This window comes from Dermacentor albipictus, unplaced genomic scaffold, assembly GCF_038994185.2.
Source record: "Dermacentor albipictus isolate Rhodes 1998 colony unplaced genomic scaffold, USDA_Dalb.pri_finalv2 scaffold_119, whole genome shotgun sequence".
NCBI lineage: Eukaryota > Metazoa > Arthropoda > Arachnida > Ixodida > Ixodidae > Dermacentor > Dermacentor albipictus.
The window spans coordinates 3,762-75,850 of NW_027225673.1; the positions used below are offsets into that span (position 1 = coordinate 3,762).

At 45.9% G+C, this 72,089-nt stretch overlaps 2 long non-coding RNA genes across 2 annotated transcripts in view; one reads left to right on the forward strand and one right to left on the reverse strand.

The window, feature by feature from the left end:
* Positions 1-18,421: 18,421 nt before the first annotated feature.
* LOC139053416 (uncharacterized) lies at positions 18,422-25,824 on the forward strand. Its single transcript, XR_011510465.1, has 4 exons — positions 18,422-18,859; positions 19,853-19,957; positions 22,658-22,802; positions 25,720-25,824. It is a non-coding gene; the product is annotated as an uncharacterized lncRNA (long non-coding RNA).
* A 36,912-nt stretch (positions 25,825-62,736) lies between these two features.
* LOC139053417 (uncharacterized) overlaps positions 62,737-72,089 on the reverse strand; it is a 16,272-nt gene continuing 6,919 nt past the window's right edge. Inside the window, exons 2-3 of the long non-coding RNA XR_011510466.1 lie at positions 66,656-66,734; positions 62,737-64,382 (exon numbers count right to left, since the gene is read on the reverse strand). This is a non-coding gene — a long non-coding RNA (uncharacterized lncRNA). The remainder of the gene's footprint in view (positions 64,383-66,655; positions 66,735-72,089) is intronic.

The window sequence follows — 72,089 nt, forward strand, 5'->3', positions numbered from 1 at the left end:
AGCTTATCCAAAAACACAATCCACTAGTGCTGTGTCTACAGGAAACACACCTAAAACCACAACATACAAACTTTCTCCGACCGTACATTAAGTTTCGCAAAGATCGCGATGATGCTGTCGTATCTTCAGGCGGCGTTGCCATTTTGATTCATAAAAGTGTTTCCTGTCAGCGTTTACAGCTACAAACGCCCCTCGAAGCAGTGGCGGTTCGAGCTGTTCTTCTGGATAAACTCGTCACCATTTGCTCGATCTACGTACCCCCACACTACAAATTAAACAAACATAAATTTCAGTCATTTATAGACGAGTTGCCAGAACCCTATGTTCTTCTTGGGGATTTCAATGCGCACAGCTCCCTGTGGGGCGACACTCGTACAGACGCGCGAGGTCGTCTTGTTGAACAGTTCCTTTTTTCTTCAGGTGCGTGCTTGCTCAATAAGAAGGAACCCACGTATTACTCCCTAGCAAACAGAACCTTTTCTTCAATAGATCTTACCATAGTTTCCCCGTCCATACTGCCCGAACTCGTATGGGAAGTCACGAACAATCCTTACGGGAGCGACCACTTCCCTATACTGATAAGAACATCTAAAGAAAACGAATATCCTCCGCAAGCTCCTAGGTGGAAGATAGACACAGCTGACTGGGAGAAATTTCGAACACTTACTAACATCTCGCTGGCTGATATGTCTTCTTTAGAAATCGATGCAGCTGTGGAGTACTTTACAGCCTTCATCATAGATGCCGCAACTAAATGTATATCACAAGTAAATGGATTGGCAGGAAAACGGCGTGTCCCGTGGTGGAACGATGATTGTAGGATCGCTCGTAAGAAACAAAATAAAGCGTGGGGGTTGCTACGCGCCTCCCCCACTGCGGAGAATCTTATCAATTTTAAAAAAGTTAAATCCCAAGGCAGGCGAACCCGCCGACAGGCCAGAAGAGAGAGCTGGCAGAACTTTTTAACAGGTATCAACTCGTATACAGATGAGGCCAAAGTCTGGAACAGGGTTAGTAGAATAAGAGGGCGACAAACATACTCCCTCCCTTTAGTAAACACACAAGGCGAAACCCTGCAAGACCAGGCAGATTCACTTGGGGAGCACTTTGAGCGTGTGTCAAGCTCAATCAATTATTCCCAGTCCTTTCTTAAACATAAAGAAATAATAGAACGTCAGCCAATCATACGGAAATCCAGGCAGAATGAACAGTATAACCGGCCTTTCGGTATTGCCGAGTTGAGAGCTGCCTTGAACACATGTAAAAGCACTGCACTGGGACCAGACAGAGTCATGTATGACATGATCAGGCACCTACATACTGACGCACAAGTTACACTTCTTACAATACTATTTGGGCTTCGGGGTACCTCCCATCCACATGGAAAGAAGCGATTGTGGTTCCTGTCCTAAAGCAGGGAAAAGACACTTCCTTGGCGGCTAGTTACCGTCCGATAGCTCTAACTAATTGTCTGTGTAAGCTTTTTGAAAAAATGATAAATCGCAGACTTATACATTTCCTTGAGCTCAACAATATACTCGATCCTTATCAGTGTGGATTCCGAGAAGGGCGGACCACAACCGATCATGTGCGCATGGAAGGAAATATCCGCGATGCCTTTATACATAAACAGTTTTTTCTATCGATATTCCTCGATATGGAGAAGGCATATGACACGGCATGGCGTTACGGGATCTTACGAGACCTGTCGGCAATTGGCATCCGTGGAAATATGCTGAACACAATTGACAGCTATTTGTCAAATCGTACCTTCCGAGTAAGAGTCGGCAATGAACTCTCACGTCCCTTTACGCAAGAAACTGGTGTACCCCAGGGAGGCGTGCTCAGCTGCACTCTCTTTATCGTAAAGATGAACACGCTACGTGCTTCACTACCACCTGCCATTTTTTATTCCGTATACGTAGATGATATACAAATAGGCTTTAAATCCTGCAACCTTACAGTATGCGAAAGACAGGTACAGCAGGGCTTGAACAAGGTTTCCAAGTGGGCAGACGAAAACGGATTTAAGGTCAACCCCCACAAAAGTGCTTGTGTTCTCTTCACAAGAAAGAGAGGCCTGGTCCTAGATCCTTGTGTAGAACTGGGCGGACACCAAATTCCTGTCAGCAAAGAACACAAATTCCTTGGTGTTATTCTTGACTCTAGGCTCACTTTCATTCCTCACATAAAACATGTTAAAGAAAAATGTCTAAAAACAATGAACCTACTTAAAATCCTATCATACACAACATGGGGTAGTGACAGGAAGTGCCTGTTGAATCTTTACAGGAGCCTAGTTCGGTCGCGAATAGACTATGGAGCCGCAGTGTATCACTCTGCCGCCCCGAGCGCGCTAAAGATGTTAGACCCCGTACACCATCTGGGAATTCGTCTGGCCACTGGGGCATTTAGAACAAGCCCTGTTGAAAGTTTGTATGTTGAGTCCGATGAGTGGTCACTCCATTTTCGGAGAACTTACATCAGCTTCAACTATTTTCTGAAAGTGCGCTCTAATAAGGAACATCCGTGTTTCACAACCGTTAACGACTTGACATGTGAAACACTTTTTCATAACAGACCCTCTGTGAGACGTCCTTTCTCACTGCGTGCAAGAGAACTTAGCACGGAAATGGATGTCCTAGTTCTCGACCACCGCCTAATGCCTCCAGCTAAGCTAGTACCACCCTGGGAGTGGCAGCTGATAGAATGTGACACATCCTTTGTACAGGTCACTAAACATGCGTCAGAGACACATATCAAAATGCACTTCTTGGAGCTCCAGTACAAGTACTCGTGCACAGAGTTTTATACGGACGCTTCTAAGTCGCATGCCGGGGTGTCCTACGCAGCCATTGGCCCATCCTTCTCGGAATCCGGTGTACTGCACCCTGAAACAAGCATATTTACGGCTGAGGCCTATGCACTACTGTCGGCTATGAAAGATATCAGAAAATCAAATATTCAAAAAACTATTTTATTTACAGACTCCCTAAGCGTGGTAAAAGCCTTGAAGTCACACTGTAAACACAGAAACCCCGTAATTATAGAGCTCTATTCTGTCCTCTGTAGAGCGTACATGTCTAACCAGCATGTCATTATATGCTGGGTGCCTGGACATAGGGGCATCGAGGGTAACGTTCTAGCAGACCAGATGGCCACATCAATTTCATTGCATACAGTCAGTCCTACTGCTTCGGTCCCTGTCACGGACCTGAAGCCTTTCTTAAGAAGGAAACTGCGAAACCACTGGCAACGTAAGTGCGACGCAGAAGTAAATAACAAACTGCACGTGATAAAGCCACAGTTAGGCTCTTGGCCCTCCGTAACAGAATCACGGCGAACAGATGTCCTATTCTGTCGCCTCAGAATAGGACACACATTTGGTACACACAACTTCTTACTCACTGAAAATGATCCTCCAACTTGCGGTAGATGCGGGGAGAGGCTGACCGTCCTCCATGTCCTCCTGGAGTGTCGGAAAGCCGAATCTGACAGAAAGAAACATTTTCCGTTAGCATACCGGCAGCATATTCCCCTTCATCCTGTAATGTTACTCGGCCCAGAACCGCTCTTCGACACTAACGCAGTCCTAAGTTATCTGAAAGATGTGTTGCATGTTGTTAGCCCAACATGTTCGTAACGTCTCCTCTCTTCAGAGGATGGCGCTGCGATAGTTCTTTCGTGTAGCACGTGCCTCTAGGCCCTTGTGTTTGAAGGGCTCTGGCGAGGCAACAGTGCTCCAGGCATTTTTACCATCTCATATATTTTCTATTCTGCATCATTCTTTCACGATTGATTTTAGTGTTCATAGTATTCGTCATCTGTCATCGCCATAATTTTATAACAAGTTAATTTTACGCACTTTACAGCGAATATTTTTAGGCCACTTTACAGCCAAGTCACATCTTCCATAATACATCGTCAACATTACAACTTGTCATGGCGCTCTTTGGCCAAACCTGGCCCTTGCGCCACAAAAAACCACACATCATCATCATACTCCATCCAACCAGCAAACCGGCCAGGCTACCCTTGGGTTGCCGGCCCCACAAGAGTTATCGGCGGCAACCTGCGCTACACGCAGCGATGCCGCAGTACCGATAGTGGCCCTGAAGGTAGGCGCAGCCGAGGCTGCCTCGACCTCCTCGGCTCCTCCCAGCGCTGGCAACAGCCGGCGCAGCCAAATTCCACAGGGAGCCCCATCGACTCCGGGCAGGTGGGCGCAGGGGTTTTGCCTTCCGAGGTGAGACTCTCCCGAAAAACTTCTCGCTCGCAAGAGCGCGTGTCCGGCGCCTCACAAGAGGCAATGGACACAACACCTACCCCCACGGCGCGCCAAGCGCCTAAGGAGCGGCGAGGTTCCCTCGAACGCTTCAAAAAAGGCAAAACCCCAGTTACAGGGCCTCGAAAGAGCTCTGTAATCTAATGCATCACTTCCGTTTCCGTACACACAGCACTAATTTACACTAAATATGGATACGCAAATCATACAATGGAACGTCAGAGGTCTCCTTAGAAACCTTGACGATGTACAAGAACTCATCCACAAACACAATCCAAAAGTGCTGTGTTTACAGGAAACACACTTAAAACCAAAACACACAAATTTTCTTCGACAGCACGTCACTTATCGCAAAGATCGCGATGATGCTGTCGCATCATCGGGCGGTGTCGCCATTGTAATTCAAAAAAGCATAGCCTGTCAACGTTTGCAGCTACGAACGGCCCTTGAGGCAGTGGCGGTTCGAGTTATTCTGCTAAACAAGCTTATCACTATTTGCTCACTTTATATACCCCCACATTATAAACTAAGCAAACATGAATTTCAGTTCCTTATTGATGAATTGCCAGAACCCTATGCTGTTCTTGGCGATTTCAATGCACATAACTACCTGTGGGGCGACTCTCGTATAGATGCACGAGGACGTCTTGTCGAACAGTTCCTTTTTTCTTCTGGTGCTTGTCTGTTGAATAAAAAAGAACACACATATTACTCTCTTACAAACAGAACCTATTCTTCCATAGATCTTAGCATAGTCTCGCCGTCTCTACTGCCTGAGCTCGAATGGGAAGTTAACGACAACCCTTACGGAAGCGACCACTTCCCTATACTGCTAAGATCTCCAAAAGAAAATGAATATCCACCGCACGCTCCTAGGTGGAAGATTGAGACAGCTGATTGGGAGAAATTTCAATCTCTTACTAGTATATCATGGGCTGAGCTGTCTTCGTTAGGAATTGATGCTGCAGTCGAGTTCTTTACAGCCTTCATAATAGATGCCGCATCAAAATGCATATCCGAAGCGAGTGGTCTGGCATGCAAACGACGTGTACCGTGGTGGAACAGCGAATGTAGGATCGCCCGTAAGAATCAGAACAAGGCGTGGGGGTTGCTACGCGCTTCTCCCACTGCAGAGAATCTTATGAACTTTAGGAAAACAAAATCCCAAGGCAGGCGAACCCGCCGACAGGCCAGAAGAGAAAGCTGGCACAAGTTCTTATCGAGTATCAACTCGTTTAGGGATGAGGCCAAAGCCTGGAACAGAGTTAATAGGATTAGAGGGCGGGAAACACATTCACTCCCCCTGGTAAACACACAGGGCGATACACTGCAAGACCAGGCAGACTCACTTGGGGAATATTTTGAGAGCGTTTCAAGTCAAACAAATTATACACAATCCTTCCTCAAATACAAACTAACAGAAGAACGTAAGCCATTAACAAGAAAAGGTCGAGAAAATGAGCCTTACAACCGTCCTTTTTGTATTGCCGAATTGAGAGCTGCCTTGAGCGCATGCAACAGCTCCGCACCAGGATCTGATAGAATCATGTATGAAATGCTCAAACACTTACACAATGACACGCAGGTTACACTACTCACACTTTTCAACACCATTTGGGATGCAGGGTACCTTCCAGCTGCATGGAAGAAAGCCATTGTGATCCCTATTTTGAAACAAGGCAAGGACCCTTCCTCAGTGGCAAGTTACCGCCCGATAGCCCTCACAAGTTGCATTTGTAAGGTGTTCGAAAAAATGATAAATCGGCGACTCATCTTTTTCCTTGAACAGAGCAAAATTCTTGATCCTTATCAGTGCGGCTTCCGAGAAGGACGCTCCACAACTGACCATCTTATACGTGTAGAAGCAAATATCCGGGACGCATTTGTACACAAACAATTCTTCTTATCCATATTCCTCGATATGGAGAAGGCGTACGATACGACGTGGCGTTACGGAATCCTAAGAGTTGTTAGAAATGGGTATCCATGGAAATATGCCTAACCTAATAGAAAGCTATCTGTCCAGTCGTACCTTCCGGGTAAAAGTCGGCAATGTACTATCACGACCTTTTATACAAGAAACGGGTGTACCCCAAGGAGGCGTGCTCAGCTGCACACTTTTTATCGTGAAGATGAACACGCTTCGCGCTTCATTACCACCGGCAATCTTTTATTCTGTCTACGTGGACGATATACAAGTAGCTTTCAAATCTTGTAACCTCGCAGTCTGCGAGAGGCAGGTACAGCATGGCCTGAACAAAGTCTCAATGTGGGCAGACAATAATGGATTTAAGATCAATCCTAACAAAAGCTCTTGCGTTCTTTTTACAAGAAAGAGAGGAATGATCCCAGATCCTTGCTTAGAACTTTGTGGACAACAAATACCCGTAAACAAAGAGCACAAGTTTCTAGGTGGTATACTAGACTACAGACTCACTTTCGTCCCCCACATTAAACATATTAAAGAAAAATGTCTGAAAACAATGAACCTAATGAAACATCTATCCCATACATCGTGGGGTAGTGACAGGAAGTGCTTAATTAATCTCTATAAGGGCCTGATCCGTTCACGATTAGATTATGGTGCCGTGATCTACCATTCTGCAGCCCCGAGCGCGCTAAAGATGCTAGATCCGGTCCACCATCTAGGTATCCGTTTAGCCACAGGAGCTTTCAGAACGAGTCCCGTACAAAGTTTATATGCAGAATCGAATGAGTGGTCGCTTCATATGCAGAGAACGTACATCAGCCAAACATATTTACTCAAAGTACACTCAAACCCTGAACATCCCTGTTTTAATACCGTTAATGACGTGACATATGCTACACTCTTTCGCAATCGTCCCTCCGTAAGACAGCCTTTCTCGCTGCATGTGAGGGAGCTTAGTGAAGAAATGCACGTTCCACTCCTCGAGCTTCCCCTAATGCATCCAACCAAGCTGCTACCTCCTTGGGAGTGGCAGCTCATACAATGTGATATATCTTTCGTGGAAGTCACCAAGCATGCTCCAGAGATTGAAATCAAGATGCATTTCCGGGAACTCCAGCACAAATACTCCTGCACGGAGTTCTACACCGACGCATCGAAGTCACGCGACGGGGTGTCCTATGCAGCCGTCGGTCCATCCTTCTCGGAATGCGACGTACTGCACCCGGAAACTAGTATCTTTACGGCTGAGGCCTACGCACTGCTCTTGGCCGTAAAGCATATAAACAAATCACAACTCCCGAAATCAGTTATATATACGGACTCCCTCAGTGTTGTGAAGGCCTTGATATCTTTCTGTAATCACAAAAATCCAGTATTTGTTGAACTCTACTCCGCACTGTGCAAAGCATATATATCTAACCAACATGTGATCATATGCTGGGTGCCTGGACATAGGGCCATCGAGGGAAACGTTCTAGCAGACCAGATGGCCACATCAATCTCATGGCATGCATCTAACTCTACTGCTTCGGTCCCTGTCACAGACCTGAAGCCTTTCTTAAGAAGGAAACTACGAAACCACTGGCAACGCATGTGGGACGAAGAAATAAATAATAAACTGCATGTAATAAAGCCACAATTAGGTTTCTGGCCTCCTGTAACAAAATCCCGCAGGACAGATGTCCTATTCTGCCGTCTAAGAATAGGACACACTTTTGGCACACACAACTTCTTACTCACGGGAAACGAGCCACCAACCTGTGGTAGATGCGGGGAGAGGCTGACCGTCCTCCACGTCCTACTGGAGTGTCGGGAAGCCGAACCCGAAAGAAAAAAACACTTTCTCTTAGCATACAGGCACCACATCCCCCTTCATCCTGTTATGTTACTTGGTCCAGAACCACTCTTTGACACCAACGCCGTCTTAGGTTTTTTGGAAGATGTTGTGTTTCATGTTATTAGCCCCACACGTTCTTAGCACTTCCTCTCTTCAGAGGATGCTGCTGCGATAATTATTTTGAATAAGCACATGCCTCTAAGCCCTTGTGGTTCAAGGGCTCTGGCGAGGCTGTAGTGCTGTAAGAAATTCAACATCTCGCATATTTTAAACAATGCATCATTCTTTTACGATGGATTTTAACCTTCACAGTCTTAGCCATTATTCATCGCCATAATTTTATAGTACATAGATTTTACGCATTTACAGCGACCATTTTTAGGCCACTTTACAGCCAAGTCACATCTTCCATAATACATCATTAACACTACCACCAGTCATGGCGCTCTTTGGCCAAACCTGGCCCTTGCGCCACAAAACAACACACATCATCATTTTGGCAGAACGCGCGTGTGGATTTCTACCAAACGACATGAAAAGCATGCCAATGCTGCTCTTTTTAGAAGCCGCACATGGATTTGTGCCAAAACGCGTTTTAAGCATGCATATGCAACTTTTGGTAGACGCGGACGCAGTTTTCTGCAAAACCACACGATATGCATGCAAATGGGGCTTTTGGCAGAACGCGCGTGTGGATGTCTACCAAACGACGTGAAAAGCATGCCAATGCTGCTCTTTTTAGAACCCGCTCATGGATTTGTGCCAAAACGCGTTTTAAGCTTTTGGTAGACGCGGATGCAGTTTTCTGCAAAACCACACGATATGCATGCAAATGGTGCTTTTGGCAGAACGCGCGTGTGGATTTCTACCAAACGACGTGAAAGGCACGCCAATGCTGCTCTTTTTAGAACCAGCACATGGATATGTGCCAAAACGCGTTTTAAGCAGGCATATGCAACTTTTGGTAGACGCGGATGCAGTTTTCTGCAAAAGCACACGATATGCATGCAAATGGTGCTTTTGGCAGAACACACGTGTGGATTTCTACCAAACGACGTGAAAAGCATGCCAATGCTGCTCTTTTTAGAACCCGCACATGGATTTGAGCCAAAACGCGTTTTAAGCATGCATATGCATCTTTTGGTAGATGCGGATGCAGTTTTCTGCAAAACCACACGATATGCATGCAAATGGTGCTTTTGGCAGAACGCGCGTGTGGATTTTTACCAAACGACATGAAAAGCATGCCAATGCTGCTCTTTTTAGAACCCGCTCATGGATTTGTGCCAAAACGCGTTTTAAGCTTTTGGTAGACGCGGATGCAGTTTTCTGCAAAACCACACGATATGCATGCAAATGGTGCTTTTGGCAGAACGCGCGTGTGGATTTCTACCAAACGACGTGAAAAGCATGCCAATGCTGCTCTTTTTAGAACCAGCACATGGATATGTGCCAAAACGCGTTTTAAGCAGGCACATGCAACTTTTGGTAGACGCGGATGCAGTTTTCTGCAAAAGCACACGATATGCATGCAAATGGTGCTTTTGGCAGAACACACGTGTGGATTTCTACCAAACGACGTGAAAAGCATGCCAATGCTGCTCTTTTTAGCACCCGCACATGGATTTGTGCCAAAACGCGTTTTAAGCATGCATATACATCTTTTGTTAGACACGGATGCAGTTTTCTGCAAAACCACACGATATGCACGCAAATGGTGCTTTTGGCAGAACGCGCGTGTGGATTTCTACCAAACGACGTGAAAAGCATGCCAATGCTGCTCTTTTTAGCACCCGCACATGGATTTGTGCCAAAACGCGTTTTAAGCAAGCACATGCACCTTTTGGTAGACGCGGACGCAGTTTTCTGCAAAACCACACGATATGCATCCAAATGGTGCTTTTGGCAGAACGCGCGTGTGGATTTCTACCAAACGACGTGAAAAGCATGCCAATGCTGCTCTTTTTAGAACCCGCACATGGATTTGTGCCAAAACGCGTTTTAACCACGCTTATGCATCTTTTGGTAGACGCGGATGCAGTTTTCTGCAAAACCACACGATATGCATGCAAATGGTGCTTTTGGCAGAACGCGCGTGTGGATTTCTACCAAACGACGTGAAAAGCATGTCAATGCTGCTCCTTATAGAAGCCGCACATGGATTTGTGCCAAAACGCGTTTTAAGCATGCATATGCAACTTTTGGTAGACGCGGACGCAGTTTTCTGCAAAACCACACGATATGCATGCAAATGGTGCTTTTGGCAGAACGCGCGTGTGGATTTCTACCAAACGACGTGAAAAGCATGCCAATGCTGCTCTTTTTAGAACCAGCACATGGATATGTGCCAAAACGCGTTTTAAGCAGGCATATGCAACTTTTGGTAGACGCGGATGCAGTTTTCTGCAAAAGCACACGATATGCATGCAAATGGTGCTTTTGGCAGAACACACGTGTGGATTTCTACCAAACGACGTGAAAAGCATGCCAATGCTGCTCTTTTTAGCACCCGCACATGGATTTGTGCCAAAACGCGTTTTAAGCATGCATATGCATCTTTTGTTAGACACGGATGCAGTTTTCTGCAAAACCACACGATATGCACGCAAATGGTGCTTTTGGCAGAACGCGCGTGTGGATTTCTACCAAACGACGTGAAAAGCATGCCAATGCTGCTCTTTTTAGCACCCGCACATGGATTTGTGCCAAAACGCGTTTTAAGCAGGCACATGCAACTTTTGGTAGACGCGGATGCAGTTTTCTGCAAAAGCACACGATATGCATGCAAATGGTGCTTTTGGCAGAACACACGTGTGGATTTCTACCAAACGACGTGAAAAGCATGCCAATGCTGCTCTTTTTAGCACCCGCACATAGATTTGTGCCAAAACGCGTTTTAAGCATGCATATGCATCTTTTGTTAGACACGGATGCAGTTTTCTGCAAAACCACACGATATGCCCGCAAATGGTGCTTTTGGCAGAACGCTCGTGTGGATTTCTACCAAACGACGTGAAAAGCATGCCAATGCTGCTCTTTTTAGCACCCGCACACGGATTTGTGCCAAAACGCGTTTTAAGCAAGCACATGCACCTTTTGGTAGACGCGGACGCAGTTTTCTGCAAAACCACACGATATGCATCCAAATGGTGCTTTTGGCAGAATGCGCGTGTGGATTTCTACCAAACGACGTGAAAAGCATGCCAATGCTGCTCTTTTTAGAACCCGCACATGGATTTGTGCCAAAACGCGTTTTAACCACGCTTATGCATCTTTTGGTAGACGCGGATGCAGTTTTCTGCAAATCCACACGATATGCATGCAAATGGTGCTTTTGGCAGAACGCGCGTGTGGATTTCTACCAAACGACGTGAAAAGCATGCCAATGCTGCTCTTTATAGAAGCCGCACATGGATTTGTGCCAAAACGCGTTTAAGCATGCATATGCAACTTTTGGTAGACGCGGACGCAGTTTTCTGCAAAACCACACGATATGCATGCAAATGGGGCTTTTGGCAGAACGCGCGTGTGGATGTCTACCAAACGACGTGAAAAGCATGCCAATGCTGCTCTTTTTACAACCCGCTCATGGATTTGTGCCAAAACGCGTTTTAAGCTTTTGGTAGACGCGGATGCAGTTTTCTGCAAAACCACACGATATGCATGCAAATGGTGCTTTTGGCAGAACGCGCGTGTGGATTTCTACCAAACGACGTGAAAAGCACGCCAATGCTGCTCTTTTTAGAACCAGCACATGGATATGTGCCAAAACGCGTTTTAAGCAGGCATATGCAACTTTTGGTAGACGCGGATGCAGTTTTCTGCAAAAGCACACGATATGCATGCAAATGGTGCTTTTGGCAGAACACACGTGTGGATTTCTACCAAACGACGTGAAAAGCATGCCAATGCTGCTCTTTTTAGAACCCGCACATGGATTTGAGCCAAAACGCGTTTTAAGCATGCATATGCATCTTTTGGTAGATGCGGATGCAGTTTTCTGCAAAACCACACGATATGCATGCAAATGGTGCTTTTGGCAGAACGCGCGTGTGGATTTCTACCAAACGACATGAAAAGCATGCCAATGCTGCTCTTTTTAGAACCCGCTCATGGATTTGTGCCAAAACGCGTTTTAACCACGCTTATGCATCTTTTGGTAGACGCGGATGCAGTTTTCTGCAAAACCACACGATATGCATGCAAATGGTGCTTTTGGCAGAACGCGCGTGTGGATTTCTACCAAACGACGTGAAAAGCATGCCAATGCTGCTCTCTATAGAAGCCGCACATGGATTTGTGCCAAAACGCGTTTTAAGCATGCATATGCAAGTTTTGGTAGACGCGGATGCAGTTTTCTGCAAAACCACACGATATGCATGCAAATGGTGCTTTTGGCAGAACGCGCGTGTGGATTTCTACCAAACGACGTGAAAAGCATGCCAATGCTGCTCTTTTTAGAACCCGCGCATGGATTTGAGCCAAAACGCGTTTTAAGCATGCATATGCATCTTTTGGTAGATGCGGATGCAGTTTTTTGCAAAACCACACGATATGCATGCAAATGGTGCTTTTGGCAGAACGCGCGTGTGGATTTCTACCAAACGACATGAAAAGCATGCCAATGCTGCTCTTTTTAGAAGCCGCACATGGATTTGTGCCAAAACGCGTTTTAAGCATGCATATGCAAGTTTTGGTAGACGCGGATGCAGTTTTCTGCAAAACCACGCGATATGCATGCAAATGGTGCTTTTGGCAGAACGGGCGTGTGGATTTCTACCAAACGACGTGAAAAGCATGCCAATGCTGCTCTGTTTAGAACCCGCACGTGGATTTGTGCCAAAACGCGTTTTAACCATGCATATGCATCTTTTGGTAGACGCGGATGCAGTTGTCTGCAAAACCACACGATATGCATGCAAATAGTGCTTTTGGCAGAACGCTGTGTGGATTTCTACCAAACGACGTGAAAAGCATGCCAATGCTGCTCTTTTTAGAACCCGCACATGGATTTGTGCCAAAACGCGTGTTAAGCATGCATATGCAACTTTTGGTTGACGCGGATGCAGTTTTCTGCAAAACCACACGATATGCATGCAAATGGTGCTTTTGGCAGTACGCGCGTGTGGATTTCTACCAAACGACGTGAAAAGCATGCCAATGCTGCTGTTTTTAGCACCCGCACATGGATTTGTGCCAAAACGCGTTTTAAGCATGCATATGCATCTTTAGGTACACACGGATGCAGTTTTCTGCAAAACCACACGATATGCATGCAAATGGTGCTTTTGGCAGAACGCGCGTGTGGATTTCTACCAAACGACGTGAAAAGCATGCCAATGCTGCTTTTTTTAGCACCCGCACATGGATTTGTGCCAAAACGCGTTTTAAGCAAGCACATGCACTTTTTGGTAGATGCGGATGCAGTTTTCTGCAAAACCCCACGATATGCATGCAAATGGTGCTTTTGGCAGAACGCTCGTGTGGATTTCTACCAAACGACGTGAAAAGCATGCCAATGCTGGTCTTTTTAGAACCAGCACATGGATTTGTGCCAAAACGCGTTTTAAGCAGGCATATGCAACTTTTGGTAGACGCGGATGCAGTTTTCTGCAAAAGCACACGATATGCATGCAAATGGTGCTTTTGGCAGAACGCACGTGTGAATTTCTACCAAACGACGTGAAAAGCATGCCAATGCTGCTCTTTTTAGCACCCGCACATGGATTTGTGCCAAAACGCGTTTTAAGCATGCTTATGCATCTTTTGGTAGACGCGGATGCAGTTTTCTGCAAAACCACACGATATGCACGCAAATGGTGCTTTTGGCAGAACGCGCGTGTGGATTTCTACCAAACGACGTGAAAAGCATGCCAATGCTGCTCTTTTTAGAACCCGCACATGGATTTGAGCCAAAACGCGTTTTAAGCAAGCATATGCATCTTTTGGTAGATGCGGATGCAGTTTTCTGCAAAACCACACGATATGCATGCAAATGGGGCTTTTGGCAGAACGCGCGTGTGGATGTCTACCAAACGACGTGAAAAGCATGCCAATGCTGCTCTTTTTAGAACCCGCTCATGGATTTGTGCCAAAACGCGTTTTAAGCTTTTGGTAGACGCGGATGCAGTTTTCTGCAAAACCACACGATATGCATGCAAATGGTGCTTTTGGCAGAACGCGCGTGTGGATTTCTACCAAACCACGTGAAAAGCACGCCAATGCTGCTCTTTTTAGAACGAGCACATGGATATGTGCCAAAACGCGTTTTAAGCAGGCATATGCAACGTTTGGTAGATGCGGATGCAGTTTTCTGCAAAACCACACGATATGCATGCAAATGGTGCTTTTGGCAGAACGCGCGTGTGGATTTCTACCAAACAACGTGAAAAGCATGCCAATGCTGCTCTTTTTAGAACCAGCACATGGATCTGTGCCAAAACGCATTTTAAGCAGGCATATGCAACTTTTGGTAGACGCGGATGCAGTTTTCTGCAAAAGCACACGATATGCATGCAAATGGTGCTTTTGGCAGAACACACGTGTGGATTTCTACCAAACGACGTGAAAAGCATGCCAATACTGCTCTTTTTAGCACCCGCACATGGATTTGTGCCAAAACGCGTTTTAAGCATGCATATGCATCTTTTGTTAGACACGGATGCAGTTTTCTGCAAAACCACACGATATGCCCGCAAATGGTGCTTTTGGCAGAACGCGCGTGTGGATTTCTACCAAACGACGTGAAAAGCATGCCAATGCTGCTCTTTTTAGCACCCGCACACGGATTTGTGCCAAAACGCGTTTTAAGCTTTTGGTAGACGCGGATGCAGTTTTCTGCAAAAGCACACGATATGCATGCAAATGGTGCTTTTGGCAGAACACACGTGTGGATTTCTACCAAACGACGTGAAAAGCATGCCAATGCTGCTCTTTTTAGAACCCGCACATGGATTTGAGCCAAAACGCGTTTTAAGCATGCATATGCATCTTTTGGTAGATGCGGATGCAGTTTTCTGCAAAACCACACGATATGCATGCAAATGGTGCTTTTGGCAGAACGCGCGTGTGGATTTCTACCAAACAACGTGAAAAGCATGCCAATGCTGCTCTTTTTAGAACCAGCACATGGATCTGTGCCAAAACGCGTTTTAAGCAGGCATATGCAACTTTTGGTAGACGCGGATGCAGTTTTCTGCAAAAGCACACGATATGCATGCAAATGGTGCTTTTGGCAGAACACACGTGTGGATTTCTACCAAACGACGTGAAAAGCATGCCAATGCTGCTCTTTTTAGCACCCGCACATGGATTTGTGCCAAAACGCGTTTTAAGCATGCATATGCATCTCTTGTTAGACACGGATGCAGTTTTCTGCAAAACCACACGATATGCCCGCAAATGGTGCTTTTGGCAGAACGCGCGTGTGGATTTCTACCAAACGACGTGAAAAGCATGCCAATGCTGCTCTTTTTAGCACCCGCACACGGATTTGTGCCAAAACGCGTTTTAAGCAAGCACATGCACCTTTTGGTAGACGCGGACGCAGTTTTCTGCAAAACCACACGATATGCATCCAAATGGTGCTTTTGGCAGAATGCGCGTGTGGATTTCTACCAAACGACGTGAAAAGCATGCCAATGCTGCTCTTTTTAGAACCCGCACATGGATTTGTGCCAAAACGCGTTTTAACCACGCTTATGCATCTTTTGGTAGACGCGGATGCAGTTTTCTGCAAATCCACACGATATGCATGCAAATGGTGCTTTTGGCAGAACGCGCGTGTGGATTTCTACCAAACGACGTGAAAAGCATGCCAATGCTGCTCTTTATAGAAGCCGCACATGGATTTGTGCCAAAACGCGTTTAAGCATGCATATGCAACTTTTGGTAGACGCGGACGCAGTTTTCTGCAAAACCACACGATATGCATGCAAATGGGGCTTTTGGCAGAACGCGCGTGTGGATGTCTACCAAACGACGTGAAAAGCATGCCAATGCTGCTCTTTTTAGAACCCGCTCATGGATTTGTGCCAAAACGCGTTTTAAGCTTTTGGTAGACGCGGATGCAGTTTTCTGCAAAACCACACGATATGCATGCAAATGGTGCTTTTGGCAGAACGCGCGTGTGGATTTCTACCAAACGACGTGAAAAGCACGCCAATGCTGCTCTTTTTAGAACCAGCACATGGATATGTGCCAAAACGCGTTTTAAGCAGGCATATCCCTATTGGAAAATCCTATTTAAATTCAAACTGGGTTATACAGGTTTAAACTGGTTCTAACAGGGACCTGTTTAGCAACAAACAGGTATAAACAGGACCAGTTTACACATGAACAGGTTTGAACGGGGTCCCGTTTGGCATGCAAACAGGTATAAACTGGACCAGTTTACACACGAACAGGTCTGAACGGGGTCCCGTTTGGCATTCAAACAGGTATAAACTGGACCAGTTTACACACGAACAGGTCTGAACGGGGTCCCGTTTGGCATTCAAAGAGGTATAAACAGGACCAGTTCACACACGAACAGGTCTGAACGGGGTCCCGTTTGGCATGCAAGCAGGTATAGGCATGACCAGTTCACGCAGAAATGGGTCTTAACAGGAGCCCTGTTTGCAACTAAACTGGCTTATACTGGACGCAGTGGCACCATATAGGGTCGCCTGTTTGTCACAAAAGCTGGTTTAATCTGGAGCTTTGTGGCAACTATAGTGGATGGCATCATGCATACCAGTTTAATGCTTGAATATAACTGGGGAGGAGCTTTTTTATTGTTCGACATCCTGACAATTTAACCCCTAGTGCTAAATTGGGCCATTATCAAGCTCTACAGAAATTGCGTGAACACCTCGGAACATTCACAGACCGAACTGCGATATGCTAGCTGCGAATTTCAAACCGATTCCCGGTCCTGCCCAGTTGAAAAAGACAACAGGAATTCCTGCTGCAAATACAGAAATTTCTGTTGTACGACAGAAGTTCCTAACGTTTCTGTAGCTGCGACAGACATTTCTGACGTTACGACAGCAATTCTGACGTCGCAACAGAAACATTCGGTCGCGACGGCCAAGAGTTCTGAAGTCGCAACAGAAGCACTTTCCGTCGCGGCCCTTTAAAATGTCAGCTTCGCATCGGTGGTGTACACTGCACTTTTCTCTTGCGCGGTATTCAATCGTGCTTCTCTGAAGCCGGCAATACTGATAGCACCGACACCGATATTAAAGTCGACGTGGCCAATTGTTATAATTGTGCCGTGACGACGCGGCACCAGCAACGCGCTACCGGCCTCCTCAAAATCGGCCGCTGATCAAAATCATACCATCTGGGGGAATGGCTGCGTATCCGCTTTCTTTTATTTGGTAAGATGGGGCACACAGTCCTGTGGACTTACATGTGCGGTTACACTGACACATTAGTTAATTTCCCAGAAATATTGCACAAGCTTATGCGAAGCGGAAAAGAAGTTTTGGATTGTTCCACAAAGTTGCGTGAAAAGCTTTCTCGCTCGGGTCTCATTAATCTGGTACAGCGCTGCCGTGAGAAGCCAGTATACTGTCCGGATCAAGACTCACCCACGAGTGTTTATGTAGCTATTTTGCATTGAACGCACGAATTATATGCGAGCTCAAAAGTGTAAAGACCAAGAGACAACTGTCGAAATTAGCAGTAAAAACCTTCAGTGTCCCCGGTCACCGTTGTCTATTTCTGAATTTCTTATTAAATATGGATATCGTTACAGCAAAATTGATGTTCTAGCATTCCACGATGTACCTGTCGATGGTAACAACACTTTTGCGCATATAGAGATACGGCAGTTGACGCGACCGGTGAAGTGAAAGCGCATCTTGGCTTTTAAAATGTAAACAGCAACCCAGAGAGAGATTTATATAGCTGGCCTAGTCGACGTGCGGGCATGTTTGGCGTGGTGCGGTGGTAAGATGCTTGCCTCGTAATCGTGAGGTCCGCAGTTCAAATCCTGTGCGAAAGCTTTTTTTTTTCTACTTTCTTTTTTTTGTATTAATAATTTTTCTTATCCTTAAAGAGGTCTCTGTCAATTTTTAATCAAATATATTGATCAGAAGCTACACAATTTTCGACTACAAGACGTCCCACTACAGAGAACAGAACGACAGTCACAACGTCCCAAAATACGACAGACTGAAAATTTCCTGTTGTGTTATTCAAGTGGGTGGGACGTCTATACGGCGTATACGCACATTGCCGTCCTCTCTATTAAAAGCAGCGTTGCTGAAACACGTCGTACAAGACGCTGTACGACTCGCATAACATCGAAATACAACGCCGTCATCACCGAAAGCACGGTCGCTTTCGGTGGCGGCCTACAGATGGCAGCACAGGTAGCGCCGGTAAAGTTACAGGTGATATTATTTTGCCGTCTTCAGCCTTAGCTACATGTGAGTGCGCGCTGCATTGACGCCGTCCGATGCAGTTGTTTAATCGTGTGTACGCTGTGCCGAGAGTAATTGTGGTGCATTTTGTATTCATTGAGAATCACAAAACCCCTGGGACCGCGTAATGTAGCCCGCAGTATCCTTCGTGTGGTGCGCCGATGTCGAAGGTATGAGCCTTCGCCACTTTCTTTGTTCCGGGCTCACGAAAAGGATCTCCTCCTCTGGCACTCTCGCATCGTATCACACTGTACGGAAGAATTTGGTGAAAATTGTGCTCTTACGTCCTGTAGTTGATCCGCAATTCAACAGTGTGTGCGCCGGAAGGACCGTTTCAGTCGATGCCGCGGCACCTGTGACGCTAAAAGGAGCGTTTTCCGAATACGCCTAGAATGGTAAGTCCGGCGCTTGCGCGCATTCTTCCTGTCTATGGTTCGTGAAGTGTGCGTTCTTGTACGTATCGCAAGATCCGTACAACAACCGAATCCGAATGAGTAAAGCAGCAAGAATTATAAATGTGCTTTTCAAATGGTTGTTCTTCATGTCGCAGTGCACATTTAGCAAAAAGTTCCATTGAAATTGCCCTAAAACGTATTCATGTTACCAACAGCTCTATCTGTGGTTTATTTACTTTCACCTATGAAGCACGCTAGCGCGGGTGGTTCTTTGATCTAAATGGGCACAAAAATTCAAGCAAAGAAAGTTACTGTTTGTGTACATAATTTTTCATTGAGAAATTGGTATAGGCATTTCCAGAAGTAGTACGTCGATGTGTCGTCTTCACAGCTAACAGCTGCGCGAGATAGCACCCGATTTCTTCGTCGATGCATGGCCAGATTTTCAGCTTGTATGGAAATTCGTCTGTTTATAGAGTGTCGTCAGATGACGTGTATTAGTGTCCTGTGTGTTTTCGTGTACTTGTAAAGGGTTCCGATCTTGCAGAGAAGCCGAAATTACAAAAGCAATGTTTCTTTTTAATCGAAAAATCTTTCTCTTTTCTGTATTGTCTCTCCAGAAAAAGAGGTGGTCTGTTGAAATTTTGAGCGCATCGTCCTTTGGGAGCAGTGCTTTGTTGCGCCGCATAAACAAATTAGGTTTTGGAACGCTTTTCATGTCCTAAGGAATTTTTTGATAGTACAACTCACATTTCACGTTATACAGCTGTACGTTTGTGTGAACCTTTTCATAGTAGATTCATGTTTGCTACAGTTCGATTTACGTGTTATTTAACCGCCTGTGATGTTACGGTCAGATATTTGCACAACCAGTTGCAGCTTCATGTAACTGGTTGTATGAGACTTTTTTCAAAATATGACGTGATCTTTTTATATCACAAGTTTGCAGTTTCAGCAGAGATTACAATAAATTAAGCATTTATTATTGTTTAGGGATGGCAAGATTTTGTGAACCAGAGGCACCTCCAGATATGCACCTGCGGCACTTCTGCAGCCTCAACAGCACAGCAAAGTACCTGATGTGCATGCTGTGACAAGGTGTGTGCAAAGCAGTTGCTGCCACTTACACAAGCTGCAGATTTTGTTGGTATCATCCATGTTTGGAAACTCTCCTGAATTTTCCGTGGGTTTACAAATGTGGGCTCATTTTACAATTTTATGGATGTCACTTTAGAAAGACAATGAAGTTGTGTTGGTTAAGATATTTTAAAGCTGTTGAGAGATTAAAGGCATGACATTGTTAAAATGCACGTAAAAATTAATTGTAATGGTACTTGTAATGGTTTATTATTAGCGATGCAATATCTCTAACGAGAACATCAGAGGGGCACTTGCTTTAGGGAAGTTTGGTCAGATAAATTCATGAAGCAGCGTAAAGCGGCAGCAGCAAACACGCTGTAAAAGCTCTGTAATCTAAAGAAAAAACAAAGCTGTCAGTTACTGGTTTCAAGTTCGCTGCTGCTTTTTGTGCTGCACGACAAGTTAAATAATGGTTGATAATGTGTGTGTGACGTAATAGTTATGCGCAAACACACGAGGTGGAGAGAAGTAATTATTAAAGGGAAAATCAGACATCGTAGCATTTGCTACAAAGGAAACCCGTATGTGTTCCTCAAAAGGAAAGCCGCACAGTTGAAGAAAAATTCATCCTGGTCCGGGACTCGAACCCGGGACTGCCACCTTTCCGAGGCAGCCACTGTACCATCTGAGATAACCAGGTGGCTAGCACATGGCAGGGCGAAGTCAAATTAGTTGACAACACGAAGCAAAGGCAAGGGTTTGACATAATATTTTTTTCCCCTTTATTAATTACCTCTCTACACCTTGCGCGTTTCCACAGAACTATTACTTCACACCCTTGCCTTTGCTTCATGTTGTCGACAAATTCGAATTCGCCCGGCCATCTGCTAGCCGCCTGGTTATCTTAGATTGTAAAGCGGCTGTCCCGGAAAGACGGTGGTCCCGGGTTTGAGTCCCGGACCTGGACGGTTTCTTTTTTTCAACCATGAGGCTTTCCTTTCGAGGAATCCGTATGGGTTTCTTTTGTAGCAATTGCTACGAGTGGGTGGATGTGCGATTTTCCCTTTATTAATAATGTGTGTGTGTATGCAACAATGGGGGTGCTGAGAGCAAGCTTTAAAATAATGTGTGTTATGTCCCCAACAAAGAATTTAGTGTCTGCAGCATTTTTACAAAATATTATGTTCACAGGTTGGCAGGTATGACATAATGTACAACAATAATGTACAACACTTTTGCTGTAGATGCCATATTCATAACGTCCCTTTTCTGTCTACTTGAATCGTATATTTAGAATTTGGCCCACCTTCAGTTTGATCAAGGTTCATAGGTAGCCCCCTCTGAAATAAATATAATTAGGAGCTATTGTAGATAAGCATGATATACCTACTCACTGTATTGTGACATATATTTTTAGGGACTGTGTTGTGAGGCATGCATATCCTTTTACCTGTATGTCTTGCAGCAGGTTGCCCGACAATAGCATAAATGCTCTGCCCACCTTTATTATTATGCTTTCATGTAGACATCTAACATCTGTGCCCACATAGACTCCATGTTCTTAATTACATTTTTCTAAGTATTCACTGTTGTGCATTACATTATTGTGTTACATTACTGTGCATTACATGTTTTCTTTGTTTTATTTTGGAGGGGGCTATTCATTTCTATAATAGTACAGAGAATAGGACTTCAAAACAAAAAACCACGAAAGGTGTCTATGATGCTTGGAATTCTACATTCCATTCCCTAAAGCGCTACCAGTAGTAAAACATTCCTAATTGTCTTTTTTATAAGCTAGCTGCCAGATACATAGTCCCATTATGAGAGTATGTTATTTTTTTTCTTTGGTCTGACTTGTTTTGTTGAATGTTCTCCTTGTTAGTTCAGAATTTGTTTTCTTGCCACCTCATGCAATACTCCAACTGGAGACTATGAGCTATGTGTACAATAAATAAGTAAATTCCTAAAGCATGCAACAAACCATGCAGCATAGCATTTAAATGTTGCCAGTTTATAATGCTTCTCGAGTGCAGTGCAGCATGGAGCTTGAGGCTGATCTCTTCAGATGTAAAAAAAAATGCAGGTTATGAAAATGTGGTCCTACAAACTGCTGGTTACGCATGTCAGTCAGCCTGTTGCAGTGGTCACAAGTGAGAATGTAACCAAAAGCTGGGCGTGCTCGGCCATTTTGCATATGGCACAGGATAAAGCTTCACCTCTGCTATTGCTTCTCTTATAATAATGGCCTCCGAGTATACATGCCGAGTTATGCTTCTGGGGACACTTATTAGTTAACCTTATCAGGTAATACCATTAGCCTTATGGGTGCTATAATGTTGCACTGCCTGCAGGATGGCCAGCATTACAATACACATTAAAATTATTGTACAAGTCATGCAATGGTATCGAGATTGGCTCACCAAGTGACACCCTTTACTTACACTATACCTGGGATCAGCCCAGCTCACTCAGTCAGGGAGACATCCATGCATAAGGGGAGGGGTGTAGCAAATAGAGGGCGTTCGATTAATCTTTCTCACATAGATAGCTCATACATATAATGTTTCTTAAATTGGATGCTTTTTTGCTCAAAATGAAGTTACTTATGTGCATAATGTCAGCATGCGATCCTATTTATGCCTAACGAAAGTTGCTTTGTTCACTGCCACTTTTTATATTGTTTCGCTTGTTATTCTAAGCTCACTTGTTTTATAGCTGCTATAGGTATGGCTGGACCTGGAGAAGAAGTGTAAGCAGACCATGCTATGTTGCTGATCTGCGCTGATCTCCACATCCAAGTTGGTCCCGCGACAGTTGGGCGCCATTGTGCCTTGCTTCATTGACAAGGTGATATAATATGGTGAGCTTGTACTTCAATATCGGTATTGAAAATTAGGTTAAGGAAAAAAGACAAGGATTGGTCTTTATGATAGATACACTCATGTTCTTTCTTTAAGGTGTTCTTTTGACACTGTTCTGCATGGACATATTTTTAGAGAATTATAACAGTCCTTTATTGCAAAGTGCCACGGCGCTAGTTTATGCGTTAAACTAGCACTCTTTCACCAAAAAAAGTCGTATTTAGCACATAATTCACAAGGAAAGAAAGGAGGCAACAGGACAGAGTGCTACTAACAGTTCAGTATTATAGCTCGCACAGTAATATTGTGCAAAAGGTGAAAGGGGGAGAATAGAACTGAATACATATTGTTCGCACAGAAACGAAAAGGATGCATCACATGGTGAGTGTGACATTTGTTTTACAATGATAAGAAGCAGTCTCACTGTCTAGTAATTCTCTGCATGGGGAGCTAGTGCTAGGTTCCTCATCATACATATAAGAAAAGTTTCAGATATCTCTCCAGCGCTTTTGTCTTTTTATTTTGTCACGATCAAGCAGCTTTTAAACATAGGTGCATGTGCACCGAGAGTAGTGCACTACCACTGCTGACTGACCCACACATCAAGTTTGCGTGGTCACGCTGCCAGTCATTTATACATTTGCCGGTTTATCCGATGTAGCCTCTACTGCACGAAATGGCATGTGATAGACACTGCACCTGTGTACTGTACGTGCTTTCTTACATTATTTTTTTCAGAGATAGTGATGCAGGCCTTTTCATTATTTACATGCCTACACAACAAACGAAGCATTATCTGTGCTTAGAAAGAATTGTAGGAAAATCCAGCATGAGGCAACTGTTCTCAGCACGAAACAAACTTGATTCGTTGGTTTTCGTTCATTATTGCGATCACACTAAGGCAGACAAGCTTGTAGGCTGTGCTTCTGCAATTTGTACAGCACACTGACAGCACTGGTGTGGGCCTCATCTGTGGGCTGACTGATGGCACCTTCTACGGCGCAGACCACTTGTGTTGGGCGAGGCACCAATGTTGACGTTTGTTCCCTTGTGCAAAACAGCAGTCCTAGGTTTAGAGTAGTTGTAAGAAGACAAGGTAAACATAACTTCCATGGCTTGAGTGGGCTCATTTCTCTTGGGGCATCTAGCTTTTTTTCTTGCAACTGTGCAGAGGTGCTTCCCTAGAGTCAGCGGGAAAATGGCAGAGTTGTGCATTCGGGAACTCCTTAACAATGATCTGCCGTAGTTAGGGCCTTGCGAAAATGCACTGTCTGCAAAGTGGTAGAAGGTGCATTATTCAGCCACAGATTTCTGTTGTCCTTCCTTTCCTTATCTCTACTTTGTTTCCACTTTACCTCCCCCTCCCCTCTCTCCCCAGCGTAAGGTAGCCAACCGGATTTTTTTTTTCTCTGGTTAACCTCCCTGCCTTTCCCCTTTCCTCTCTCTCTCTCCTGTTGGCATGATTGCACTCGTGCTGTCAGTAATTTCTTGGCTTGCCGAATTATCTTGAGGCCCCACGCTGATGATGCTACCGATGTCTTCGTGTGCAGATTTTCAGGATGAGGTTTTTTGCTTTGCAAATGTTGTTGAAAGGTAGGTGGTGCTTACAGGTAGCTATTCTAAATATTAGTGAAATGAATTGGCCCATCTTGCTTCGTCAAATATCGTCACGCCGACATCAGTTGCACAAACAAAAAACCTGGCCTACTTGCAGCATCGTGCATGAAGAAACAAACAAATCAGCTGCTGGATTGTCTTGGCATCGCATACTAAGCTGACACCAGAACTGCTGTAGCTACAAACCAGGCAGAAACGATGATGATGAGCAGGGATTTGTAGTAGCGCCACTTCGTGGGGCACCAAGGAGGCTTCGTTCAAAACAAAAATGGCGTTCAGCAAGTAGAACCATGCAACGGTGAGAGTCGGTGCATGGTGCTCTCGATCAAGTTGGCTCAAGGAGTGTCCGAAAAATCAGACGAGAGGTTGCAAGGCGTCCGAATTTTCGGAAGTTGTTATATATTATGGTCCATGGGGAGAATGGCGGTGCCGTGAAGCAGACCGAGTAATCATGTCCGGAAAATCAGTCGGCGACTGTACCTATACCTATTTGTCTATGTATACCTAGGTGCAACAGTGTTTGCTATGATCTGTGCCAGAATTGCTGTTGCCCGTAGATGCCCAACATGTCGGGTGTCAAATTGTAAAATACCTTGCAAAAGTGATCTACGGAAAAATACCGCTTCTGCTATATTTCGCTTTTGCAAGAAATTTAGCGCCTGCTGGCACCTACCTTAAAAGGCTTTATATGGTCTTCGCATGGCCAGGGCCTTCTACTTTTGTGAGTTTACTTATCTTGAAATTTACCCCGGTTTTTATAACTTCAAGTTGGCGGGATCCCTAGTCTCCTTTAACGTGTACCCAATAAACCTTACATAGGGGTTTTGGCATTTCCCTGCCATCTAAATGCAGCCATTGTGGCTGGGATTCAATCCCATGCCCTCTGCCTGAGCAGCGCAATGTCAAAGCCAGTACACTACGGTATTTTGCTGGCAGACGGGTTTAGTTTCTGAATAATTTATTATCTCAACCTGTTGGTGTTGTTTTTAAAGGTATTTCATGTTTGTATTCTGTTGCTTCAATACTAGTAATTATTGTTAATCAAACGATGTGTCCATCTTTTTCCTATAAGACTTGCTTCAATCGCCTGCTAATTATGACAGCTTATTCTCCCACAGTAATCCATGTTCCCTTGAAACATAGGCAGTGCATGAAACCACATATTTTTCAATAAGATGTATTCGTTATCTTCTATGACCGGAATGCTGAACCTTTCTTATCTGTGAGAACATAGGCAAATTTGCCTATGTGCTAACCTGTTGCATGAGTCAAGATAAATTATTGGCTTTACTTTTTCAGGTGCCCTGCTCGCTCTCACCCAAGGAACCCACTCCAGCGGTCTTCTCTCGGCAGACTGGATGCATCGAAATACCGTTAGAAGGTCCAATAAACAGTGCTTGAGACATTTATGACATGCTTTTATTTAGGCTGGAGGACTTCAGGCTTAATGAAAGCTCAAGTGGGTGTACAGAAATACCTACGTAAAGTATACTTGTCTTTTTCAATTACAAGTACATGCCAATACTTTGCCTGACATTCTTCACCCCAAAATTACACTTTACTGTGGATTTGTGTACAAACCATTACAGCAAGAAGCACTGCATTAAGATGAGTACAAGTAATCGAACATATACTAAACTAGCAAGAATTACATTTGCATACTTGTAGTATAAATATGAAAAGGAGGTACAATCTTCTTCAGGGTGCATTTTCTTGTAGGTCATACATAGAGAACGTACTCGTGGGTCATACAAAACTTGTTCATAATGTATCACATCAGTGTTGGTAGTGCTAATCAATTTATGCCGAAAATTGTGTTCATCTTCGTATCAAGCAATGTACCAGGCAAACCTACATATGAAAGTGGCTTCTTGTTGCAAACCTAATGCAGATCTACTTCTCTTCAATGCTGATCGCAAATACACAAGTGCACAAAATATGTGTAAAGAGTAAATTATATTAAGCAACATCAATCCATTCTGAAAGGACCTGGTATGAATGTAGCAAAAAATAGGTCTGAACAGGGGCAAACAGGTCTTGGTTAGACAAGACGGGATTAAACGGGTCAGGATTAAACAGGATTTAAACGGGTCAGGATTAAACAGGATTTAAACGGGTCAGGTTTAAACAGGATTTAAACGGGTCAGGTTTAAACAGGAGCAAACGGGATTTAAACAGGTCAGGACTGAACAGGATCAAACGGGGTCCCGTTCCAAAACCCTATTTGATGAAACCCGTTTGAAAACAAATAGGATTTTCTAGTAGGGATGCAACTTTTGGTAGACGCGGATGCAGTTTTCTGCAAAAGCACACGATATGCATGCAAATGGTGCTTTTGGCAGAACACACGTGTGGATTTCTACCAAACGACGTGAAAAGCATGCCAATGCTGCTCTTTTTAGAACCCGCACATGGATTTGAGCCAAAACGCGTTTTAAGCATGCATATGCATCTTTTGGTAGATGCGGATGCAGTTTTCTGCAAAACCACACGATATGCATGCAAATGGTGCTTTTGGCAGAACGCGCGTGTGGATTTCTACCAAACGACATGAAAAGCATGCCAATGCTGCTCTTTTTAGAACCCGCTCATGGATTTGTGCCAAAACGCGTTTTAACCACGCTTATGCATCTTTTGGTAGACGCGGATGCAGTTTTCTGCAAAACCACACGATATGCATGCAAATGGTGCTTTTGGCAGAACGCGCGTGTGGATTTCTACCAAACGACGTGAAAAGCATGCCAATGCTGCTCTCTATAGAAGCCGCACATGGATTTGTGCCAAAAGGCGTTTTAAGCATGCATATGCAAGTTTTGGTAGACGCGGATGCAGTTTTCTGCAAAACCACACGATATGCATGCAAATGGTGCTTTTGGCAGAACGCGCGTGTGGATTTCTACCAAACGACGTGAAAAGCATGCCAATGCTGCTCTTTTTAGAACCCGCACATGGATTTGAGCCAAAACGCGTTTTAAGCATGCATATGCATCTTTTGGTAGATGCGGATGCAGTTTTTTGCAAAACCACACGATATGCATGCAAATGGTGCTTTTGGCAGAACGCGCGTGTGGATTTCTACCAAACGACATGAAAAGCATGCCAATGCTGCTCTTTTTAGAAGCCGCACATGGATTTGTGCCAAAACGCGTTTTAAGCATGCATATGCAAGTTTTGGTAGACGCGGATGCAGTTTTCTGCAAAACCACACGATATGCATGCAAATGGTGCTTTTGGCAGAACGGGCGTGTGGATTTCTACCAAACGACGTGAAAAGCATGCCAATGCTGCTCTGTTTAGAACCCGCACGTGGATTTGTGCCAAAACGCGTTTTAACCATGCATATGCATCTTTTGGTAGACGCGGATGCAGTTGTCTGCAAAACCACACGATATGCATGCAAATAGTGCTTTTGGCAGAACGCTGTGTGGATTTCTACCAAACGACGTGAAAAGCATGCCAATGCTGCTCTTTTTAGAACCCGCACATGGATTTGTGCCAAAACGCGTGTTAAGCATGCATATGCAACTTTTGGTAGACGCGGATGCAGTTTTCTGCAAAACCACACGATATGCATGCAAATGGTGCTTTTGGCAGTACGCGCGTGTGGATTTCTACCAAACGACGTGAAAAGCATGCCAATGCTGCTGTTTTTAGCACCCGCACATGGATTTGTGCCAAAACGCGTTTTAAGCATGCATATGCATCTTTAGGTACACACGGATGCAGTTTTCTGCAAAACCACACGATATGCATGCAAATGGTGCTTTTGGCAGAACGCGCGTGTGGATTTCTACCAAACGACGTGAAAAGCATGCCAATGCTGCTTTTTTTAGCACCCGCACATGGATTTGTGCCAAAACGCGTTTTAAGCAAGCACATGCACTTTTTGGTAGATGCGGATGCAGTTTTCTGCAAAACCCCACGATATGCATGCAAATGGTGCTTTTGGCAGAACGCTCGTGTGGATTTCTACCAAACGATGTGAAAAGCATGCCAATGCTGGTCTTTTTAGAACCAGCACATGGATTTGTGCCAAAACGCGTTTTAAGCAGGCATATGCAACTTTTGGTAGACGCGGATGCAGTTTTCTGCAAAAGCACACGATATGCATGCAAATGGTGCTTTTGGCAGAACGCACGTGTGAATTTCTACCAAACGACGTGAAAAGCATGCCAATGCTGCTCTTTTTAGCACCCGCACATGGATTTGTGCCAAAACGCGTTTTAAGCATGCATATGCATCTTTTGGTAGACGCGGATGCAGTTTTCTGCAAAACCACACGATATGCACGCAAATGGTGCTTTTGGCAGAACGCGCGTGTGGATTTCTACCAAACGACGTGAAAAGCATGCCAATGCTGCTCTTTTTAGCACCCGCACATAGATTTGTGCCAAAACGCGTTTTAAGCATGGATATGCATCTTTTGGTAGACGCGGATGCAGTTTTCTGCAAAACCACACGATATGCATGCAAATGGTGCTTTAGGCAGAACGCGCGTGTGGATTTCTACCAAACGACGTGAGAAGCATACCAATGCTGCTCTTTTTAGCACCCGCACATGGATTTGTGCCAAAACGCGTTTTAAGCATGCATATGCAACTTTTGGTAGACGCGGATTCAGTTTTCTGCAAAACCACACGATATGCATGCAAATGGTGCTTTTGGCAGAACGCGCGTGTGGATTTCTACCAAACGACGTGAAAAGTATGCCGATGCTGCTCTTTTTAGCACCTGCACATGGATTTGTGCCAAAACGCGTTTTAAGCAAGCACATGCATATTTTGGTAGACGCGGACGCAGTTTTCTGCAAAACCACAAGATATGCATGCAAATGGTGCTTTTGGCAGAACGCGCGTGTGGATTTCTACCAAACGACGTGAAAAGCATGCCAATGCTGCTCTTTTTAGAACCCGCACATGGATTTGTGCCAAAACGCGTTTTAAGCATGCATATGCATCTTTTGATAGACGCGGATGCAGTTTTCTGCAAAACCACACGATATGCACGCAAATGGTGCTTTTGGCAGAACGCGCGTGTGGATTTCTACCAAACGACGTGAAAAGCATGCCAATGCTGCTCTTTTTAGCACCCGCACATAGATTTGTGCCAAAACGCGTTTTAAGCATGGATATGCATCTTTTGGTAGACGCGGATGCAGTTTTCTGCAAAACCACACGATATGCATGCAAATGGTGCTTTTGGCAGAACGCGCGTGTGGATTTCTACCAAACGACGTGAGAAGCATACCAATGCTGCTCTTTTTAGCACCCGCACATGGATTTGTGCCAAAACGCGTTTTAAGCATGCATATGCAACTTTTGGTAGACGCGGATTCAGTTTTCTGCAAAACCACACGATATGCATGCAAATGGTGCTTTTGGCAGAACGCGCGTGTGGATTTCTACCAAACGACGTGAAAAGTATGCCGATGCTGCTCTTTTTAGCACCTGCACATGGATTTGTGCCAAAACGCGTTTTAAGCAAGCACATGCATATTTTGGTAGACGCGGACGCAGTTTTCTGCAAAACCACAAGATATGCATGCAAATGGTGCTTTTGGCAGAACGCGCGTGTGGATTTCTACCAAACGACGTGAAAAGCATGCCAATGCTGCTCTTTTTAGAACCCGCACATGGATTTGTGCCAAAACGCGTTTTAACCACGCTTATGCATCTTTTGGAAGACGCGGATGCAGTTTTCTGCAAAACCACATGATATGCTTGCAAATGGTGCTTTTGGTAGAACGCGCGTGTGGATTTCTACCAAACGACGTGAAAAGTATGCCGATGCTGCTCTTTTTAGCACCTGCACATGGATTTGTGCCAAAACGCGTTTTAAGCAAGCACATGCATATTTTGGTAGACGCGGACGCAGTTTTCTGCAAAACCACAAGATATGCATGCAAATGGTGCTTTTGGCAGAACGCGCGTGTGGATTTCTACCAAACGACGTGAAAAGCATGCCAATGCTGCTCTTTTTACAAGCCGCACATGGATTTCTGCCAAAACGCGTTTTAAGCATGCATATGCAACTTTTGGTAGACGCGGATGCAGTTTTCTGCAAAACCACACGATATGCAAGCAAATGAAGCTTTTGGCAGAACGCGCGTGTGGATTTCTACCAAACGACGTGAAAAGCATACCAATGCTGCTCTTTTTAGCACCCGCACATGAATTTGAGCCAAAACGCGTTTTAAGCATGCATATGCATCTTTTGGTAGATGCGGATGCAGTTTTTTGCAAAACCACACGATATGCATGCAAATGGTGCTTTTGGCAGAACGCGCGTGTGGATTTCTACCAAACGACATGAGAAGCATGCCAATGCTGCTCTTTTTAGAAGCCGCACATGGATTTGTGCCAAAACGCGTTTTAAGCATGCATATGCAAGTTTTGGTAGACGCGGATGCAGTTTTCTGCAAAACCACACGATATGCATGCAAATGGTGCTTTTGGCAGAACGGGCGTGTGGATTTCTACCAAACGACGTGAAAAGCATGCCAATGCTGCTCTGTTTAGAACCCGCACGTGGATTTGTGCCAAAACGCGTTTTAACCATGCATATGCATCTTTTGGTAGACGCGGATGCAGTTGTCTGCAAAACCACACGATATGCATGCAAATAGTGCTTTTGGCAGAACGCTGTGTGGATTTCTACCAAACGACGTGAAAAGCATGCCAATGCTGTTCTTTTTAGAACCCGCACATGGATTTGTGCCAAAACGCGTGTTAAGCATTCATATGCAACTTTTGGTAGACGCGGATGCAGTTTTCTGCAAAACCCCACGATATGCATGCAAATGGTGCTTTTGGCACTACGCGCGTGTGGATTTCTACCAAACGACGTGAAAAGCATGCCAATGCTGCTGTTTTTAGCACCCGCACATGGATTTGTGCCAAAACGCGTTTTAAGCATGCATATGCATCTTTAGGTACACACGGATGCAGTTTTCTGCAAAACCACACGATATGCATGCAAATGGTGCTTTTGGCAGAACGCGCGTGTGGATTTCTACCAAACGACGTGAAAAGCATGCCAATGCTGCTTTTTTTAGCACCCGCACATGGATTTGTGCCAAAACGCGTTTTAAGCAAGCACATGCACTTTTTGGTAGATGCGGATGCAGTTTTCTGCAAAACCCCACGATATTCATGCAAATGGTGCTTTTGGCAGAACGCTCGTGTGGATTTCTACCAAATGACGTGAAAAGCATGCCAATGCTGGTCTTTTTAGAACCAGCACATGGATTTGTGCCAAAACGCGTTTTAAGCAGGCATATGCAACTTTTGGTAGACGCGGATGCAGTTTTCTGCAAACGCACACGATATGCACGCAAATGGTGCTTTTGGCAGAACGCGCGTGTGGATTTCTACCAAACGACGTGAGAAGCATACCAATGCTGCTCTTTTTAGCACCCGCACATGGATTTGTGCCAAAACGCGTTTTAAGCAAGCACATGCACTTTTTGGTAGACGCGGATGCAGTTTTCTGCAAAAGCACACGATATGCACGCAAATGGTGCTTTTGGCAGAACGCGCGCGTGGATTTCTACCAAACGACGTGAAAAGCATGCCAATGCTGCTCTTTTTAGAACCCGCTCATGGATTTGTGCCAAAACGCGTTTTAAGCAAGCACATGCACTTTTTGGTAGATGCGGATGCAGTTTTCTGCAAAACCCCACGATATTCATGCAAATGGTGCTTTTGGCAGAACGCTCGTGTGGATTTCTACCAAATGACGTGAAAAGCATGCCAATGCTGGTCTTTTTAGAACCAGCACATGGATTTGTGCCAAAACGCGTTTTAAGCAGGCATATGCAACTTTTGGTAGACGCGGATGCAGTTTTCTGCAAACGCACACGATATGCACGCAAATGGTGCTTTTGGCAGAACGCGCGTGTGGATTTCTACCAAACGACGTGAGAAGCATACCAATGCTGCTCTTTTTAGCACCCGCACATGGATTTGTGCCAAAACGCGTTTTAAGCAAGCACATGCACTTTTTGGTAGACGCGGATGCAGTTTTCTGCAAAAGCACACGATATGCATGCAAATGGTGCTTTTGGCAGAACGCGCATGCGGATTTCTACCAAACGACGTGAGAAGCATACCAATGCTGCTCTTTTTAGCACCCGCACATGGATTTGTGCCAAAACGCGTTTTAAGCATGCATATGCAACTTTTGGTAGACGCGGATGCAGTTTTCTGCAAAACCACACGATATGCATGCAAATGGTGCTTTTGGCAGAACGCGCGTGTGGATTTCTACCAAACGACGTGAGAAGCATACCAATGCTGCTCTTTTTAGCACCCGCACATGGATTTGTGCCAAAACGCGTTTTAAGCATGCATATGCAACTTTTGGTAGACGCGGATGCAGTTTTCTGCAAAACCACATGATATGCTTGCAAATGGTGCTTTTGGCAGAACGCGCGTGTGGATTTCTACCAAACGACGTGAAAAGTATGCCGATGCTGCTCTTTTTAGCACCTGCACATGGATTTGTGCCAAAACCCGTTTTAAGCAAGCACATGTATATTTTGGTAGACGCGGACGCAGTTTTCTGCAAAACCACAAGATATGCATGCAAATGGTGCTTTTGGCAGAACGCGCGTGTGGATTTCTACCAAACAACGTGAAAAGCATGCCAATGCTGCTCTTTTTACAAGCCGCACATGGATTTCTGCCAAAACGCGTTTTAAGCATGCATATGCAACTTTTGGTAGACGCGGATGCAGTTTTCTGCAAAACCACACGATATGCAAGCAAATGAAGCTTTTGGCAGAACGCGCGTGTGGATTTCTACCAAACGACGTGAAAAGCATACCAATGCTGCTCTTTTTAGCACCCGCACATGGATTTGTGCCAAAACGCGTTTTAAGCATGCATATGCAACTTTTGGTAGACGCGGATGCAGTTTTCTGCAAAACCACACGATATGCATGCAAATGGTGCTTTTGGCAGAACGCGCGTGTGGATTTCTACCAAACGACGTATCGTTTGGTAGAAAGGTTATCGATAACCTGAAGGTTATCGCTCATTTGTATTAGCGTTTTTATCCATGTCACCTATAATCCCACTTCTTAGTTTTTCGTAGTGCCAGTTTTACCTTTCAATTTCAAGATGGCTTTTATTATTCATTATAATTCCCCGCAGGGGCGTCTGCGCAAGCAGGCGTTTGGTGTGTTGCGACACCACGGACCCGAGCACACGAGGGTTGGACCCTCCCGCGTGTAGCCGTGCGCGGCTTAGCCGTGTCCGGGGAAAGGGGGATCCTGGAGGTTGAGCCGATGCCGGGTGATCGGACCTTTAGGGCTTCCCGGCGGAGGCAACACACCTCTTTGGCCTCTGCTTCACGTAGACGGCACCCCCGGACTGACCCACCCGGGGGAAATCGGTAGTCGCCTCTTCCTATCTCTCTCTTCTCAAACCTTCGTCTTTATCTCTCACTTTACACCTTTCCTGTCCTCTTCTCTCTTCCATTTACTTCCTTTCTCCACGGCGGCAAGGGTTAACCTTGTGTGGATATCCTACCTTGGGTACACCATATTGGGTTATAGTGATAGCGTACGGCTGGCGTCGTGCAGGCTTGTACACAAGCTGTGCCGCGTCCCCTCGTTGGGCTCCGTGGTGGGCGGTCGGCGCTGTTGCCGAACATACACTTTTTCCTATGGCAGCGCAAGCCTCTATTGTTTATGATCGGCGTCTGAAGAGATGCCGCACCGAAGTACCCTTTCAATTTTCCTTTAAAAGCAACGCCCCAACATTTCCAAAGTACTATGTAGTGCATAGTGAAAGCAACATTCCGGTATGGAAACTCTCTCCTTTCCTGGTAGCGAAGTGTCTGAAAGAGAAAATCGGACCAACATACAAAGCATCCAAAATGTCTAGCGGGGACCTCCTCCTAGAACTGAATAACAAAGATCAAGCAGATAAGCTCTCTGAACTTACCAGTATTGGCGACGCGACAGTGACTGTTTCAGCGCACAAAACACTTAATACAAGCAGGGGAGTAATATCTGAAGAAGACTTTATTGGCTTAAGTGACGAGGAACTGCTGGAAGGTTTCCAGGAACAAAATGTGACAAAGGTGCAAAGAATAGTAATCCGTAGAAACGACCAAGAAATCCCCACCAAACATGTCATACTTACATTTGGTACAAGCGTAATGCCTACCTCTCTGGATGCAGGATACGTAAAAGTAAACGTCAGACCATATATCCCGAACCCAAGACGGTGTTTCAAGTGTCAAAGGTTCGGACATGCTTCACATGCATGCCGAGGCCAAACAACCTGTGCTAAATGCAGCTCAAATGATCATCAAACAGAGAATTGCACTTCTTCGCCACATTGTGTTAACTGCAAGGGAGATCACCCAGCTTATTCGCGGTCCTGCCCTTGCTGGAAAAAAGAAAAAGAAGTCATTGCACTAACTGTTAAAGAAAAAATCTCGTTCTTCGAAGCCAGGAAACGACTGTCGTACCTTTCGCGACGCAGTTATGCCGATGTGACGCAGGCGGGGGCAGCGTCACAGAGGCCTCCGGAGTCCTCCGAGCCCACGCGCAGTGGTGCCGCAGTGACTCCTCCGGCCCCCGTGGTGGAAGCAGTCAGTACTGCTCCGCCCTCTTCAACGGCCCTGCAGACAGCAGTCCCGCAGGGCCCTAAGATCAAGCGCACTCGAAGACCCGAGACACGTGTCTCGGCGCCAAACTCTCGGTCCTCCAGCGCCTCAGAGAGAGCAATGGAGGTGGAAACAAAAACCCCGGTGTCCTCGACACCAAAGGACAAGCGCTCTCTCGAGCGCGGAAAGAGGGACAGAATCCCAATAACAACTCTAAATAAGAAGGCGATAACCTAAGGGTTATCGCTCTGTTGTATCTGCCTTCTTCTGATACATGTCACCTAGCATCTTTCTTATCTCTCATTCACTCGTTAATATCATTTTTTACCTTTCAATTTTATAATGGCTTTTATGATCCATTGGAACTGTAGAGGTCTCTTACATAACTTAGGTGACATAAAAGGCCTGTTGATAAACTTCTCTCCTGTGGCCCTGTGCTTACAGGAAACCAACCTAGGCGATAAACACAAAAACATTTTAAAGGGTTTCACTGTGGTACGGCGCGACCGTACTCAGGCGAACCGGCTGTCGGGTGGTGTAGCCATAGTTCTTCCAGGTGGTATAGCAGCCAGAGAAGTTCCCATTAACACTCATATAGAAGCCGTTGCTGTCACCGTTTTAGCTCACAAAACCATCACCATTTGTTCAGTATACATTCCGCCGCATTCACATTTTACCGTAAGAGACCTAGAGTTAATTTTAAACCAGCTACCTGAACCATTTTTAATAGGCGGTGATTTTAATTCACATAACACGTTATGGGGTAGCAAAACAACTGACACCAGGGGTCAAACACTTGAAGATTTTATCCTAACAAACGACATATGCCTTTTAAACACCGGTGCGGCAACTTACTACTGCCCAAGCACAGGAACAATGAGTTACCTAGATCTGGCACTGTGCTCTCCCTCTCTTTTTGGAGATATTCAGTGGAGTGTTATTGATAACCCTTACGGTAGTGACCATATGCCTGCTGTCATTAAAAGAACATCTCTTTCTCCCACCATCCCACTGAGGCCACCCCGCTGGAAACTCCATCTGGCAGACTGGCCTCTCTTTACTGAAAAGGCCAGTCTGGACAACATACGAGATGAGCTAAGCATAGATGAAATGAATGATAAGATCACCGCCTGTATACTTGCTGCCGCAGCAGAAACAATCCCACAGTCGTCTGGCTTCTTAAGAAAAAACCTAAAACCTTGGTGGACGAAGGAATGTACGCAAACAAAAAACTACAAAACAAAGCGTGGGGTATCTTTAGGCGATATCCAACACAAGATAATCTACACTCATTCAAAAAAGCAAAAGCGAAAGCCAGGTACACACGCAGACAAGCCGAAAGACAGTCCTGGAAAAATTATGTCTCCTCAATAAATAGTTCGATAACTTCCAAAAGGATGTGGGATCAGGTTCGTAAGTTCAGAGGCGACTACGCTCCTTACACAATACCCATACTTTCACCCCGAGACACGCAAACAAATTTAGTAGAACAAGCAGACATATTAGGGCAGCACTTTCATGATATATCAAGCTCAGTAAACTACTCTGCAGAATTTCTAAAACATAAACAGCTAGCAGAAAAACTAAAGCTTCCGACCACAGGAAGTTCAGAAACCCAGTATAATGCCGCTTTAACACTTCCAGAACTCAATAGAGTGCTTACTACTGGCAAAAAAACAGCACCTGGTCCCGACAGAGTATACTACGCGATGCTCGCTCATTTATCTCCTAAAGCAGTTGAAACCTTGCTTCGTTTTTTTAATAAAATCTGGGAAACGGGAAAATTGCCAAAAGAGTGGAAGAAAGCCATCATTATCCCTTTCTTGAAAGCTGGAAAAGCTCCTACAACAGCAACCAGCTATAGACCGATAGCACTCACAAGTTGCCTGGCAAAGTCCTATGAAACCATCATCAACATAAGATTAACATACGTCCTTGACACAGAGAACATGCTTGATAACCATCAGTGTGGATACAAGAAAGGTTGCTCCACAACAGATCACATAGTCCGGCTAGAAGACGAGATACGTGCTGCCTTTCTACATAAACAACATTGTCTCACTGTTTTCTTTGACTTAGAAAAGGCGTATGACACAACATGGAGGTTTGGTATATTAAAGGACTTGGCAGATTTAGGAATCCGAGGTAGAATGCTTAAATGTCTAGCCGATTTCATGTCAGACCGAACTTTCCAGGTACGTTTAGGAACGGCGCTGTCACGTGTATTCACCCAGGAAAATGGTGTGCCACAAGGATGCGTATTAAGCACAACATTGTTTGTGGTGAAAATGAACTCGGTCAATAAGGTAATCCCATCCTCTATAATGCATTCATTATATGTGGATGATCTACAAATAGCGTGTCGCGCATCCAACCTAAATTCCTGCGAGCGGCAAATTCAAATTACATTAAACAAACTAACACAGTGGGCGTGTGAAAATGGTTTTCGTTTCTCAAGTGAAAAAACCATTAGTGTTGTATTTACACAAAAAAGAGGCCTACAACCAGAACCCACCCTTAAGCTACAACAAGCCACATTACCAGTAAAACAAGAACACAAGTTTCTGGGTGTTCTGTTTGATAAAAAGTTAAACTTCCTGGCACACATAAAGAGCCTTAAAATTAAAGCAAACAATGCACTTAACGTCCTCAAAGTCCTGTCCCGGAAGCGCTGGGGCTCTGACCGTGAATGCCTGCTACGCATCTACCGTACTTTGGTGCGCAGCATATTAGATTATGGCAGCATTGTATACGGTTCAGCTAGACAGTCCTACGTCCGTCGACTTGATCCAGTTCACAACCTTGGACTGCGACTGGCAAGTGGCGCTTACAGAACATCGCCTGTCCAGAGTTTGTATGTTGACTGTAATGAACCTCCTCTACAGCAGCGTAGAGTACTACTAACTCTCTCTTACGTACTCAGAATCCAGTCCTCACCACAACATATATGTTTCAACATTGTCACACAGTGTAACTCACGTTTACACTATACAAACAAGCCAAACACGATTAAGCCACTTGTCCTACGATATGAGGAATATATTCGGGATTATAACATTCCTCGCGAAGTCCTTCAGGTAGCGAGAAAACCACAGCGTTTGCCACCGTGGCACGTTTTCGCACAGGTATGTGATTGGACATTGACACATTTAAAGAAAAACGACACCCCACACGAACACATTATCCAAGAATTCCGCTTTCTACAGGACAAATATGAAAATTACACCGAATTTTACACTGATGGCTCTAAAACAAAAGAACACGTGGGTGTGGGGGCTGTAACAGAACATTGGGAAGTAAGTATTCGTTTGCCAAAGCACGCCTCTGTCTACACAGCTGAAGTCTATGCATTATGGACTGTGGTGAAAAAGATCATCGCTGAAAAATACGAAAACACAATCATATACACTGACTCGTTAAGCACGCTGAAGGCTCTTCACCTGAAATCCGAATGTGAACCCCTCATAGGGGATATCTTAAACATGATAACAATAAACAAATACGGCAGGTCAATTAGGTTTTGTTGGGTACCAAGTCATGTTGGTATACCGGGCAACGAAGCGGCGGATAGATGCGCTTCAATGGCAGCGCACAAAGACATAATAAGCACAGCACTTCAATATAAAGATAGTATCCGTGCCATCAGGAAGGCCTTAACGTCAAAGTGGCAACACGAATGGGACCATTGTACAGAAAACAAGCTGCATCTTATTAAACCTGTAATAAGCGAGTGGAAATCATGCAGTCACCAACAACGGTTCTACGAGGTGATCTTGTCTCGACTGCGAATTGGACACACACATTTGACGCACAATTTCCTCCTCCGAAAAGAAAACCCGCCAACATGCGAAAAATGCCTTGAACCTCTCACAGTCATACACATCCTAATAAAATGTCCACACATCGACATACTGAGACGGAGGTTTTTCCACAGCCTATATAATTTGCACACTCCATTACACCCTGCCCTATTACTAGCAGACGACCCCGTAGTGCCATTTGCTAACTTGTTCGACTTTTTAGAAAAAAGTGGTTATTTACACCAACTATAACATAATACAGGTTTACCTATTCTAACGTTGCATTTCATTTTGTCTTGTGTCTGGCGCAGCATGGCCTTAGTTGCTTTTGTGCCATTAAACCCAAACTAAACTAAACTAAACTATTCATTATAATTGTAGAGGTCTCATGCACAACCTAGGTGACATCAAAGACATCATCAACATCTTTTCACCAGTTGCCGTATGTCTTCAGGAAACAAATCTCGGTCCAAAAAATAGTCAAATTCTCAAAGGTTTCACCGTTGTCCGAAAGGACCGCGATTGTTCCACCCGTTTGTCAGGCGGAGTGGCTATAGTTGTGCAGGGCAGCACTCCTACCCGAAACGTCCAATTGAATACATCTTTAGAAGCCGTAGCTGTCACCATCCTGTCTTACAAAACCATCACCATTTGCTCACTCTATATACCACCCCACACCCACTTCACTACTAAACAATTAGAAAATTTAACAGATCAATTACCGGAACCATTTGTTTTAGTAGGGGATTTTAATGCTCATTGCACTCTTTGGGGCAGTGCCAAAACTGACCAAAGAGGACAGCTGGTTGAAGATTTTATCTTATCCAATGATATCTGCCTTTTAAATTCAGGTGCCCCAACGTACTTTTCACCAACTGCCCGCAGTTTTAGCTGTTTAGATTTAGCATTTTGCTCACCATCTCTTTTTACTGATCTTAAATGGGAAGCTCTCGACACGTCATATGGCAGCGACCACTTACCCGCAGTCATCAAACTCCTATCATCACCAAAAACCCTAGTAACTAGACCACGTAGATGGAAATTACAGCTCGCGGACTGGCCGGTCTTTATGGAGAACGCGATACTAGAAGATGTCTTTTCCCCAGAGCTAAGTATTGACAAACTTAATAAAAAAATCACTGAGGTTATAATCTGTGCGGCAGAAAAGGCCATACCCCAGTCATCGGGTATTGTGCACAAAAAGCTAAACCCCTGGTGGACGAAGGAGTACACCGACGCTAAAAAAGCACAAAATAAGGCCTGGGGAATCCTGCGAAGGTACCCCACCTATAGCAACCAGTGCTCCAGGCAATTTTTACCATCTCATATATTTTCTATTCTGCATCATTCTTTCACGATGGATTTTAGTGTTCATAGTATTCGTCATCTGTCATCGCCATAATTTTATAACAAGTTAATTTTACGCACTTTACAGCGAATATTTTTAGGCCACTTTACAGCCAAGTCACATCTTCCATAATACATCGTCAACATTACCACTTGTCATGGCGCTCTTTGGCCAAACCTGGCCCTTGCGCCACAAAAAACCACACATCATCATCATCATCAACCTTCAAACAAGCGAAAGCCAAAGCACGGTTCATTCGCAGACATGCTGAAAAATCATCATGGCAGAAATACATCTCTTCAATTAATAGTACGGTAACATCAAAACGAATGTGGGACCAGGTGAGGAAATTTAGAGGAGAGTACTCATCTTACACAATACCACTACTTAAATGCCCAGGCACACATACAACACTACAGGACCAGGCCAACTCATTAGGTGAACACTTTTACAACATTTCCAGCTCGGCAAACTATTCAAATTCATTCTTAAAATATAAAGAGTCGGCGGAAAAGCAGAGACTGCCCACCATTGGGGCTTCAGCTGAAATGTATAATAACCCCCTCACAATACATGAATTGAACAGAGTTCTCTCTGCCGGTAAAAAAACGACAACAGGTCCTGACCGTGTCCACTACACAATGCTGGCACACTTACCTCAGAAATCGGTAGGGAAACTTCTTAAATTTTTCAATATGATATGGGAGTCTGGGGTAATGCCCACAGATTGGAAAAATGCGATAGTAGTGCCCTTTCTAAAATCTGGTAAACCCGCTACATCCCCTAGTAGCTATAGACCCATTGCGTTAACAAGCTGTCTAGCTAAATCCTATGAGAGCATCATAAACACAAGACTCACATTTATTCTTGAAACAAGACGCCTAATAGATATGCACCAGTGCGGATACAAAAAGGGTTGCTCCACCATTGACCATCTCGTACGACTAGAACAGGAAACCCCGCAGGGGCGTCTGCGTCAGCAGGCGTTTGGTGTGTGGCGACACCACGGACCCGAGCACACGAGGGTTGGACCCCCCGCGTGTAGCCGTGCGCGGCTTAGCCGTGTCCGGGGAAAAGGGGATCCTGGGGGTTGAGCCAATGCCGGGTGTTTGGACCTTTACGGCCCCTCGGCGGCGGCAACACACCCCTTTGGCCTCGGCTTCACGTAGACGGCACCCACGGACTGACCCACCCGGGGGAAATCGGCAGTCGCCTCTTCCTATCTCTTCCTCTCGAATCTTCGTCTTTATCTCCTACTTTTACATCTTTCCTGTCTTCTCTTCACTTCTTATTACTTCCGTATTTCCTGGCGGCAAGGGTTAACCGTGTGTAATATATCCTGCCTTGGGTATATATATATTAGGTTATAGCGGCGATGCATGGCTGGCGTCTCCCCGCAGGGGCGTCTGCGTCAGCAGGCGTTTGGTGTGTTGCGCCACCACGTACCCGAGCACACGAGGGTTGGACCCTCCTGCGCGTAGCCGTGCGCGGCTTAGCCGTGTCCGGGGAAAAGGGGATCCTGGGGGTTGAGCCAATGCCATGTGTTGGACCTTTACGGCCCCTCGGCGGCGGCAACACACCCCTTTGGCCTCGGCTTCACGTAGACGGCACCCCCGGACTGACCCACCCGGGGGAAATCGGCAGTCGCCTTTTCCTGTCCTCCTCTCCAATCTTCGTCTTTCTCTCTCGCCTTTTTCATCTTTCCTGTCTTCTCATCACTTCTCCTCACTTCCTAGTTTCCCGGCGGCAAGGGTTAACCTTGTGTAGCTAGCCAGCCTTGGTTATGCTGTATTTGGTTATAGCAGCGATGTACGGCTGGCGTTGGCAGGGTTCCTCTAGCAGGAACTCCTGTCACGTCCCCCTGTTGGGCTCCATGGTGGGTGGTCGGCATCGCGGCCGAAAACCCAATATTACTTATGGAACATGCTTTTCCTAAACTACCTGATCGCCCTCAGAAACGAGGGCGCACCGAAGAAGTTTTTCAGTTTTTCGGACGTCAAGTCCACAATTTTCCCCGTTTTCATGTGATCCACGCAGAAAAACCAGCTAAGCAAGTGCGAACAATCTCCCCGTTCCTTGTATCTAAGTCTCTTACCGAAGTTTTTGGCCCAGGATATAAGGTGTCAAGGATGGCTAGCGGTGACCTCCTCTTGGAGCTCCGCGACCTAAAACAATTTGAGAAACTTCCTAAACTGGTATCATTTGGGGAGACCCAAGTAGTAGTAACCCCGCACCGCACGATGAATACCTCCCGCGGCGTTGTCTCTGACGATGATTTGCTAGAGCTCACTGAGGCTGAGCTCTTGGAGGGCTTCAGCGAACAGAATGTCATAAACGTCAAAAGAATCAAGATGAGGCGAGACGGAAAAGAACTTGCGACCAAACACCTAATACTCACCTTCAATTCAAGTGTCCTGCCCGAGTCAATCGAGGCCGGGTACATCAAGCTCCGCGTCAGACCATATGTGCCAAATCCCCTAAGATGCTTCAAATGCCAGCGTTTCGGCCACAGTTCGCAGAGCTGCCGGGGCCGCCAAACATGTGCAAAATGCAGTGCCCTTGAACACGCCACTGAAGCATGTAATAACTCTCTCCACTGTGTAAACTGTGACGGGGATCACGCCGCGTACTCGCGGTCGTGCCCCTCCTGGAAGAAGGAAAAGGAAATAGTAACTATAAAAGTAAAAGAGAATATATCATTCAAGCAGGCACGCAGGCGGGTTGCATACCTGCCAAAGAAAAGCTTTGCCGAAGTGGCGCGTCAGGGGGCAGCGTCACAACGGCCTCCGGCGGCTGTGCGACCCACACGCAGTGAGTCGGCAGTCACGCCATCTGCCCCCGCGGCGGTTGTAGCTAGCGCTGCTCCGTCAACCGAGGAGAAGGGATCATCGACCCCGAAGGTGGGCGCAGCCGAGGCTGCCTCAACCTCCCAGGTCCCTTCCAGCGCTGGCAACAGCCGGCGCAGCCAAATCCCTCAGGGAGCCCCATCCGCCTCCGGGCTGGTGGGCGCAGGGGTCTCGCCTTCCGAGGTGAGACTCTCTCGAAAAACTTCTCGCTCTCAAGAGCGCGTGTCCGGCGCCTCACAAGAGGCAATGGACACAACACCTATCCCCACGGCGCCCCAAGCGCCCAAGGAGCGGCGAGGCTCTCTCGAACGCTCCAAAAAGGCAGAACCCCGGTTACAGGGCCTCGCAAGAGCTCTGTAATCTAAGGCATCACTTCCGTTTTCCGTAAACTCAGCACAAATTCACTTTAAATATGGATACACAAATCATACAGTGGAATGTCAGAGGTCTTCTGAAAAACCTTGATGATGTACAAGAACTCATCCACCAACACAATCCAAAAGTGCTGTGTTTACAGGAAACACACCTAAAATCAAAACATACAAACTTTCTCCGACAGTACATAACTTTTCGCAAAGACCGCGATGATGGTGTCGCATCATCGGGTGGCGTTGCCATCGTCATCCATAAAAGCATTGCGTGTCAACGTTTACAGCTACAAACGCCTCTCGAAGCAGTGGCGGTTCGAGCTGTCCTTCTAAACAAACTTATCACTATTAGCTCTCTTTACATCCCCCCACATCACAAATTAACGAAACATGAATTCCAATCCTTTATAGATCAATTACCAGAACCTTATGTTGTTCTGGGTGATTTCAATGCACACAGCAGCTTGTGGGGAGACTCTCGTATCGATGCGCGAGGTCGTCTCGTTGAACAATTCCTTTTTTCGTCCGGTGCGTGTCTGCTGAATAAGAAGGAACCCACTTATTACTGTCTCGCAAACAGAACCTTTTCTTCAATTGATCTTAGCCTAGTTTCCCCGTCAATTCTGTCTGAACTCGAATGGCAAGTTAACAAGAATCCTTACGGAAGCGACCACTTCCCAATCCTGCTTAGAACACCTGAAGTAAAGGAATATCCACCACAGGCTCCTAGGTGGAAAATTGACACTGCCGACTGGGAAAAATTCCGAACTCTATCTTGCATTTCGTGGGATGACATGTCCTCGCTAGGAATTGACGCTGCTGTCGAATATTTTACAGCCTTCATTATAGATGCCGCATCTAAATGTACATCACAAGTAAATGGCCTGTCGTGCAAACCGCGTGTTCCGTGGTGGAACGACGATTGTAGGATCGCACGTAAAAATCAGAACAAAGCGTGGGGGTTGCTACGCGCCTCCCCCACTGCGGAGAATCTTATTAACTTTAAAAAAGTAAAATCACAAGGCAGGCGAACCCGCCGTCAGGCCAGACGAGAAAGTTGGCACAAGTTTTTATCAAGTATTACCTCGTTTAGGGATGAGGCCAAAGCCTGGGACAGAGTAAATAGGATTAGAGGGCGGCAAACACATTCACTCCCCCTGGTAAATACACAGGGAGATACACTGAAAGATCAGGCCGACTCACTTGGGGAGCACTTTGAGGGTGTATCAAGCACAAATCATTATTCGCAATCCTTCCTAAAATATAAAGAAATAGAAGAAAGCAAGCCACTCATCAATAAATGCCGACAGAATGAACCGTACAATTGCCCTTTTAGTGCTGCCGAGTTAAAAGCTGCCTTGAGTGCATTCAAGAGTTCCGCACCAGGATCCGACAGAATCTTGTACGAAATGCTCAAAAACTTGCACAATGACACGCAAGAAACACTACTTACACTCTTCAACACTATCTGGGACGCAGGGTACCTTCCTACGGCGTGGAAAGAAGCCATTGTGGTCCCTGTTTTAAAACAAGGCAAAGATCCTTCCTCAGTGGCAAGCTACCGCCCGATAGCCCTCACAAGTTGCATGTGCAAGGTATTTGAAAAAATGATAAATCGGCGACTCATCCATTTCCTTGAACAGAAAAAAGTGCTTGATCCCTGTCAGTGTGGCTTCCGAGAAGGGCGCTCCACAACTGACCATCTTGTACGTGTAGAAGCAAATATCCGGGACGCATTTGTACACAAACAATTCTTCTTATCAATATTCCTCGATATGGAGAAGGCGTACGACACGGCGTGGCGTTACGGTATCTTAAGAGACTTGTCAGAAATGGGCATCCACGGTAATATGCATAATATAATAGAAAGCTATCTCTCAAATCGTACCTTCCGGGTAAAAGTCGGCAATGCACTCTCACGCCCTTTTACGCAAGAAACGGGTGTACCCCAAGGAGGCGTGCTGAGCTGCACGCTCTTTATCGTGAAGATGAACACGATTCGTGCTTCATTACCACCCGCCATCTTTTACTCTGTCTACGTGGACGACATTCAAATAGCTTTCAAATCTTGTAACCTCGCAGTCTGCGAGAGACAGGTACAGCATGGCCTGAACAAAGTCTCAGTGTGGGCAGACAAGAATGGATTTAAGATCAATCCTAACAAAAGCTCTTGCGTTCTTTTTACAAGAAAGAGAGGCCTGGTTCCGGATCCTTCCTTAGAACTGTGTGGACAACGAATACCTATCAGCAAAGAGCACAAATTCCTAGGTGTCATACTTGACTACAGACTCACTTTCGTCCCCCACATTAAATATCTTAAAGAAAAATGCCTGAAAACAATGAACATAATCAAACTTCTATCCCAGACTACATGGGGTAGTGACAGAAAGTGCCTAATGAATCTCTATAAGAGCCTCATCCGGTCACGATTAGATTATGGTGCTGTGGTATATAACTCTGCCGCCCCAAGCGCGCTAAAGATGCTAGACCCTGTTCACCATCTGGGTATCCGTTTAGCCACAGGAGCTTTCAGAACGAGTCCCGTACAAAGTTTATATGCAGAATCGAATGAGTGGTCACTTCATATCCAGAGAACATACATCAGCCAAACATATTTTTTGAAAGTGCACTCTAATCCTGAACATCCCTGTTTTAACACCATCAATGATATGACATATGCTACACTGTTTCGAAATCGTCCTTCCGTAAGACAGCCTTTCTCGCTGCGTGTGAGGGAGCTTAGTCATGAAATGCATGTTCCAATCCTCGAACTTCGCCTAATGCATCCAGCCAAGCTGCTACCTCCTTGGGAGTGGCAGTTGATACAATGCGATACATCTTTCATGGAAGTTACAAAAAACGCTCCAGAGATTGAAATCCAGATGCATTTCCGGGAACTCCAGCACAAACACTCCTGCACGGAGTTCTACACTGACGCATCGAAGTCACACGATGGGGTGTCCTATGCAGCCGTCGGTTCATCCTTCTCGGAATCCGACGTACTGCATCCGGAAACGAGTATCTTCACGGCTGAGGCCTACGCACTACTGTCGGCTGTGAAGCATATCAGGAAATCAAAACTCCAGAAAGCAATCATATATACGGATTCCCTTAGTGTTGTGAAAGCCTTGATGGCATTCTCTAACCACAAAAATCCTGTTATAATCGAGCTTTATTCCGTCTTATGTAAAGCATATGTATCAAACCAGCATGTGATTATATGCTGGGTGCCAGGTCATAGGGCCATCGAAGGTAACGTTCTGGCGGACCAGATGGCCACGTCAGTTGCATGGCATTCTGCTAATTCCACCGCTGCAGTTCCTGTCACAGATCTGAAGCCCTTCTTACGGAGGAAACTACGGAACCAGTGGCAACGGCTATGGGACGCGGAAACAAATAATAAGCTCCACGTGATAAAGCCACAGTTAGGATTCTGGCCTTCCGTAACAAAATCACGCCGGACAGATGTCCTATTCTGTCGTCTGAGAATAGGGCACACATTTGGCACACATAACTTTTTACTCACCGGAAACGAGCCTCCAACCTGTGGTAGATGCGGGGAGAGGCTGACCGTCCTCCACGTCCTTCTGGAGTGTCGGAAAGCCGAATCCGAAAGAAAGAAACATTTTCCCTTAGCATACCGCCAGCACATCCCCCTTCATCCAGCAATGTTACTAGGCCCAGAACCGCTGTTTGACTCCAGCGCAGTCCTGGGCTTCCTGAAAGATGTTGGATTACATGTTATTAGCCCCACACACTCGTAGCGTCTCCTCTTTCCAGAGGATGCCGCTGTGATAAATTTTTTTATGTAGCACATGCCTCTAGGCCCTTGTGTCTCAAGGGCTCTAACGAGGCAGTGGTGCTCTAGTGAATTTTAGAATCTTATATATTTTCTGTTTTGCATCATTCTTTTACGATGGATTTTAATGTACATAGTATCCGTCATTAGTCATCGCCATAATTTTATAGCACGCAGATTTTACGCACTTTACAGCGACTATTTTTAGGCCACTTTACAGCCAAGTCACATCTTCCATATTACATCGTTAACACTACCACTTGTCATGGCGCTCTTTGGCCAAACCTGGCCCTTGCGCCATAAAACACTACACATCATCATCATCATCATGGCTGGCGTCTGCAGGTTCTCTTCCAACCTTGTAGCGTCCCCTTGTTGGGCTCGGTGGTGGGTGGCCACCATCGCCGCCGAATTTTCCAGTGTTTACATGGCAAACGCTTTTCCCCCCCTCCAAGATCGCCCTCCAAAGCGAGGGCGCACCGAAGCAACATTTCAGTTCCTACTAAAACCAAACTATGACACCTTCCCAAAGTTCCATGTCCTTCACAGTGAAGGCAACACAACTATTAGAAAATTATCACCTTTCATAGTATCCAAATGCCTATCAAACGCGATCGGATCAGGCTACAAAGCATCAAAGATGGCAAGTGGAGACCTTCTCCTCGAACTGACAAAGAAAGAACAAGTCGAAAAACTCAGTGAACTCAAAAGCATCGGTGACACTAATGTCACAATTTCCCCACATCGCTCGCTCAACACCAGTAGAGGAGTAATATCAGAAGAAGATTTCATGAACCTCAGTGACGAAGAGCTCCTTGAAGGATTCCAGGAGCAACATGTAATCAAGGTACAAAGGATAACACTTCGACGAAACGACCAACAGATCCCCACAAAACACGTTATACTTACATTTGGCTCCAGTACTGTGCCAAGTTCACTCGATGCAGGCTACCTAAAAATCAACGTCCGACCATACATACCGAACCCGAGGCGGTGCTTCAAGTGCCAAAGGTTCGGACACGCATCACAATCATGCAGAGGAAAGGAGACATGTGCAAAGTGTAGCGCCAACGACCATCCATCGGACAACTGCAATGCTCCCGCACAATGTGTCAATTGCAAGGGCGATCATCCAGCTTACTCGCGGAGCTGCCCTTGCTGGAAAAGAGAAAAAGAAATAATTGCAATAACAGTGAAGGAAAAGATTTCATTTCATGAAGCGAGGAAAAGGTTAGCGCACTTACCTCAAGTAAGCTACGCCAGTGTGACGCAGCAGGGGGCAGCGCCACACCGGTCTCAGGAATCTACAGGGTCCACATCCGGTACTCCTGTAGAAACCCCAACCGCCCCCTTGGTGGCTGCAGCCAGTGCTGCTCCACCAGCAACGCATACGGGCCCGCAGACAACAGTGCCGCAGGGCCCGAAGTTGAAGCGTACCTCACGGCCCGAGACGCGCGTCTCGGCGCCTGGCTCTCGATCGTCCAGTGCCTCGGAAAAGGCAATGGACGTCGATCCAAAAATCCCGGCGTCATTGACGCCAAAAGACCCGCGCTCCTTGGAGCGCACACAGAAGGATAAACATATTTTAACTTCTGTGAGAAAGGGAAAGGTAACCTGAGCGGTTACCGCCCTTCATAATAGTAACCAGGTTTTAAATAGATGTCACCTACAATTTATCAGCTCACACACAAAAGTATTTTTTACCCAATTCCAATAAGATGGCTTTTATCATTCATTGGAACTGCAGAGGCCTAATTCACAATCTAGGTGACATCAAAGACATCATAAATAAATTATCACCAGTAGCATTCTGCCTTCAGGAAACGAACCTGGGACCCAAACATACACATTTTCTTAAAGGTTTTACTGTCATAAGAAAGGACCGCGAGCACTCCAGCCGTCTATCAGGAGGTATCGCTATTATCGTCCAAGGTGGCATCCCCACACGGAACGTTTTACTACAAACTGCGTTTGAGGCAGTAGCCGTCACTGTTTTAACTTTTAAGACTGTCACCATATGTTCGTTGTACATCCCTCCCCATACCCATTTCACAACTCGAGACATGGAAAATTTAATTAGCCAACTGCCGGAGCCTTTTGTTTTAGTTGGAGATTTTAATGCTCATTGCACTCTTTGGGGCAGCGATAAGAATGACCCTAGAGGACAACTTATCGAAGATTTCATTTTGACAAACAACATCTGTCTTTTAAATTCAGGTGCGCCAACTCATTTTTCACCAAGTTCACGCAATTTTAGCTGCCTCGATTTAGCCTTTTGCTCTCCGGACATTTTTACAGATTTTAAATGGGATGTACTCGAGACTTCATATGGCAGTGATCATCTACCTGCCATAATCAACCTCACCTCAACGCTACCCATTATATCCAACAAACCACGCCAATGGAAGTTACAAATGGCAGACTGGGCTGTTTTTACAGAAAGTGCCAGGCTGGAGGAGCTCACTTTAACAAACTTAAGCATTGACGAAATTAATGAAAAATTTACTAACTGTATTATTCCTGCAGCTGAAAAGGCCATTCCACAATCTTCTGGCGTTGTTCGCAAAAAGCTAAATCCTTGGTGGACACACGAGTGTACCATAGCAAAAAAGCTGCAAAATAAGGCCTGGGGAATTCTACGCAGGTACCCAACACATAACAACTTTTTAAATTTTAAACAAGCCAAAGCGAAAGCTCGATACATTCGGAGACAGGCAGAAAAATCTTCCTGGCAAAAATACGTATCAACAATTAATAGCACCGTCACATCCAAAAGGATGTGGGAACAGGTCAGGAAGTTTAAGGGGGACTACACACCATACACGATACCAATACTCACACCTTCAGGCACTCAGACAACACTACAAGAAAAAGCGAATATACTTGGGGAACACTTCTATAACGTCTCTAGCTCGGCTAATTATACAAACAGATTCTTAAATTACAAACTATCTGCAGAAAAAGAGAAACTACCAACTAGCTGTACGTCAAGGGACGAATACAACGCTCCATTTACGTTACAAGAGCTTAACAGGGTTCTTTGTGCTGGCAAAAAAACTGCAGTAGGTCCTGACCGGATCCATTATTCTATGCTCGCACACCTGTCGCAAGCATCCGTAGATGCCCTCCTGAATTTTTTTAACAAAATATTTGAATCCGGAAGCATGCCAAAATGTTGGAAAAATGCAATAGTTGTGCCTTTTTTAAAAACAGGAAAATCCCCCACATCCCCAAGCAGCTTTCGACCCATTGCCCTGACAAGTTGTTTGGCAAAATCGTACGAGAGTGTCGTAAATGCGAGGTTAACCTTCACGCTTGACAAACGGAACTCCATCGATTTTCACCAGTGTGGCTATAAGAAAGGGTGTTCAACGACAGACCACCTCGTCCGACTTGAACACGAAATACGTGAAGCATTTCTACAAAAACAGCACTGCCTGGCAGTGTTCTTCGACCTTGAAAAAGCGTACGACACCACGTGGAGATTCGGTATCTTACGTGACCTCGCCGCGTTAGGAATCCGTGGCAAAATGCTAAACTGTCTCGCTGATTTTATGTCCAACAGAACTTTCCAAATCCGTCTAGGCACTGTGCTCTCGCGCACATTTATCCAAGAAAACGGCGTGCCACAAGGTTGCGTACTTAGCACAACACTCTTTATAGTAAAAATGAACTCTGTCAACAAAGTTATTCCCACCTCTGTTATGCACTCCATATATGTCGATGATCTAGAAATAGCGTGCCGCGGCTCTAACTTACGAACATGTGAAAGGCAACTCCAGATAACAATAAATAAACTAATGGAGTGGGCTGAAAAAAATGGCTTCCGCTTCTCTACTCAGAAAACCGTTACAGTGCTATTTTCGCAAAAACGAGGGTTGTACTTAGACCCGGATTTAAGATTGAATGATGTCGCGCTGCCGGTAAAACAAGAATATAAATTCTTGGGAGTAACCTTTGACAAAAAACTAAACTTTCTCGCCCACATTAAAGCACTAAAAATTAAGGCAAATAAAGCATTGAATATCCTCAAAGTGTTATCTCATAAGCACTGGGGTTCTGACCGAACGTGTCTATTACGCATTTATCGGTCTCTTGTTCGTAGCCTTTTAGACTACGGCTCCATTGTTTACGGCTCAGCCAGACAATCCTACATCCAAAGACTTGATCCAGTACATAACCTTGGACTGCGACTGGCAAGTGGTGCCTACAGAACTTCACCCATTGAAAGCTTATACGTCGAATGTAATGAACCCTCCTTACAGCAGCGCAGAGCATTACTCACTTTTTCCTACGTACTCAGAATTCAGTCATCACCGCAACACATATGCTACAACATCCTCACACAATGCAACTCACGCTTACACTACACAAATAAACCCAACGTGATTAGGCCACTTGTCCTGCGGTATGAGCAATACTGTCGGGATTATGACATTCCCCAAGGAGTCCTCCAGGTTGCCAAGAAACCACAACGGATGGCACCGTGGTGCGATTTCACACAGTTGTGCGACTGGACATTGACTCATTTAAAGAAGAAAGACACCCCCCGCGAACACATTACACAAGAATTCCGTGCACTTCAGGACAAATATCAAAATAACATGCAATATTACACTGATGGCTCTAAAACAAAAGATCACGTGGGTGTGGGGGTCGTAGCGGAAAATTGGGAAACAAGTATTCGATTACCACAACACGCTTCTGTGTTCACGGCTGAAGTTTACGCTATCTGGGTTGCTGTTAAAAAGATTATAACTGATAAACACAAACATGCAGTCATATACACCGACTCTTTAAGCTCACTGAAGGCTCTACAGTTGACATCTGAGTGTGAACCCCTGATAGGAGACATTTTAAACATGTTGGTGCTTAACGAATACGGGAGGTCAATTCGTTTCTGCTGGGTCCCAAGCCATGTTGGGATACCAGGTAACGAAGCGGCTGATAGATGTGCATTGATGGCAGCGCACAAAGATATTACAAACACGAAACTCCCATATAATGATAGCATCCGTGCAATTAGAAAAGCCTTCACGGTAAAATGGCAACGCGAATGGGACCGTTGTGCCGACAACAAGCTACATCTCACGAAACCCATAGTCGGCGAGTGGAAGTCATGCTGTCATCAGGAGCGGTTCATCGAAGTAGTTTTATGCCGACTACGCATTGGGCACACACACTTCACGCACAATTACCTACTTACGAAAGAAGACACACCAACATGCGAGAAATGTCAACAGCCACTAACAGTTATGCACATATTACTCACATGTACGCAGCTTGAAACACACAGACGAACACTTTTACACAAATTATATCAACTACACATACCTTTACACCCTGCTCTGATTTTAGGTGATGATCCGCTAGTCCCATTATGTGACGTCCATAAATTTCTACACGACACCGGATTTTTACATAAAATATAGATTACTAACATAGCCTTTTTCCATCACAAACTGGATTTCAAAACACCTCGTGTTTGGCGCAGCATAGCCTTAGCTGCTTTTGCGCCATTAAACCCCATTTAACTAACTAACTAGAACAGGAAATACGTGACACCTTCCTACACAACCCCGCAGGGGCGTCTGCGCAAGCAGGCGTTTGGTGCGTTGCGACACCACGGACCCGAGCACACGAGGGTTGGACCCTCCCGCGTGTAGCCGTGCGCGGCTTAGCCGTGTCTTGGGAAAAGGGGATCCTGGAGGTTGAGCCGAAGCTGGGTGTTTGGACCTTTAAGGCCCCCCGGCGGAGGCAACACACCCCTTTGGCCTCTGCTTCACATAGACGGCACCTCCAGACTGACCCACCTGGAGGACATCGGCAGTCGCCTTTTCCTGTCTCTCCCTCCTCAAATCTTCGTCTTTATCTCTCACTTTTTTACCTTTCCTGTCTCCTTCTCTCTTCTTTTTACTTCCTTTCTCCTGGCGGCAAGGGTTAACCCTGTGTGGCTATCCAACCTTGGGTACACCATATTCGGTTATAGTGACGGCGTACGACTGGCGTCGTGCAGACTTGTATGCAAGCTCTGCCGCGTCCCCTCGTTGGGCTCCGTGGTGGGCGGTCGGCGCTGTTGCCGAATATATACAATTTTTCATGGAAACTTCTTTCCCCTCCCTTGCTGATCGCCCTCAGAAACGAGGGCGCACCGAAGATGTTTACAAGTTTTTTGGACGTGAAACCCAGAATTTTCCCCGCTTTCACGTTATTCATTCTGAAAAGCCAAACAAAGTAGTCCGAAACATTTCACCATTCCTTGTTTCAAAATCCCTGACTGATGCTTTTGGTCCAGGTTACAAGGTGTCGAGGATGGCAAGCGGCGACCTCCTCTTGGAGCTCCGCGATGTAAAACAATACGAGAAACTACCGCAACTAGTATCATTTGGCGAGACCCCCATAACAGTAACCCCACACCGTACAATGAACACCACCCGTGGTGTTGTGTCAGATGATGATTTACTTGAGCTGACTGAAGCGGAACTCCTGGAGGGCTTCAGCGAACAAAATTTATTTATTTATTTGAGAAATACTGCCAGCCTTCAGAGAAGGCCGTAGGCAGGAGTGGACAGTACATATGAAAAAAAATGATCAAAAATAACAAGACAAGTACGCATTAGACAATGCTCGCACTACGCACTGAAAAGTAGCAAAAGACCAATAGTTTGCACGTCGCTTGCATACAAACCCGTGCTACAGATATAAAAATTGTACAATGATATATTGACAGAGTGCTTGACAAGGAAAGAAGAAATCAGAACATGGACAATTCAAGCTGCACATGCGCGTCGCTCGATATGACAAACTGCAGTAATGCATCACTTATCGAAGCATTTTGCGGGAGAACCATAGCATATGTCACGAGATAAGAGTTGCTGAAAATTGAAGGCTGATGGAATTATAAAGCACTTAAGAATGACTGCATGGTGGGTTTCTCGACAATGTGTGCACTGAGACGGTTCCATTCTCGAATAGTTCGAGGAAAAAATGAATTACTGAAGCAATCGGTTCTGCAGGCGAATTCTTTGAACTTTTTCGAGTGATTTGCTCGTGTGGAACGACGAGTCACCTGTTGAATGTACAATTCCTTATTGATACGCAAATTATCATGATATATCATAAATAAATACCCCGCAGGGGCGTCTGCGCAAGCAGGCGTTTGGTGTGTTGCGACACCACGGACCCGAGCACATGGGGGTTGGACCCTCCCGCGTGTAGCCGTGCGCGGCTTAGCCGTGTCTGGGGAAAAGGGGATCCTGGGGGTTGAGCCGATGCTGGGTGTTTGGACCTTTAAGGCCCCCCGGCGGAGGCAACACACCCCTTTGGCCTCTGCTTCACATAGACGGCACCCCCGGACTGACCCACCCGGGGGAAATCGGCAGTCGCCTTTTCCTGTCTCTTTCTTCGCACACCTTCGTCTTTCTCTCTCACTTTTAGTCTTTCCTGTCCTCTTTTTCTTCTGATAACTTCCAACTTTCCTGGCGGCTAGGGTTAACCTGGTGTGCTATGACCTACCTTGGTTATAACATATGTGGTTATAGCGACGATGTACAGTTGGCATGGTAGGGTTTGCTTCACCGCATACCCTGCCGTGTCCCCTTGTTGGGCTCGGTGGTGGGTGACTGGCATCGTCGCTGAATACACAACACATTTCATGGGAACTTCCAACCCCTTCTGTACCGATCGTCCCTCTAAAAGGGGGCGCACCGATGCTACGTTTCAGTTTTTTCTAAAAGGCACTCAGACTTTCCCTAAATTTCATGTTGTCCACAGTGACAAACCCGACAAGAAAGCAAGAACTATTTCACCATTCGTTGTCGCGAAGCATCTCGCAGAGACCATTGGAGGCGGCTATAAGATCACCAAGCTGGCCAGTGGGGACCTGTTACTAAAAGACAAAGCACAACACGACAAGCTAACAAACCTTGTACAACTTGGAGACATCCCTGTCAGTGTGACAGCACACCGAACCATGAATACAGCCAAAGGCGTAATCTCTGACATAGACTTGATGGACTTGACCGATGAAGAACTCCTGGAAGGATGGAAAGATGAAAACGTAATAAGTGTACAAAGAATAAAAATTAGACGTGACAACAAGGAACTGCCAACTAAGCACCTGATTATTACCTTTGGCTCTAGCACACTACCAGAGACATTAGAAACTGGATATACCAAACTCAGAGTACGACCATACATCCCCAACCCGCGACGCTGTTTTAAATGCCAGAGGTTTGGCCACGCTTCCCAGAGCTGCCGAGGGCGGCTAACATGTGCAAAATGCGGCATCAATGACCACTCCGCAGATGACTGTAAGGCTGAGCCTAGATCCTTGTGTAGAACTGGGCGGACACCAAATTCCTGTCAGCAAAGAACACAAATTCCTTGGTGTTATTCTTGACTCTAGGCTCACTTTCATTCCTCACATAAAACATGTTAAAGAAAAATGTCTAAAAACAATGAACCTACTTAAAATCCTATCATACACAACATGGGGTAGTGATAGGAAGTGCCTGTTGAATCTTTACAGGAGCCTAGTTCGGTCGCGAATAGACTATGGAGCCGCAGTGTATCACTCTGCCGCCCCGAGCGCGCTAAAGATGTTAGACCCCGTACACCATCTGGGAATCCGTCTGGCCACTGGGGCATTTAGAACAAGCCCTGTTGAAAGTTTGTATGTTGAGTCCGATGAGTGGTCACTCCATTTTCGGAGAACTTACATCAGCTTCAACTATTTTCTGAAAGTGCGCTCTAATAAGGAACATCCGTGTTTCACAACCGTTAACGACTTGACATGTGAAACACTTTTTCATAACAGACCCTCTGTGAGACGTCCTTTCTCACTGCGTGCAAGAGAACTTAGCACGGAAATGGATGTCCTAGTTCTCGACCACCGCCTAATGCCTCCAGCTAAGCTAGTACCACCCTGGGAGTGGCAGCTGATAGAATGTGACACATCCTTTGTACAGGTCACTAAACATGCGTCAGAGACACATATCAAAATGCACTTCTTGGAGCTCCAGTACAAGTACTCGTGCACAGAGTTTTATACGGACGCTTCTAAGTCGCATGCCGGGGTGTCCTACGCAGCCATTGCCCCATCCTTCTCGGAATCCGGTGTACTGCACCCTGAAACAAGCATATTTACGGCTGAGGCCTATGCACTACTGTCGGCTATGAAACATATCAGAAAATCAAATATTCAAAAAACTATTTTATTTACAGACTCCTTAAGCGTGGTAAAAGCCTTGAAGTCACACTGTAAACACAGAAACCCCGTAATTATAGAGCTCTATTCTGTCCTCTGTAGAGCGTACATGTCTAACCAGCATGTCATTATATGCTGGGTGCCTGGACATAGGGGCATCGAGGGTAACGTTCTAGCAGACCAGATGGCCACATCAATTTCATTGCATACAGTCAGTCCTACTGCTTCGGTCCCTGTCACGGACCTGAAGCCTTTCTTAAGAAGGAAACTGCAAAACCACTGGCAACGTAAGTGGGACGCAGAAGTAAATAACAAACTGCACGTGATAAAGCCACAGTTAGGCTCTTGGCCCTCCGTAACAAAATCACGGCGAACAGATGTCCTATTCTGTCGCCTCAGAATAGGACACACATTTGGTACACACAACTTCTTACTCACTGAAAATGATCCTCCAACTTGCGGTAGATGCGGGGAGAGGCTGACCGTCCTCCATGTCCTCCTGGAGTGTCGGAAAGCCGAATCTGACAGAAAGAAACATTTTCCGTTAGCATACCGGCAGCATATTCCCCTTCATCCTGTAATGTTACTCGGCCCAGAACCGCTCTTCGACACTAACGCAGTCCTAAGTTATCTGAAAGATGTTGTGTTGCATGTTGTTAGCCCAACATGTTCGTAGCGTCTCCTCTCTTCAGAGGATGGCGCTGCGATAGTTCTTTCGTGTAGCACGTGCCTCTAGGCCCTTGTGTTTGAAGGGCTCTGGCGAGGCAACAGTGCTCCAGGCATTTTTACCATCTCATATATTTTCTATTCTGCATCATTCTTTCACGATGGATTTTAGTGTTCATAGTATTCGTCATCTGTCATCGCCATAATTTTATAACAAGTTAATTTTACGCACTTTACAGCGAATATTTTTAGGCCACTTTACAGCCAAGTCACATCTTCCATAATATATCGTCAACATTACAACTTGTCATGGCGCTCTTTGGCCAAACCTGGCCCTTGCGCCACAAAAAACCACACATCATCATCATACTCCATCCAACCAGCAAACCGGCCAGGCTACCCTTGGGTTGCCGGCCCCACAAGAGTTATCGGCGGCAACCTGCGCTACACGCAGCGATGCCGCAGTACCGATAGTGGCCCTGAAGGTAGGCGCAGCCGAGGCTGCCTCGACCTCCTCGGCTCCTCCCAGCGCTGGCAACAGCCGGCGCAGCCAAATTTCACAGGGAGCCCCATCGACTCCGGGCAGGTGGGTGCAGGGGTTTTGCCTTCCGAGGTGAGACTCTCCCGAAAAACCTCTCGCTCGCAAGAGCGCGTGTCCGGCGCCTCACAAGAGGCAATGGACACAACACCTACCCCCACGGCGCGCCAAGCGCCTAAGGAGCGGCGAGGTTCCCTCGAACGCTTCAAAAAAGGCAAAACCCCGGTTACAGGGCCTCGAAAGAGCTTTGTAATCTAATGCATCACTTCCGTTTCCGTACACACAGCACTAATTTACACTAAATATGGATACGCAAATCATACAATGGAACGTCAGAGGTCTCCTTAGAAACCTTGACGATGTACAAGAACTCATCCACAAACACAATCCAAAAGTCCCCGCAGGGGCGTCTGCGTAAGCAGGCGTTTGGTGTGTTGCGCCACCACGTACCCGAGCACACGAGGGTTGGACCCTCCTGCGTGTAGTCGTGCGCGGCTTAGCCGTGTCCGGGGAAAGGGGGATCCTGGAGGTTGAGCCGATGCCGGGTGATCGGTCCTTTAAGGCCCCCCAGCGGAGGCAACACACCTCTTTGGCCTCTGCTTCACGTAGACGGCACCCCCGGACTGACCCACCCCGGGGAAATCGGCAGTCGCCTTTTAATGTCCCCCTCTTCAATCTTTTTCTTTCCTATCTTCTTTCTTGTACTGTCCTATCATCTCTTCTCTTCCGTCACTTCCTAATTTTTCTAGGCGGCTAGGGTTAACCTTGTGTATGTGCCCTCCCTTGGGTATGTTATATTAGGTTATAGCAGCAATGCACGGCTGGCGTCTGCAGCCTTACACGTTAAGTGCTACAGCGTCCCCCTGTTGGGCTCCATGGTGGGTGGCCGCCATTGCCGCCGAAAATGTCCGAAATATTATGGGAACACCTGCTTTTCCACGTCTGCTTGATCGTCACCCTCAAAAGAGGGGACGCACCGATGAAATTCTAAGCCTATTCAAACCAAAAGAAATTTTCCCCCGATTCCAAGTCGTTCACAGCGAAAAAACAGAAAAACCAGCTAGAACCGTATCTCCTTTCCTTGTTGCTAAGGGTTTGACTGATGCACTTGGCCCAGGCTATAAGGTCACCAAAATGTCGAGCGGGGATCTCCTCCTTGAAATCCATGATAAAGAACAGCACAGCAAACTAAATAAACTTGTGGCATTTGGAGATATACCTGTTACCGTTTCACCCCATCGGTCTATGAACACAGCATGCGGTGTAGTATCCGATGCAGATCTCATTGACTTGTCCGAAACAGAGCTGTTGGAAGGCTGGAAAGAGCAAAATGTAATTAACGTACAAAGAATCATTATCCGAAGAGAAAATAAAGAAATTCCTACAAAGCACCTGATCCTCACCTTTGCCACTTGCGATCTGCCACAAACAATAGAAACTGGATACACGAAGATAGCTGTCAGACCATACATCCCTAATCCAAGAAGATGCTTCCAATGTCAGAGATTTGGCCACGGGTCGCAGAGCTGCCGTGGTAAACTTACATGTGCGAAATGTGGAGCCCAAGGCCACGCTTCAGATAAATGTGAAGCAACACCTCACTGTGTAAACTGTGAAGGTGAACATCCAGCATACTCCCGATCTTGTCCCAACTGGAAAAAAGAAAAAGAAATAATTACCTTAAAAGTACACGAAAATATATCCTTCAAGGAAGCACGAAAAAGGTGCTCCCCATTCCACACCAAAACGTACGCCGATGCGACGCGTCAGGGGGCAGCGCCGCACCGGCCTGCGCCACCTGCCCGGCCCGCGCACAGCGAGTCGTTGGCTGTGGCATCCCCCGCCCCCGAGGTGGAAGCAGTTAAACCTGCGCCACCTACCAAGACACAGAGGCCGGCTACCCCGGGTACGTCGGGCCTCAAGACCACGCCTCGCCAGGCGAGGTCTGACAAACAAACGAGAAGCCCGCAGGCGCGGGCGTCCAGTGCCTCCCAGGAGGCAATGGACACAACACCGGCACGTTTGGTGCCGAAACACCGGCATGGCTCTCTCGAGCTCGCCAAAACAAACAAAAAACCCATAACAGGGCCAGACGACGGTCCTGTTACCTAAAGTACACCACTACACACCTGAACACAGAACATTTCTCATCCTCATAAAATGGATGTACAAATTATTGATTGGAATGCCCGTGGCATTCTAAACAACTTAGATGATATCAAAGAAATAATACAAGAATTTAATCCTAGGCTGTTCTGCGTTCAGGAAACACACCTGAAAACATCAAATACAAATTTCTTAACACAACACACATTATTCCGGAAAGATCGCGATGATGGCCATGCCGCGTCTGGTGGCGTGGCTATTATAGCCCAGAGGTCAGTTGCTTGCCAACACCTCCACCTTCAAACTAATTTTGAGGCAGTAGCGGTTAGGGCGATTCCTTTCGACAGGTTGGTTACGGTCTGTTCCCTCTACATACCACCCGAACATCGATTGCAACTAAGGGATCTTGAAACACTAGTCAATCAGCTTCCGGAACCATTCATTTTAACAGGTGATGTGAACGCACATAATACGCTATGGGGCGACTCGCGCTGTGATGCAAGAGGGCGTACTATAGAAGACTTTCTTTTATGTACCGGTGCAGTTCTTCTCAATAAAAAAGAACCCACCTTTTATAGCACCACACATAGGTCATACTCATCAATAGACCTAACCATAACCTCTCCATCTATAATGACGTACCTTGATTGGAAGGTCCTAAAAAACCCTTACGGAAGTGACCACTTCCCTATTCTCTTAACTTTAACAAAACGAGCTGATCCCGCTCCACAGATTCCCAGATGGAAAATCGACTCGTCGGATTGGAAAATGTTTCAAGAAATCACATATTTACAATACGATGATTTGAGTTCTTTAAACATAGACGATGCTGTGGCATATTTAACTGGTTTTATTTTTGACGCCGCTGAAAAATGCGTAAAACAAACTAACGGACTTGCCAATAAGCGTCGTTTGCCTTGGTGGAATGACGCATGCAAAGAGGCACGGAAAAAAGAAAATAAAGCTTGGAGCCTGCTTCGTGACTCTCCAACTACGGAGAACCTCATTAATTTCAAGAAGGCGAAATCACAGGGCAGAAGAACACGACGAGGTGCTAAGCGAGAAAGCTGGGAAAGATACATATGTAGTATCAACTCTTACAAAGATGAGGGTAAGGTATGGAATAGGGTGAACAGATTAAAGGGCAGGGAAGCACAACCGCTTCCTTTAGTAAACGCTCAAGGCAACACCATGAAAGATCAGGCAGACTTCCTGGGTACGCATTTTGAAAATATTTCTAGTGCATCACACTATTCGCCAACTTTCCTAAAGTTCAAGGAACGCATAGAGCGAGAGCGCCTTCAACGAAAATGCGCAGCAGATGAACCTTACAACTGTCCCTTTAGTCTCGCTGAACTGAAGGCTGCTCTCATTTCCTGCAGCAACTCAGCACCAGGTATACTAGCACCAGCACCAGATACACCAGCACCAGCACTGCATAATGTATGCAATGATCAAGAATATGCATCCAGAAACATTGAACACACTTCTGTCCCTCTACAACACCATGTGGGTATCTGGGCATATTCCATCCTCATGGAAAGAAGCGATTGTCATCCCAATTCATAAGCAAGGCAAGGACCCCGCATTAGCCAGTAGCTATAGGCCAATAGCACTAACAAGCTGTATGTGTAAGTTATATGAAAAAATGGTAAATCGGCGTCTAATCTATTTCCTGGAAAGCAACCGTCTACTTGATCCCCTTCAGTGTGGTTTCAGGGAGGGTAGGTCAACAATAGACCACCTAGTTCGCATTGAGGCAAATATTAGGGAGGCTTATATACACAAACAATTTTTTCTCTCTGTATTTCTGGACTTGGAAAAAGCCTATGACACGACATGGCGATTTGGAATCCTCCGAGACCTCTCTGCGATGGGCATACGCGGCAACATGCTAAATATGATAGAAAACTACTTGACCAACCGCACGTTCCGTGTTAGAGTGGGCAATGCCCTGTCCAGGCTATTCACTCAAGAGACTGGTGTGCCACAAGGAGGCGTGCTTAGCTGCACCCTCTTCATTGTGAAAATGAATTCCCTCCACAAAGTCATTCCATCCTCAATGTTTTATTCAATATATGTAGACGATGTGCAATTAGGATTTAAGTCTTGTAATCTTGCTGTCTGCGAGCGCCAAGTCCAACTCGGACTGAACAAGGTCTCACAATGGGCAAATGAAAATGGCTTCAAGCTAAACCCCCTCAAAAGCTCCTGTGTACTTTTTTCTAGAAAGAGAGGTTTGATACAAGATCCTGAGATTATGCTGCATGGACAACACATACCACTCAACACTGAACATAAATTTTTAGGCATAATACTCGACTCAAAACTAACCTTCATTCCCCATATCAAGTATTTGAAAGCTAAATGCCTTAAAACAATGAACGTCCTGAAAATACTGTCACATACAACATGGGGAAGCGACAGGAAATGCCTCATGAACCTCTACCGGAGCCTTGTACGATCGCGGTTAGACTACGGTGCGGTTGTGTATCACTCAGCTACACCCAGTGCTCTCAAGATGCTGGACCCTGTACATAATCTTGGTATCCGCCTCGCCACCGGCGCCTTTAGGACGAGTCCGATTCAAAGCCTCTATGTCGAATCGGATGAATGGTCGCTCGATCTGCAGCGGTCATATTCTACATTTAATTATTTTCTGAAAGTACATGCTAACAAAAACCATCCTTGTCATCCCACCATAAACGATATGACCTCTGCAACACTCTTTCATAACAAACCTACAGCCAGAGAGCCATTCTCGATCCGTGTGACAAAGCTGAGCGAGGAGATGGATGTTCCTATCCGTGAAAATAGTGTAATGGCTCCTGCCAAGCCGTTTCCACCGTGGTTGGTCACCCAGCATATTCACGATCATGCGCAGTCTGGAAGAAAGAAAAAGAAATAATTACAATAAAGGTAAAAGAAAACATAACTTTCAGAGAAGCAAGACAGCGCATCTCACCAACATTTGCACAGAGCACATCCTTCGCCGAAGTGGTACGTCGGGGGGCAGTACCACAGCGGCACTTGGCGGACGCCAGCGCCACGCATAGCGAGCGTGCGGCAACGCCACCCGCCCCCACGGTGGGAGCAGCGAAGGCTGCCCTACCTCTCCCGAATTTGTCCACAGTTGAGGCCTCCGCTAGTGCTGGCACCAGTCAGCCCAGCTCCGAGGTCAAGGCTAGCCCACCAACCACCAGGACGGTGGGCTCCAAGGCCTTGTCTTCTGAGACAAGGCTTTCACGGAAAACACACCGCTCGCAAGAGCGGCTGTCCAGTGCCTCTCAAGAGGCTATGGACACAACACCGAGTCAGAAGGCGCAGTTGACGCCTAAGGAGCGGCGCGATTTTGCCGATCGCTCCAAAAAAGATAAAACTCCAATTACAGGGCCCCAAAAGGGCAACATAAGCTAAACCAAGTTCATTCTCTTTGACACATAGCACAACATTTATTTTAATATGGATACACTGATTATTCAGTGGAACATCAGAGGCCTACTCTGCAACCTCGATGATATCCAAGAACTCCTTAATCAACTAACTCCTAAAGTGCTATGTGTCCAAGAGACTCATTTGAAAACTAAACACAAACACTTCCTACGTCAGTATGTTATTTTTCGGAAGGATCGCGATGATGCCCTCGCATCATCCGGTGGCGTAGCCATCATAGCTGACAAATCTATAGCCTGTCAACACTTACAGCTACAAACACCCCTTGAGGCAGTGGCCATTCGAGCTGTACTGTTAAATAAGCTGATAACCATTTGCTCCCTATATATACCGCCGCATTTTCAGCTCCACAAACAAGAATTCCAAACACTAATAGATCAGTTGCCTGAACCATATCTTGTGCTTGGAGATTTAAATGCGCACAGCAACCTATGGGGCGACTCGCGCTGCGACGCGAGAGGTCGCTTGATTGAACAGTTCCTTTTTTCTTCAGGCGCATGTCTTTTGAATGGGAAGGAGCCCACGTATTATAACATGGCAAACAAAACATACTCTTCAATAGATCTTAGCATAGCATCGCCTACTCTTCTACCGTACTTTCAATGGAAAGTTATTAAAAACCCATACGGGAGTGATCATTTCCCTGTAGTTCTAAGCACACCTATGGCTAATGAATGCCTTCCACAATTACCTCGCTGGAGAACTCACTCGGCTGACTGGGAAACGTTCAAAAAGCTTGCTTGTTTATCCTGGGACGACATGTGCGCTTTAAGCATAGACGCTGCGGTTGAATATTTTACGGCTTTTCTCCTTGACATCTCCTCCAAATGTATCCCTGTAACAAGTGGATTGTCCACAAAACACCGTCTTCCATGGTGGAACGATGAGTGTCGAAAAGCGCGAAAGAAGCAAAACAAGGCATGGGGTTTACTTCGGGATTCTCCGACAGCAGAAAATCTAGTCAACTTCAAGCAGGTCAAATCCCAGGGTCGAAGAACGCGGCGACAAGCTAGAAGAGAGAGTTGGAGAAAGTATATATCAGGCATTAACTCCTACACTGATGAAACAAAGGTTTGGAATAGAGTTAATAGAATAAAGGGTCGACAGTCTTACTCTCTGCCTTTAGTGAATACTCAAGGCGACAGCATGGAAGATCAGGCGAACTTTCTTGGCGCACATTTCGAACAGATATCCAGCTCGTCGCACTACTCTGAAACATTCCAAAGGTACAAAAGGCAAATAGAAAGACAACCATTAGAAAGGAAAAGCACAAAATACGAGGCATACAATAGACCCTTTTGCATGGCAGAGCTTCAGGCAGCACTAAACAGCTGCAACCAATCTGCCCCCGGATCTGACCGCATCCTATATGAAATGGTTAAACACCTGCCGCCTGAAACACAAAAAACCCTTCTTTGTCTCTACAATTCTATATGGTCGTCCGGCCGCATTCCCTCTGCTTGGAAAGAGGCCATCATAATTCCTATTTTGAAACAGGGTAAGGACCCTTCTTTGGCAAATAGTTATAGGCCTATAGCATTGACGAGCTGCTTATGCAAAGTTTTTGAAAAGATGGTAAACAGTCGCCTGGTACATTATCTAGAAATTAACAAGAAATTAGATCAATATCAATGTGGCTTTAGAGAAGGCAGATCAACGACAGATCAGCTTGTACGCATGGAAATGTATATCAGGGAAGCGTTTGTCCACAAACAGCTTGTGCTGTCTGTCTTTCTTGACATGGAGAAGGCGTATGATACCACGTGGCGCTTCGGGATCCTTCGGGATCTTTCTGCAATGGGCATTCGCGGCAACCTGCTGAGAATAATTGAAAGCTATCTCTCTAACAGGACATTTCGTGTTAGAGTTGGCAACGTGCAATCTCGACCATTCATACAGGAGACAGGCGTACCGCAGGGTGGAGTATTGAGCTGTACGTTATTTATCGTTAAAATGAATTCCCTCCACACCGTATTACCTCGCACACTCTTCTATTCCGTCTATGTGGACGACGTACAGATAGGGTTCAGGTCATGTAATCTTAGCATTTGCGAGAGGCAGCTACAACTTGGCTTGAATAGATTCTCAAGGTGGGCGGACGAGAATGGCTTCAAATTGAACCCCCAAAAGAGCACATGTGTCCTGTTTTCTAACAAGAGAAGTGTACTACCACAACCCGATATTAACCTTAATGGAGAAAGACTAACAGTTAGCCCTGAACACAAATTCTTAGGTGTTATCCTGGACACAAAGCTTAACTTCATCCCCCACTTAAAATATCTTAAAGAAAAATGCCTCAAGACCATGAACCTCCTCAAGCTGCTCTCTCGAACAACATGGGGCAGTGACAGGAAGTGTCTGCTGAGCCTGTATAAGAGTCTCGTACAGTCACGCCTCGATTACGGAGCCGTGGTGTACAACTCCGCAACTGAGAGTGCGCTAAAGATTCTCGACCCAGTTCACAACCTCGGTATACGACTGGCAACAGGCGCCTTTAGAACTAGCCCTGTTGAAAGTTTGTACGTCGAGGCCAACGAATGGTCCTTACATCTACGCAGAACATTCTTAAGTTTTTCATACTACACTAAGGTAAAATCAGACACCGAGCACCCATGTCATTCCATTGTTAGCGACCTGTCTGCTGCCAGACTTTACAGTAACCGCCCACGTATTAGAACTCCTTTGAGCCTACGTTTGGAAGCAATGGCAGAAGAAACAAACATCCATCTCCCAGAAAATATCTTAATGCCTCCCACTCGCCTTCCACCGCCTTGGGATTGGCAGACCATTAACTGCGATACCTCGTTTGTCGAAATAACGAAACATGCACCTGAGGCACACATACAGTCACACTTCCTCGAACTCCAAGCGAAGTACTGCTGTGCCGAATATTATACGGATGCTTCCAGATCATCTGCTGGTGTCGCGTATGCAGCTCTTGGGCCATCTTTTTCCACCTCGGATTCTCTAAATCCCAACACAAGTATTTTCACGGCTGAGGCGTACGCGATACTCTCTGCTGTGAAACATATCAGACAAACAAATCTCAATAAGGCCATCATTTTCAGCGACTCATTAAGCGTAATAAGGGCCTTAATGAGTTTTCGAAAACATAGGAATCCTGTTTTTAATAAACTGTACATAGAACTATGCTTAGCTTTAATATACAACCAAAACATCGTCCTATGTTGGGTACCTGGCCATAGGGGCATAAAAGGCAATGTAGCTGCTGACGAACGTGCAGCGTCAGTTGTCTTTAATGAAACGGATGTTAATAGACCCATAGCAGCAACAGAACTTAAGCCCTTCTTGCGCCATAAACTTAGGAAGTACTGGCAACATCAATGGGATAATGCAGTACAGAATAAGCTACACGTTATCAAACCAAAATTAGGGAACTGGATAACTGAAAGAACAGCAAGGCATAAGGAAGTACTTCTGTGTAGATTAAGAATAGGACATACGTACGCCACTCACTCTTACCTTTTGACGGGAAGCGAACCCCCTACATGTCCCAAATGTGGCAACAGGCTTACAGTTATTCATGTTCTCATCCAATGCACTGAAATAGAGGCAGAAAGGAAAAAGTACTTCCCCTCCGCTTATCTCCAACACATACCATTACACCCAGCATTTTTTCTGAGCAACGAACCCCTTTTTACTTTTGGAACAGTATTAAACTTTTTAACTGAAACTGACACCCTAAATGCAATTTGGCCAGGCTACTTGTAGCACGGCCTCCACCTGGAGGTCGTAGCTGCAATGAAACCATTTTCTAGAGCACTTGCCTCCCAGCCCTTGCTTTCAAGGCCTTGCTGAGGCACTAGTGCTACAGCCATTTGTTGTTTTACTGATCATACATATCTCATGAAACATCTATTTTCATCGCAGACACCATCAATCACTGTCATGTTTTTAGACTTGTTTTTTACGCACTCCTGAGCGAATGAATTTTAGGCCCTTTTACAGCCACATTGCATCACATGTATATTTTCCACCTTTTAGCGAATATTTTCAGGCCACTATGCAGCCATGTATCATATACTCCCCACAATCAACACCCACATATCATTGACAAGCACAGATCATCGACTTGGCGCTCTTTGGCCACATCTGGCCCTTGTGCCAATAAACTCTACAAATCAATCAACGTTCCATGAACTAAAGCTTGCCCTAGGCTCTTGTGGTAGCTCGGCTCCAGGTTCTGACGCAATAACTTATGAAATAATCAACAATCTGCCTTATGAGACCCTAAACTGCCTTTTAGGCCTTTACAATAAGATATTTGCTACTGGCCATATACCTTCATCTTGGAAAGAAGCAATAGTTCTACCAATACTCAAACATGGCAAAGACCCTTCCTTAGTTAACAGTTACAGACCAATTGCACTCACTAGCTGCTTACTCAAAGTATTTGAAAAGATGATTAACCGACGCCTTGTCTTCTTTTTGGAATATAATGGTATACTGGACCCTCGCCAATCTGGCTTCCGAAGAGCGAGGTCTACTACCGATAATCTAGTTCTCCTTGAATCATATATACGTGATGCATTTGTACATGGCCAATACTGTCTATCTATATTCTTTGAACTTGAGAAGGCATATGATACTGCCTGGCGATACGGTATTCTGCAAGACCTGTCTTCCTATGGAATTTGTGGTAGTATGCTGAATATTTTGCAAAATTACTTATCTGAAAGGAAGTTCCGCGTTAGAATTGGCAATGTACTATCGCGTACTTTTATTCAAGAAAACGGTGTACCACAGGGAGGAGTGCTAAGCTGCACACTTTTTATAATCACCCCGCAGGGGCGTCTGCGCAAGCAGGCGTTTGGTGTGTTGCGACACCACGGACCCGAGCACATGAGGGTTGGACCCTCCCGCGTGTAGCCGTGCGCGGCTTAGCCGTGTCTGGGGAAAAGGGGATCCTGGGGGTTGAGCCAATGCTGGGTGTTTGGACCTTTAAGGCCCCCCGACGGAGGCAACACACCCCTTTGGCCTCTGCTTCACATAGACGGCACCCCCGGACTGACCCACCCGGGGGAAATCGGCAGTCGCCTTTTCCTGTCCTCCTCTCCAATCTTCGTCTTTCTCTCCCGTCTTTTTCATCTTTCCTGTCTTCTCATCACTTCTCCTCACTTCCTAGTTTCCCGGCGGCAAGGGTTAACCTTGTGTAGCTAGCCAGCCTTGGTTATGCTGTATTTGGTTATAGCAGCGATGTACGGCTGGCGTTGGCAGGGTTTCTATAGCAGAAGCTCCTGTCACGTCCCCCTGTTGGGCTCCATGGTGGGTGGTCGGCATCGCGGCCGAAAACCCAACATTACTTATGGAACATGCTTTTCCTAAACTACCTGATCGCCCTCATTAACGAGGGCGCACCGAAGAAGTTTTTCAGTTTTTCGGACGTCAAGTCCACAATTTTCCCCGTTTTCATGTAATCCACGCAGAAAAACCGGCTAAACAAGTACGAACAATATCCCCGTTCCTAGTATCTAAGTCCCTTACCGAAGTTTTTGGCCCAGGATATAAGGTGTCAAGGATGGCTAGCGGTGACCTCCTCTTGGAGCTCCGCGACCAGAAGCAATTTGAGAAGCTGCCACAGCTAGTATCATTTGGGGAGACCCAAGTAGTAGTAACCCCGCACCGCACGATGAATACCTCCCGCGGCGTTGTCTCGGACGATGATTTGCTGGAGCTCACTGAGGCTGAGCTCTTGGAGGGCTTCAGCGAACAGAATGTTACAAATGTCAAAAGAATTAAGATAAGGCGAGATGGTAAAGAACTAGCGACCAAACACTTAATACTCACCTTCAATTCAAGTGTCTTGCCCGAGTCAATCGAGGCCGGGTACATCAAGCTCCGTGTAAGACCATACGTGCCAAATCCCCTCCGATGTTTCAAGTGCCAGCGTTTTGGCCACAGTTCGCAGAGCTGCCGAGGCCGCCAAACTTGTGCGAAATGCAGTGCGCACGAACACTCCTCTGAAGCTTGTGAGAATGCTTTCCACTGTGTCAATTGTGATGGCGAGCATGCCGCATACTCGCGGTCATGCCCGTCTTGGAAAAAAGAAAAAGAAATAGTAACAATTAAAGTCAAGGAAAATATCACTTTCAAAGAGGCACGCAGGCGGGTTGCACACCTTCCTAAGGCCAGCTTTGCCGAAGTGGCGCGTCAGGGGGCAGCGTCACAACGGCCTCCGGCGACTGTCCGACCCACACGCAGTGAGTCGGCAGTTACGCCATCTGCCCCCCCCCCCACGGTGGTTGTAGCTAGCGCTGCTCCGCCAACCGAGGAAAAGGGGCCATCGACCGCGAAGGTGGGCGCAGCCGAGGCTGCCTCAACCTCCCAGGTCCCTTCCAGTGCTGGCAATGGCCGGCGCAGCCAAATCCCCCAGGGAACCCCACCGACCTCCGGGCTGGTGGGCGCAGGGGTCCTGCCCTCCAAGGCGGGCCCTTCCCTGGTAACTTCTCGCTCGCAAGAGCACGTGTCCGGCGCCTCACAAGAGGCAATGGACACCACAACTATCCCCAAGGCGCCCCAGGCGCCTAAGGAGCGGCGAGGTTCCCTCGAACGCTTCAAAAAGAGCAAAACCCCGGTTACAGGGCCTCGAAAGGGCTCTGTAATCTAAGACATCCCTTCCGTTTCCATAAACACAGCACCAATTAAATTTAAAATATGGATACACAAATCATTCAGTGGAATGTCAGAGGTCTACTTAGGAATCTAGATGATGTTCAAGAACTTATCCATAAACACAATCCAAAAGTGCTGTGTTTACAGGAAACACACTTAAAATCCAAAAACACAAACTTTCTCCGTACCTATGTTACGTTTCGCAAAGATCGCGATGATGCCGTCGCATCATCGGGTGGTGTGGCGATTCTCACTCATAAAAGTATAGCATGTCAATCTTTACAGCTACGTACGCCCCTTGAGGCAGTGGCGGTGCGAGCTGTTCTGCTAAACAAACTCATCACTATTTGCTCGCTTTATATACCCCCACATTACAAATTAACTAAACATGAATTTCAGTCCTTTATAGATGAATTGCCAGAACCTTATCTGGTTCTAGGCGACTTCAATGCACACAACTACCTTTGGGGCGACCCTCGTATAGATGCGCGAGGACGTCTTGTTGAACAGTTCCTTTTCTCTTCTGGTGCTTGTCTACTGAATAAGAAGGAAGCGACATACTATTCTCTTGCAAACACAACATTTTCTTCAATAGATCTTAGCCTAGTCTCCCCGTCACTACTGTCTGAACTCGAATGGCAAGTTAACAACAATCCTTACGGAAGCGACCACTTCCCAATACTGCTTAGAACACCCGAAGAAAAGGAATATCCACCACAGGCTCCTAGGTGGAAAGTTGACACTGCCGACTGGGAAAAATTTCTAACTCTATCTTGTATTTCGTGGGATGACATGTCCTCGGTAGAAATTGACGCTGCTGTCGAATATTTTACAGCCTTCATAATAGATGCCGCATCTAAATGTATATCACAAGTAAATGGTCTGTCCTGCAAACGGCGTGTCCCGTGGTGGAACGACGATTGTAGGATCGCACGTAAAAATCAGAACAAAGCGTGGGGGTTGCTACGCACCTCCCCCACTGCAGAGAATCTTATTAACTTTAAAAAAGTAAAATCACAAGGCAGGCGAACCCGCCGGCAGGCCAGAAGAGAAAGCTGGCAAAAGTTTTTATCAAGTATTAACTCGTTTAGGGATGAGGCCAAAGCCTGGAACAGAGTAAATAGGATTAGAGGGCGGCAAACACATTCACTCCCCCTGGTAAACCCACAAGGCGATACCCTGCTTGAACAAGCAGACTCACTTGGGGAGCACTTCGAGAGTGTATCAAGCTCCAACCATTATTCGCAAACATTCCTGAAATATAAAGAAATAGAAGAATGCAAGCCACTCACCAATAAATGCCGACAGAATGAACCCTATAATTGCCCATTTAGTGCTGCCGAGTTGAAAGCGGCCTTGAGCGCATGTAAGAGTTCCGCACCAGGATCTGATAGAATCTTATATGAAATGCTCAAAAACGTACACAATGACACGCAACTTACACTACTTACACTTTTCAACACCATCTGGGATGCAGGGTACCTTCCAACCGCGTGGAAAGAAGCCATTGTAGTCCCTGTTTTGAAACAAGGCAAAGACCCTTCCTCGGTGGCAAGTTACCGCCCGATAGCCCTCACAAGCTGCATTTGTAAGGTGTTCGAAAAAATGATAAATCGGCGACTTATTCATTTCCTTGAAGAGAGCAAAATGCTTGATCCTTATCAGTGCGGCTTCCGAGAAGGGCGCTCCACAACCGATCATCTCGTGCGTGTTGAAGGGAATATCCGGGACGCATTTATACATAAACAGTTCTTCCTATCGATATTTCTCGATATGGAAAAGGCGTATGACACAACGTGGCGTTACGGAATCTTAAGAGACCTGTCAGAAATGGGCATCCACGGTAATATGTTTAATATAATAAAAAGCTATCTTTCAAATCGTATTTTCCGGGTAAAAGTCGGCAATGCACTCTCACGTCCTTTTACGCAAGAAACGGGTGTACCCCAAGGAGGCGTGCTCAGCTGCACGCTCTTTATCGTGAAGATGAACACGCTTCGTGCTTCACTACCACCCGCCGTCTTTTACTCTGTCTATGTGGACGACATTCAAATAGGTTTCAAATCTTGTAACCTCGCAGTCTGCGAGAGACAGGTACAGCATGGCCTGAACAAAGTGTCAACGTGGGCAGACAGGAATGGATTTAGGATCAATCCTAACAAAAGCTCTTGTGTTCTTTTTACAAGAAAGAGAGGACTTATCCCAGATCCTTGCATAGAACTGCGTGGACAGCAGATACCTGTAAACAAAGAACACAAATTTCTGGGTGTCATACTTGACTACA